This window comes from Passer domesticus, chromosome 11 (assembly GCF_036417665.1).
Source record: "Passer domesticus isolate bPasDom1 chromosome 11, bPasDom1.hap1, whole genome shotgun sequence".
NCBI lineage: Eukaryota > Metazoa > Chordata > Aves > Passeriformes > Passeridae > Passer > Passer domesticus.
The window spans coordinates 31,950,115-32,021,362 of record NC_087484.1 but is presented as its reverse complement, the minus strand read 5'-3'; the positions used below and the strand labels follow the sequence as shown (position 1 = coordinate 32,021,362).

At 48.7% G+C, this 71,248-nt stretch overlaps 3 long non-coding RNA genes across 3 annotated transcripts; 2 read left to right on the top strand and 1 right to left on the bottom strand.

The window, feature by feature from the left end:
* Nucleotides 1-23,070: 23,070 nt before the first annotated feature.
* LOC135278320 (uncharacterized) lies at nucleotides 23,071-52,435 on the bottom strand. The gene is made up of 3 exons (XR_010345831.1): nucleotides 50,578-52,435; nucleotides 24,260-24,347; nucleotides 23,071-23,768 (listed from the first exon to the last, which is right to left on the bottom strand). It is a non-coding gene; the product is annotated as an uncharacterized LOC135278320 (long non-coding RNA).
* Nucleotides 36,598-39,056, top strand: LOC135278319 (uncharacterized). The gene is made up of 2 exons (XR_010345829.1): nucleotides 36,598-38,114; nucleotides 38,840-39,056. It is a non-coding gene; the product is annotated as an uncharacterized LOC135278319 (long non-coding RNA).
* Nucleotides 45,308-47,721, top strand: LOC135278577 (uncharacterized). The gene is made up of 5 exons (XR_010346028.1): nucleotides 45,308-45,437; nucleotides 46,086-46,262; nucleotides 46,510-46,659; nucleotides 46,878-46,994; nucleotides 47,605-47,721. It is a non-coding gene; the product is annotated as an uncharacterized LOC135278577 (long non-coding RNA).
* Nucleotides 52,436-71,248: the final 18,813 nt, after the last annotated feature.

Below are 71,248 nucleotides of genomic sequence, written 5' to 3'. Positions count from 1 at the left end.
GCGCCACGGGCTCCGTCAGGAAGCCCCGCTCCTCCAGCAAGTGCCAGAGCTCCTGACTGCGCTCCGCACGCTCCATGACCAGCGCCAAGCCGTCGGGCACCTCGAACCAGCCCAGGAGCCGCACCACGCCGCGGAAGCTGGGCCGCCACACCTTCCACAGCAGCGCCAGCTCCAGGGCCACAAGGGCGCCCTTGTGCTGCGGGGGGACCGCGATGCCGACAGCGGGGCCGATGCTGCGCCGCGCCTTGGGCCCCCTGCCCGGCCCCGCCGCGGCTCGCCACTGCCCGGCCCGGCACGCTGCGCGGGCCCCGCTCTCTCCACGCTCGCTCCCCTCCGCCTGCCGCCCTGCCGGGCCTCGCCTCAGCCCCGCCCGGCACGCCCCGCCGGCTCCTCCGCGGGCCCCGCTCCCTCACCGGCCGCGCCCACTCCCAGACGCGCTCCCGGCACGCTCCCTTGATGGCCGCCTGCGAGCCAAGGCCAGCGGCGGGCTCAGCTCGCCGCCCGCCGCCCCGCTCCGACCCGGCCCCGTCTCTTACCGGGTCCCGGAGTAAACGCTGCCGCAGCCGCCGCTGCCCAGCAGCGGCCCTCCCGGCAGAGCTGCTCTGGGCGAGGCTTCTCCGCCCGTGCGGGCGGCACCGCGCTCTCGCTCTTGTGCCCGGGGCAGCCGAGCGCCCGGCGCGCTGCTGCTTGCCGAGCCGCCCCGGGCTGCGGCGGCTCGGGGCCGGCGGCCGAGCTGGCGAGCGGCGGAGCTCGGAGCGGGGAAGCTGCCGGCAGCGCTGTCGGCGGCGGGCCGGGAGCCGGGCGGCAGCGGGGCGGCTGCGGGCGGAACCGCGGCAGGGGCTTCCTTCGGGGCCGGGGCCTCGGCCGGGGCCGGGCCAGAGCCCGCGCCGGGCGGAGCCGAAAGACCGTGCTGCTCCGCCGGCAGCAGAGCGAGCGGCACCTCCAGCGGCGCCACGGGCGGGACGGAGAGAGCCCGGCGGAGGCGGAAGCACGGCGGGCCGGGCAGCGGCGGGCACGGGGCGGCCCCGCCGAGGGGCGCCGTGCGGGACGCGGCGTGAGCCGGGCGGGAGAGGCGGGACACGGACGGGACGGGACGGGAGCAGAGCGAGTGTGAGAGCGAGAAGGGGATGGGGAGCCAGTGGAAAGTCGAACGGAAAACCCATCGAGAGAAGCGCTGCTGCTGCTGCTGTGCCCCGCGGAACGAAAGAGAGAAAGAAACAAATCACACCCCAAAGTCATTCCTATTAGAGAAATAACCAAAGAAAACAATGGAGCAATAAAGAAGAGTGCTGGCTTGTGGCTTCTTTCTTCTTTGGGTGAGACGAAGCATTTCATGGGGAAGAATTGCCTCTTCTGACAGTTTTGCCAGAGTGGACAGGAGTGCAGCATTGAATTTTGAAGTCGAAAAGGGAAATCGTGTCAGTAATGTCATCTCTTTTCATCCTCTCTTGAGACAGTTGCAGGCTGCCAAAAGACATGGGCTGCAGTGTGGAACTTGGGGCCAAGTTTCTTTTTCTGCCAGAGGAGGGGAAGCATCCCAGAATCATGGAGTCGTGGCATGGCTGGGCTTGGAAGGGATCTGAAGAATCCCATGGCTGCAACCCCGCTGCTGTGGCTGGGGAGCCCTTGCACTAGACCGGCTTGTCTGGAGCTCCGTGCAGCCCGGCCTTGACCACTGTCAGGGACGGGACATGCACGCCTTCTCTGGGCAACCTGTTCCAGCAGAGTCTTTTTTTCTGAATCCCTTAGCTAAACCTAATCTGTCTCCATTTGGATCCATTCTCCCTTGTCCTGTCCTTGCCTGCCCTTGTACAAAGTGGCGGGGGGGGGGATTGGTTGTGGAAGAGATTAAGAAAAGTGCCCAATGAACAGACAATCAGTGCCCCACCTCTAACAGATAGGAATAGAATTCCCCTATTTGCAACCTAAGACAACTGGGATCCTGGATCCATTTTTCCTGTGGCTGCGGGTCCCAGCCCCAGCGGAGCAGAACTGGGAGCTGGGACTGCGATCCCTGATTGTCGATCCCCTTGTCTCTCTCTCTCCTGTTCCCTCCCTTTCCTCTGGGGGATCACAAATCCCAGAGCAGCTGCAGAGCCCCGTGCCCAGCCCGGGTTTCCCAGCAAAGGGAGGCCTGGGGGTGAGGTGCCCCGGGCTAGCCAGGAATGGGGGTCCGGGGGTCCCTGGGCTCATGGAAACAGGGAATCCAGGGGCTGGCAGAGGGGGATACCCGGGAAAGGGGGTGCAGGGGGTGTTGGTGCAGGACAAGGGAGTGCAGGGGGTCCTGGAACTGGGGAAGGAGATGCAGGGGGGTCCCAGTGCCCCAAAATGGGGATTCAAGGGGGTCCCCGGGGGAGTCCCCAAAGCCCCTCCCAGGGGGAGCAGGAGCTGGGTCGGGAGCTCTGGGCAGAGAAAAGGGGGTGACCCCGGCATGGGGGGACATGGGGGAGTCAGACGCGCTCTGAGGGGGGACACGACCCCCGGGGACCCCCCTCACCTTCTCCCGCAGGGGAGGCCGAGCCCCAGCCCAGCAGACGAAGCCCAACACGAAGCCCCCGAGCCCCGGCAGCACCTTGGGGGGCGTCCGGCGGCAGCTCCGGGGGCGGGAGGGGCAGGATCCGGGAAACGGCGGCTGGGAAGGGACCGGCACGGACTGGGACAGGCTGGGATGGACTGGGACAGGCATGGACTGGGACAGGCTGGGATGGACTGGGACAGGCACGGTCTGGGACAGGCATGGACTGGGACAGGCTGGGATGGACTGGGACAGGGATGGATTGGGACAGGCTGGGATGGACTGGAACACAGGGACACACCAGGGTACACCGAGATACCCCAGGACACACCAGAATACACTGGGACACACCACACCCAGGACTGGGACCCACTGGGAGCAGGATCAGAGCACACTGGGACCTAGCAGGACCAGAAGTGGGGCAGCAGGGATCATAGTGGCAGCAACTGGGATATACTGGGAGTGACTGGGATCATACTGGTGGAAACTGGAACTGTATTGGGTTAGCTGGATGTGACTGGGAAGGACCATGAGTATGCTGAGGGCAACTGGGATATACTGGGAGTGTCTGTAACCATACTGGGGGTGACTGGTTTGACTGGGACCATGCTGAGGGAGAATGGGATCACACTTGGAATGACTGGGCCAGTGCTAGGGGCAACTGAGAGCAACTGGGATCATACTGGAGCAACTGGGACCACACTGAGGGTGACTGGGGTCATACTGGGATCATATTGGAAGTCACTAGGAGCAAGCTGAGAACAGCTGGGACTATGTTGGGGCAACTGGGATATACAGGGAGTAACTGGAATCATGCTGGAGTTGACTGGGAGTCGCTATGAGCAACTGGAATTGTGGAAGCTACTGGGAGCAACTGGGAGTGCGTGGAAGCACGCTGCGGGCAACTGGGATATACTGGGAGAGGCCAGGAGTGACTGGAATCACAGAGCAATCATAAAGGAAGCTACTGGGATAATATACTGGGAGTGACTGGGATGGTACTGGGAGTAACTGGAACCATACTGGGATGATAGTGGGGGCAAAGGGCATTGTACTGAGAGTACTGGGAGTGACTGAGATGATACTGGGGGTGACTGGAACCATACTGGGAGAGGCTGGAACCATCCTAGGGGTGAATGGTAACACCTGGGACCATTCTGGGATCATTCTGGGAGTGACTGGGATCATACTGGGATTGTAATGAATTCAACTGAAAGTTCCTGGGATCATACTGGGTGTGACTGGGAGCCGCAGAGCCCATGCTGGGAGTGACCTGGGCACCCCTGGGGGAACTGGGGCAACTGGCCCAGCTGGGGCTCAGGGTTGTTCTCCCCCAGGGCTGCCCCAGGTCCTGCTGCCACCTCCGACCCCACAGAGCCAAGGGACAGGGGACAGGGACAGGGGAGAGCTGAGGGACAAGGACAGGAGACAGGGACAGGGACAGGAGAGGGACAGGGGACAGGGCAGAGCCAGGGAACAGGGCCTGGCCGAGGGACACTGAGCTCCAGCACTTGGGGCTGTTACCCTTGGGCTCCCAGCACAGCCCAGGGGCAGAATCCCCTCCAGAAACTGTTGTTTGCTTTCAGCTTTGCTCTGGAACATTCCCCAGGAGCCCCTGCAGCGTCTGCAGCCCGGCCGGGTGCCCGGGGCCACCAAAGCTGCTCTGGCAGTGCCCTCCTGCCCCAGGCAGGGCACACAACAGCCAAGGAAAGGCTCCTGCTGGGCTCAGGGCAGGCACAGGGCACTCCCCTGGCACTGCCACGGGCACAGCAGAGCCGGCCTGGGCACAGCATTGGCACCCATGTCCCATGCCATCCCAGCAGGGATTATGGCTCATTGTGTTATAAATGAGAAGCTTGACTAGGCCAATGTTCAGGCAGCAATCAATATATTAATTAATATGGTAAAGTATGAGCAATACAGCACTTGGTAACAGTGGGGGAAATTTTCCCTGCAACTGCACACTGATAGTTGAGGCTTACAGTATTTATAGGGGTACTCATAAGTTTTCTCAGCAGTTTCCATTCCCAATTTTTACGTCACAATTCTATACACTACTGTGATTTAGTTTTTCTCAGGATGTATCCCAGAAGGGAGTATCCCCAGATGATGGTGTCTGTCTTCTGAAAGAAGGAAGAAATCTCTCAGCTGGTGAGGTCTAGATTCCAGATGCGTTCACCTTTTAATTGCAAATCTCGTAACAGTGATATCCAGCTTCCCTTGGTGGAAACTATCAATCCTTGAGTAGATGTTCATCTTCCTTTGTTAAGCTGCTTTTCACTGTTTTGTTAATGCGTTGAGATAAGCATGTTTCCTTTTGATATATTCTAAAGCTATAGTTTCAATGATCCTTACTACAAACAATATTCTAAAATGATACTTCAAAAGGTTATTATTGCAAAACTCTTTTTAGCTCAAAGCAGAAAGTTCCTGTCAAACAGCAACATCCTTAAAGCTTTAATTCAAATGCTCCTAAATCAAGATTTATAAAGATTAATTGTAAACAAAGGAGAGGTTCAAAGGCCTTCTTCCATGCTTTCCTTCCTCAGTTATTTATTAGAATTGTCTTTATAACTGTCCCACAGTCAGTTTCCACACATATCACAATCACAGATATACACGTTGCCTGTATGTACCTGACATGAAACATAGCTTTGTATTTCACATTACTACCTTTTTTCTTTTTGTTACTTTTAATAACATTTTCTTTATAACCTTTTAAAATGTTAAGCCTGCTTTACTTTTCTCCTAATCCTATCTCACAACAAAATAAATATATAAATATTCAAGTGACAATAAAACCCACCACACTCATGAATACATTAATTAAGAAATCTCAAAATTAGAAAAATCTTAAATTAACAAACTATAACACTACAATGTCACAATAAACCTTTTGCCAAAATTTCTCTAATTTTCTAAAGTTCCCAGTAAAGGCTCTTTTGAGCCTCTGAGAATCTTTTGTTGGTATTTCTCCAGGGAGGCCAACTCAAAGGACAAAATAATAGTAAGTCCTTCTAAAGGTCTTCTTGAGAGAGTTGTTTGGAGGAAACAGCTGCAAGAGGAAATCTGGGAGAAGGGGAAGGGCATAGATCCAGCTGCTCCAATTGAAGAGATGTCCTTAGACATGGCCATTTAAACAGGAGAGCTGGAAACACCGGAAGGAGGGGGTCATGAAATATTAGACTGAATGTTGGTGGCTCAAATAGAGGGGAAGATCAGTATTTCTTCTCCTGACATCAGTAGAAGAATCTAGTAGATCCAGGAAATAATTTCCTGTTCCTGATGGGATAACTTTGCCATTTCTTAAATGTACTCAAGTGACCCAGGTAATAAAGGTTTGCTTGTATATGATGAAATATGCAAGTATTAAAACCTGTGCCCCTTTCCAGGCAGCCATCAGTTGTGTGCCCATGAACAGGCAGTGCCACTTGTGCCCTGAGGTGCCCAGCTGGGATTGGATCTCTCCGAGAGCACCTGAGGGAGAACAGAGCACCTTGCAAGCTGCAGGTCTCTGACAGCCCCGCAGGGCTCCTGTCCCATCAACATCTGCTCTGCTCCAGTCTGAAACAGGGCCCAGCATGGTGCCGGGATCATCAGAGAGCTGAGGTGTGTGCTGGAATTCAATGCCCTCCCCATCCCGCAGCAGCCCTGCATTTCCCTGCTCCAGCCTTGGTCTCCAGCACAGCCATGGAGGCTCTTTGGGCTCCTGAGTGTTCCTGCAGCCCCCAAGGGCAGCTGAGCTCTGCCTGTGGCAGTGGGGTTTTTTGAGGTTGTTTGGTCTCCTCTTGCACTGGGTTTGAGTATGTTTGGTCTTTCCCCGTCTGGTTGGGATAGAAATTTGGAGATGTTTAGTCTATGTTTGCCTCCTGTCTAGCCAGGGCACTTGCAGTGGTTTTTTCCCCTAGCCTGGTAAGTTCCCTGTCAGGTCCGGGTTTCTCTCTTTGCTACGGGTTTATGCCTTTCCCATCTTAGCTTCTGACCTAACCCCCGCCCCGATTTCCCGCTCTCTCTTACGCAAAAGCCGCTGTTTTCTCTGCCTCCCCGCTCTGTGCCACTGTCTGCCCTTCCAGCTGCACGGCTCCCGCGCTCTGCCGGATCCCGTGCCCCGCCGGCTCCCCCTCCGCAGCCGGCACCCCTCTCCGCCCGGGAAAGGAGGTCACCCCGCGGGGCATCGGCCGCCTGGCTCCTGCCCGCGCCGCCGGCACTGCTGAGCCTCCCGTGAGCCACGGCTCCTGGCGAGAGGGGGATCGTCCACATGAGCACCGCTGCTGCCAGCGCCGTGAGGAGAGAGACTGTCCCCGCCGTGAGGAGAGAGACTGTCCCCGCCGTGAGGAGAGAGACTGTCCCTGCCGTGAGGAGAGAGACTGTCCCCGCCGCCAGGAGAGAGACTGTCCCCGCCGTGAGGAGAGAGACTGTCCCCGCCGTGAGGAGAGAGACTGTCCCCGCCGCCAGGACAGAGACTGTCCCTGCCGTGAGGAGAGAGACTGTCCCTGCCGTGAGGACAGAGACTGTCCCCGCCGTGAGGAGAGAGACTGTCCCCGCCGCCAGGACAGAGACTGTCCCCGCCGCCAGGACAGAGACTGTCCCTGCCGTGAGGAGAGAGACTGTCCCTGCCGTGAGGACAGAGACTGTCCCCGCCGTGAGGAGAGAGACTGTCCCCGCCGCCAGGACAGAGACTGTCCCCGCCGCCAGGACAGAGACTGTCCCTGCCGTGAGGAGAGAGACTGTCCCTGCCGTGAGGAGAGAGACTGTCCCCGCCGTGAGGACAGAGACTGTCCCCGCCGCGCTGCCGCTGCCTGCGAGTGCTGCGCCATCTTCTCACGCCGGCGCTGCTGCCACCGCGGCAAAGAACAGCTCCTGTGCCACGCTGCCGATTCCAAGCAGCGCCATCCTGGCGCGGGACAGAAATAAAGCGGCTCGGAGAAGCCAGCACTGGCTCGTTCCTTATTTCCTTTATAATGAATCTCAGAGGCTGAGCCCGCGTTTCAGCAGCCGAAGCGTGACCCTGCCGGCCGGCGGCAGAGGTCGGGCACGGCCGCTCCTGGGCCTGCCCCGATCGCCTGCAGGGATTGGGGCACGCTGGTGCACACCTCAGCTGTCTGCAGGGTGCACGGACGCTGCTGCCAAGTGAAGTTCGTGCTCCGTCAAGCGCTGCCGGTGAATTCGCACACTTTCTGCTTGCTGCAGCTCCCGGGAAAGTCAACCCCCTCCGTTTCAGACGTGAGAGGAGTTTTCTCCTGGTTCAAGGACTACCTCCGAGATTTTCGTTTCCAAGAATCTTGGGTTTCGTGAGTATTCCGGTGGCTGGGACGGACCGGACTGGGGCACCTTAAAATTGGGTGGGGGTGACTCCCGGGGATTAGGGGAGGCACAGTGCACAACACTAAAAACTCCTATGGCTGGTGATTCTTGGGTGTTTTTGTTTGACCTGGGAGATGGATGGAAAAGAACCTAGCAAATAGTCTCAGTCTGAGTTTTCTCGTGGCCAGGACGGACCCGACCGGGGTGCAATGGGGTACAGCGAGACTGTCTGCTAGGGAGAAGGAAGTTTATAACCAAATTGTGGATTCCTTGGTGGGGGAGGGTTTTGTTTATCACAGGTGTTATAAATGATAAGCTTGACTAGGCCAATATTCAAGCAGCAATCAATTTATTTATTAATGAATATGGTAAAGTATGAGCAATACAGCGCTGAGTAGAGTGGGGGAAATTTTCCCTCCAACTGCACACTGATAGTTGGGGCTTACAGGTATTTAGAGGGGTACTCATAAGCTTTCTCAGCAGTTTCTATTCTCAATTTTTACATCACAATTCCAGCTATCAGTAGCAAGGGATTTTTATTTTAGTTTTTTCAGGGAGAATGGGAAATTAAAAATACTTTTTCTTCCTTAGATGCTAATGTATCTTTTACTAGTTTTTCTAGGCTGTAGGATAATGATAAGTGCAGAACAATGTTCTTTTATGAAGCCTTATCTCCTTGTAACATTTCAGTTAAATGCCAGTTGATGTTTGGCTTCTCCTTCTTCAACTTTTTGGCTAAATGTTTCCTAAACCTCCAGTGGCTGTCTCAGCACCACACTGCCTGTATATCTGTAAAACCAGCTCATAAAGAGGAGGAGCATCCCAAAAGAGATTGTTTGGCTCGTTTTAGTTTGTTTATGTTTGGAATACGGAAAGTTCAGTTGTGTAATTCACAGTGATTCAAAAATGAATGAGGGAAATATCATTTGCATTTTCCCCATGTGTATGTCCAGTAGCAAGCAGCCTCTGCAAAAAACACAATACTGCTTTTATTCATCCATAATGTATCAAAACAAAATTGGTTAAAAGGCGAGATGTGAACAATTTAATGTTGGCAATGTGCTATTGGTACCTAGTTTGGGTTTTACTTTTTGGTAATTTAAATCCTGATCCTTCACATTCCTACTGGAGACCTTTAAGTTCTAGGCATGGATTAAATGCTTCTGAAAACCAAAATTTTGATGAAATGTTCACAGCCAGTGAATTGGGTTTTGTAATTGTATTTTCAAAACATGAATATAGAAATAAGCCTGCAAACACCAGCAAAATTAAAAACTACTTGGTTTGGCCAATGAAGCACAAGCAACCAAATGTGTTCAAACTTGTAGAGAATTCTTTGTTTTCATTTTCACAAGTTTCACTTGATTTCATGGAGGATCAAAGTGAACTAACAAAAAATAACTGCTCCCACAATAAACAGGAACAAAAGAAGAACAAATCCTTCCTCAACATAAAACACAGCTCCCCCTCCTCTGTCTATTGACTCTGACACACCTCAATATTTTGTTCCAACCAGTGCACAAAACGCCTTCTGAGTATGTTTATTGTACTTATATAGAGTGTCTGTGTGTGAAATTATATTTATACAAACACGTATTATTAGTTGTAAGTGTAGGCATGAGAATGTAGATAAATCTAATAATTTAGCATTACTAGCAACCTGACTGGGTGTTAGTTTCAGTAGTAGGCAGCTTAATAGCTGAGAGTGTTGAGAGGTAACATTTTTCACTTTTTTTCCCTGTTATTATTTTGCCCTGATTTACTGGGCAGGTGGCAAGAGTGGTGAAGTAGGTCATGGGGATTTATTGTTTGAAAATAGAAGTTCAAGGGTCAGAGATTGGATTGAGGCATGGATTGAACCCAAAACATCCTGAAAGGTGATGATTTAGAATTCTGTCCCAGTCTTGATTCCTTCTGTCTGAAACTCAGGAGACAAGTCTGCCTGACCTCTGGCAGCTTCAGTCTCACACATATTCCTCATAACTGTGTTTGTAATGGACCAAAAACTCCTGCGTGGCAAGGGAAAGCTTCCAAAATCCCAGAACAGACAAAACTGTTACTGCAGTGTATCCCATAGGATTTTCCACAGGGTCTTCCTGTATTCACAAGCAACCATCTGATGATGTTTTGGAAAAAACCAGACTGGAAAGTCTCCTTTGTGAAGAGAGGAAGGTGTGAATATCAGCAGGGCAATGGGGTGGGAGGAGACTGGAACAGCTGCACTGGCCTTTCCTTTTCCTCTCAGCACTTTGCTGGAGGAGGAGCACAGTGCCTCAGAAATTCAGATAATAATGAGGACACTGTGGAAAAACCCAGACTTGTAGAAGGTTGAGAAGCAGGTGAACAGCAGCTTTGGAGAATAGCTGTGTGACAGTGAACACTTAATGCAGTTCTAAGAAATAGTATCTGGCATGCACTGTTTGGGACTTGAAAATTGGGAGAAAATTTGAGATTTTCGTATAAAAATTGGTTGGGTGGGGTTGTTTGGTTGGTTTTTTTTTGGGTTTTTTTGTTTGTTTGTTCGGGTTTTTTTGGGGGGGTTTGGTTTTTTTTTGTTTTGTTTTGTTGTTGTTGTTGTTGTTGTTTAATAAGGAAGCTTAAAAAGGAAAAATAAAAATCATTGAGCAAATAATTTTCCTGGGCCCATCTGGAGCATAAGTGGGAGAGGGAGCAGTGAGGTGGGTAAGATGGAGATTAGTATGGTGGATTTGGCATTTTTCTGAAGCAAAACAGATTCTTAAATGTCAAGAGTCAGGAGTATTAAGTGTTTAGGAAGCTGTTGAAGAAGAGAGTGGTGAGAGCTATATGAAGAGTGTGTGGTGAATTGCATGAAAAGATGAGTTTTAAAGAGCACATCTTCTGGGAGGCTGTTACAATTAAAATGGAGGACGAGGTGTCGGCTGAGATGTGTACTCTCCTTTTTTTCTTTGTGTAACACATTATTGCTGATTCCTGTGGAACGGTACAAGGTGTGAGAAAATAATTATTTTATTTTTTTTTCAGTCTATATGTGATCACAATTCAATTCCTAAGGACATTTGTATAGTATGATACACCTTAGGAAGTTACAATGTAGAAGAATTCAGATTGATACTGGCTTCAAGATACTCACAGCATCTGGTATGAGTGAGGATGTAGATTTCAAATGTTGTCCCTCCCTTGATGTCTCCAGTCACATTGGTCACATTCTTGCTGAATTTTGTATCACTTTTCTAAGCTTCAGTGCTATACAACATTGGCACTGCTTTTCTGTCTGGCTCCATCTGTCCTTTCACTCCATCTGAGATATTTAACTTCAGTGTTCAGAGGATTTGGCTTCTCAGCCCCTGCCAGCTTTTCCCCAGGAGCCATAGGTGCTTTGCTCTTCCCTGCTGCTTTTCATGCTCCACAGAAAGGCACAGTTTTTGAGCCAGCCTTTGGCTTAATAGCCAAAACATCCTTCTGTGAAGCATGAAAGACAAGAGAGAGCAGCGGGGCAGCCCCAAGAGACAGATGGAAAAGAAGCTGACTTGGTGAAATCAGCAGCCAGGCTGTGCCCCACCTCACACAAACAAACCTGGCCACAAAGAGCAGCTCAGGACAGCTCTCAGGCTTGAAATCCTGCTGAGCTTGGAGGGAAGAGCAGCTGGAGCTCCCTGGGAAGCCACTTTGGGCCAATGTCCCTCCCAGCTGTGCCCCACAAGGGCATTCACAGGGGCTGACTCACGCCCCTTGTCTGTGGAGGTGCCACCCTGCTCCACACCAAACCATCTGACTCACACGGGACAAGTCTAGCAGAGTGACAAAACCTCTCATGTCTTTACTGTTCTTAGTACCAGACAGTAGTTACAAGATTTTCCAAGTCTGTGTAGATGATATAACTATACTTAATTGGGGCCTCTTTGTGATCACATGTCAATTGGATAAGCTCAAAACCCACCAAAGTACAAAGCAAAAGGTCATCTTACTGTTGCTTGTTCTGTGTGCTTTGGTTAGCAGTCAGATCAGAACTTTGGCTACTGGAATGGCCATTTTGAAACACAAATCTCTATTCAAATCAATAAATTATAACAAGAGTACACTCCAGTTTCTCATATTCAAGTATTTTTACAACTCTTAAGTTGCCTTTGTCCACAGTAATGGGTTTTTATTGCTTATACAATTCAAAGTGTGTGTCACCTTGGTCCAGAAAATGCTATGGACTCCTCAGTAAAAAAAATTGAATTATTAAGAAGCAGAAGCTCCTTCTTTCTCTTCCTTCTCTTCCTTTCTTTCTTTTTCTGTTTCTTTCTATCCTAACCAAACTGAAACCACTGGCCAGAGGAAAACAAATTTTAAAAAAGGAACAGTAACAGAAATGGTTGATGTAGAAGGCCTTTATTTCCCTTTCATGCATGAAAAGCATGATAAATACCACAAGCATTTGTTTTGCAGCACACTCATTTGTTGTCTTCATGGACTCTCATTCTATTCCTTTGGTTGTATCTTTCAGAACACCTTGAGACTAATTATTATAAGTAAATATTACAATATGTGAATTTCTTCTGTAATAGAGGGTTTCTCTAAGTTTTCACATTGCAGCACAATAAATGCATTTTAAAAATGCCATGGAGGAATGAGGTCAGCTGTCAATATATTATGAAGTGAGTGAGAGTGGAGAAAAAAACCCCCATATTCTTGGCTACCACAACAACAGAGTTGTTTTGACAGGCTCAGCAGGCTCAGAGTGTGGCTCTGCAGAACGCCTGGGTGCACAGGGTGCTTTGCCCACAAAAGCTGAGGGAGAGGCTGGGGAAACACGAGGCAGAGTGCTGAATGGATATGTCAGAGCCAGACTCTACAGGTGTGGATGTTTATGGGTGTTCATGCAAAAGAAAAGGGATTCCTGGAATGGCAAACATGCTGGAAGCACTGTGTGTTAACTCCTGGCTGGCTCAGTGCTGGGCCCTGAAGGGTGCTGGAAAGGATTCCAGACTTGGAGACCTTTGATCTGTCTCAGTCCAAGGTGACTGACTTGTACCAGCTCCCTACAGAGAGCAAAAGGCTGAAAGCCTGGCTTGTGTGTTCAGCAGCAGATGGAGGCTATAAATGTCTTCTCTATCACTAGGAAGGAGTGTTCCTCTGCTTTGTCCAAATGCAACTGATAGAAGAGTTCTCATGGTTCTCTGTCACTGGACAGAACTGCAAACTTTTGTTTCAGCATGTACATGCAGACTGATATTTATTTTATTTTATTTTATTTTATTTTATTTTATTTTATTTTATTTTATTTTATTTTATTTTATTTTATTTTCAATAGCAGCATTCAGGACTGGCTTTATGATTTCTGACTGAGGACCCTAAGTAAGTTTCCAGAATTGGAAGTGTTCAAACCACATCTCCTCTAGCCCATGCACAGAGGGAGGGGAATCGAGTGTGTCCTGTCCACAGTGCAATTTTAACTAGAAATCCTTTTTTCCATGGGTAGTATGGACTCCCAGAGCAGGTATTCAAAGCTCATGCTTGCTGGGGTTAACCTGAACATTTGCACTGGAAGGAATAAAGCTACTGCCAAGTGGTTTGTGGAAAGCCCACCAGAACATGGTGAGATTGTTCTGCTGTCCTTGTGCTGAAGACCTTTGTGTTCCAGGCACAGGAATTGTAATTTCAGCTAACTGGAAACACAAGACAGTGGCTCGTGGCATGTGGCATGTGGTGGCTGTTTAGCAATGCAGCCTGCTGTAAGCACTTCAGGTCTCTCTTCCAGACTCTGCACTCTTGTGGTACCAAATCCTGCCCAAGGAAAGTGCAGCAGCACTCAAACTGCAGTGTGGGGGTGTCTGGTGCTGCCTGTGCTCCAGAATTTCAGCTGTGCTCTCAGTGCTTGATAGGAGACAGAAACCCTGGGGGCTCAGAGACACTCAGCTTGTCCCTCAGGTGATGTGGAACAGAATATTCCTAGGAATAAGGTCAAGCTGAAGAGGAAACATTTCTGTCAGCTCTTTCCATGCCCCAAAGAAGCCACATATCCCCATTCTTCCACACTGCAAGCAAGGAGAAAAGAGGCCAAAACATGTAAGATCATCAAACTGGTTTAGCTGCAGAATGAGAAGGAGATAGATAAGACACGTTATCATTTCTATTTTAAAAAGTTGGAAGAGTTTGCAAAGTTAGAGTATGAGGTGACACCTGGAAAAAGAAATCCTGATCCCTTCTGTTTTTCCCACACCACTTAGGTGACTGGAAGTGGTCAGCACCACTGAGTTTGTCATATTCCATAGAGCAATAGTTGGAAATTTTGTTTAAATCTGAAGCTAGCTCAGAATGTTTAATTTGAGCAAGTGTGTTTTGTGGTCAGTTATAGTATTTTAGTGCTTTTTACATAAACAGCTTCCTCAGTTTTAAAATGAACTTGCCCAGATACCAAAAACGTTGTCTTCTCCTGTGATATGTGAGGATGCAGTTCTTGTTCTAAACTTCAGTTCCTGGCAGCAAGGCTTTTACAGCCAGCTGACATGGCACACATCTGCCCTTCTATAGCATTTATCCTTAAAAAACCCTCCAAGAAATCTCTGGAGGAATTTATTACTGAATGATAATGGTTTCTTAAGAGAGGGAGTGGAGGTATAATCAGAAGTGGAAACACTTGAAGCAAGATCTCTAGAATCTACTGTTTCCTACTGTAATCTCACTTAGGAAAGCATCTGAAGTGTGTGCTTGAATCTTAGTAACTACACAAGCAATAAACACATTTCCTAAGAAAGAAGGACTGGCCCATGTACTGAAAATGTGGTGAATATTTTGAAGAACCATGTTCTGTATTAGATCAGTGACAGAAATTATGGTAATATGACAACTCTGCTTTACAGACTCTTTCTTTCCCTGTCAGTCTATGACTTTCATTATATTATCTTTTTGTCTTTCACCTGTTTCTTCACATTGCATGGGTTACTCCTAGGACATAGAAGAATCTTACTAGGCATGGAGAAAAGCCTTGTCACAAAGAAAAAGGTGCTGTTCTTTTAAAACATTGGTCTGGAAAAAGATGATATAGACTAATGGAATTTTTTTCTTAGCTCTCAATTGTCTTATTTATGCACACATCATTTATATATATATTGTTTGTTGGCTCCTTAAGTTACAGTAATTTCTTTAAGACATTGCTTAAGATGGATGTAGAGTGAAATGTATATAAAATAGTTTTCCAAAGTGGATAACAAAATGTCCAAATATTGTTTCAAATAAGCAGTAAAATATCTAAAGCCATGCCATAAATGCTGCATTAAAAGTGAGCTTTCTTCAAACCTTTTGGCATAAAACCATCACAACATCCTGCCAGGAAAAAAAAAAAAAAAAGGAATAATTAAACCTGATTTGGAGCATCATAGGAGAGAGAGCTGGGAGCTGGGTAGAAATTCTCTGTCCAACCAATTTCCTGTAACTCCACAATACAATTATGTGTGACAAAAAGGATTATTCCCTGGACCAGGTGTATTTGGTAGCGTATGGTGAGGTCTGAATACCTGCCATAAAATTGCTTCTTTTGGCCAGTTTCTGTTGCAGTAAATATTCCCAAATCTGGAATATCCAGAACATTGAAGGTGCCTTCCAATTTCCCCAGTGGCTGGTGATGCTGTCTAGCACACTAGCCTTGCTGAAAGGTGTTTGCTTGGTTTTAACAAGGAGATTCTCCAGGAGCTTTGGTGAGAAAGATACTGGTTGTTTTCTTTTCTTCTGGTTTATTCTTTCTCCTGTAGATAAGAAACAAACAGTGTTTTTGTGTGTCTTCAGATAAGTTGATGGGGCAGAGTGGGCATTTTAGGGCCACACACACATCCTAGAGATTTGTAAACAAGAACATGTGTGACAACTGTATGATAGAATGACATCTTTCTTTTCACATGGTCTGCTTTCCCTTCCTGTGTGAACTGCAATCTTCACTGAATTTGCTTTTTTGCTTTGTTCTGAATGTCACCACGTACCACGAGCACTCCTTGGGTGTCACCCTACGGGGCTCATGCAATTAAGCTGTAATTGAGCAGCTGCACATCCATGGGAGGCTGTAGGGATACTCTGAAAATGTATCAGAACAAGCCAATGGACAGTTGTTTCCCTTGACTGGAAATTGCTATGCATTGATTTGAGCAATAATCCATGCCATGACACATATCAAGGACATTGGAGCTGTTGCCAGTCATTAAAAAGCTCCAGATTCCTGTAGGATTATTTTATATATCATATGAGAATACAGAGAAGTAATATTACATCACTTTTTGTTAAAATTTCCCATGAAAATCAGACCATTGTTCTTCTTTGGCTGGGCTTTTTTAAAGGATGACTAGTTTTGTAAAAAATAAATAGTATTTTTCCCACATATAAAACTAATTTCAGTGGAAAGTTTTCTATTATCAATACACTTGAATGGTGTTACACTAGATTTGCTTGGATTTAAATGAAATCAGAAACCTTCCAAAACACAACTCATTGGCTTTGCTCTCAGAGCTTGCTTTAAAGGTGTTGACATTGGCCTATAGGAAGGTAAAGAATTATGGTTAAATGAATGATGTAGTGATAAATTTTTATTTCCCCTTCAGTATTTTTAATAATCTGAAAACATTTAATGGCTATTTTGTGAGCTACCCATTAGTGATGTGAAATAAACTAGTCCTAATTCAAATTTACAGAAATAAGCACAGTTATTTCAACAAATAAACAGGAAATAAGTTTGTACTCTTAGCAGCAAATCCAGCCTTGTGAAGCAAAATGTTGCTCCAGGACAATTCCAGGTGGCCATAATCAGTGGCAAATTTGTTTTGGTGTTTGAGAAACCAACATCTCAGTAATTCAAGTATTTGTCAAGTACAGCTCAATAGAGAAACTCAACATAGAGATAAAAAGTACAGCACTTGCATTAGGTATTTTTTTTTGGTCTGAGAATAGTTTATGCATTGCTGAAGGTTTCCATTTCTAAATTGAGCAAGTTAGGTAGAAAACCCAACAATAATAGTACAGTAAAAATGGAGAATTTTTATTCAGGGGAAATTGCATTTGCATGTAACGAAAAACAACACCTCACCAAAAAATCTGGATGGTTTAGGATGAATTGGGTAAAATCAACTAGCAATGGAAACATGAATTTTCTGCAGGAGGAAAAAAAAGTAGTTTTATTTTGATAAATATTTAGATAAAATGAAGGCAATCTGAATTTCACTTCTTCCAGCTACCCCAGGCTTTCATTGCAGAGCCTGTCAGCTGAAGGGAATGGTGTTTTCCTAGGACCAGAATATTTTCTCTGCAAGTGTGTCTTCAGAGATGCAGGAGCTATCTGAGGCTCCACTTCCATGGCTGTGTCATTTAACCACGAGAACAGACTCTTACCAGGGAGAATTGCCAAGGCTTGCTCCTTCATTGCTGCAGGCACCTGCAGAAATGGTAGTGCAGGGCATGGAATGCTCTGATCCCTGCAATACAGAGCCACGCTCACAAGAAAATAGCTCCAGTGAACAAGGACAAGTGGAAGGAAGGGCTTGACAATCCTGACCTACCAATCTCAGAAAGAATCAATCTGATTTTGAACTCCAGCGTGCAAAACTGGCACAAATATCAGCTCACATCTTTAAAAAGTCTTCATAACATGCAAATCCCAATTAGTCCTCACTGAGGAAAAGGCAGTGCTAAAATAGATTTGCCTACATTTTTAATTATTATTATTAAATTTACAGAACTTATGCTGACCAGCATATATTTCCTGTGAAGTGTGCAGATGATCTACATGCACACACTGAGGGAGGATTTTCCCCAAGGAATTATATAAAGTTTTATTGTCTGAAAACAGATGTAGTTATCTCTTACACTACTGAGTAGTTTCAAAGGAGCAAGCAACACAGATTGGGTGACTTTTTAGCCCCTTAGCCCAGGCACAGGAAAGGGACACCTCTCTGAAGTCATGGGTCATACCAGCACATAATTTCACTTGCTTGAAAGCCTGAAGCCAAGGTCAAGATACACCAGTGTTATTCAAACCTTACTAACAACAACGTTGGAAACACTTTGCCAGGACTCTGCTTCAAAATATTTCCAGCATATTTCTGCCTAGAACATCTTCCTCTGTCCCATTTATCTGTTTAACACACTCTGCTCATTTCTTTCCCATCAGACCCTGAGAAGCCTTTCCCATTCCTGTTGTATCAGTACCTGGACATCACCTTCTATGCAACTCAAAGATTTTAATAATAATAGTATATAGTATAATAATATAATATAATATAATATAATATAATATAATATAATTATTATATTGTAATAATATGCATTTTTAAATAGTAATAGTGTGTCCTTTTCTGCAGGCCTACCTTCTCCTGCCTTTGGTGCCTAGTTAGCAAAACATTATCTGTTATCAGCCCATCTTCTTGTTGTAATTAAGCTTGCAGGGAGGTTTTATTCCTCTGCCTGTGATGATCTTTGGTGCCCTAAATTTAATTTCTTTTCATAATCCCTACAGTAGCAAGCAGCACAGAGAAGTTTAACTAATAAAGTGTTGGAACCTTGGAAGCAACAAGAACTTGGCAGGAACACCCATGGGATAAGATAAATTATCGTGTTTAAAAACAAACAAGCAGGCACTATAAGCCTCAGTAGGGCTGTGAGCAGTGCTGGCTTTCCATTGAAGAGCCTTGCTGGCTTTTAGAAGAGGGATGAGGGGTGGAAAGGCAGCAGTAAAAGCCATGTGGTGGCTTCTGTCTGTTCTCTTCCTTCCTTCTCAGCAATCCAAGTCACCAGGTGCTGCAGAGCACCCTGCAGCAGCCCCTCCTGCAGGGACAGGCACAGGCAGCAGAAAGCTGCTTTTCCTTGGATTCAGGCTCAGAATTCTTTGTGCGGGAGCCCTGAACTAGCCTGTAGAACCAAGTGGTCAGGGAAGAGACACTAGAAATCCATCCCAGTTTCTGATGTCAAGCTTGATTCTTTCATCTGCAAAGCAGGATGGAATATCATTTCAAAATATGCAAAGCTGTTGCTTTGGAATGATGTCTTCACATCTGCCTTTGGATGGGGAACTTAGTAAATAAATCTGAAGGCAGAACTGAAAAATGGGTGTCCCTAACCACTCTCAGCTTTGCCACTGTACTTCAGCAGTGCAAAACACTTAGAAAATATCACTTATAGATATGGTTTTTTGCACTTAGAAATATGGCTTATACAACGTGAATTTTGTCCTGGTGTTCAGGGTCACAACACTGAATTTTACTTAAATATTTCAGTTACTCTTGTATCCCTCTTCTTTTACCCAAAGGCATTCACTGAGCCAAGGTGGTGTCACATTTTTAGCATTGCCCTTTAGAAGCTGAATGAACTTTAAAAGCAGCTTTTTATTTTCTCACTGAAACTAAATAGGCTACATCCTGAAATTTTAAACCACTTAAAATTGGCTCATAGATAAACCTTTTATTTATTACTTACATATTAGTTATTTATATTGTATTGTAAACTGTGTGAGTATGACTGTAGTAAAAAACTGCATTCCTATCATAGAATTATTTCTCAAGCTCAGGAACAGACTCACAGCAGAAGAAAGCCTTAGGGTCTATCAGGTAACACAACCAAATGTAAAAGCAAACATCAGCTTCTCTAGAAGTGAGGGGCACGACTGCCTTTGAGAGAAAGATCATCCTACACTCACAGCGAGATGTTCTCTTTCTTTTTGGTAATTGACAGTAAAAAGAAGTGCTGGAGTACCTGGTGGCATGAAATAAGGGGCTGACATTGGGAGGAGGGAACAGTGGTTGTTTACTGGGGCTAGAAACACTCGTACGAGGTGCAAACCTCATCTAGCAGCAGGAATACTTGCTACATGAACAAGATTTACTGACAGACTCCATCTGTGCCTTCCCACCAAACAAGGTCACTCAGTCAGATCCTAGGAAGCCTGATGAGCAAAGTTGCCAAGTCTCTGCAGTGATAATGGAGGCTTGCTCTGACTTACGCCTCAGGCACTTGCAATATTTTTAGTACTGGAAAATAAAATAGGGTAGAGGAAAAAAGGTCATAATTTTTATCAAACCAGTCCCCCTTGAGAAATATCAGTGTGCATGCCTGTGCATGAACATACCTGGGTATTTTTTCTTTCTTTTCCTGGTGATTTGCAGTTTACTTTACTCTTGAGGCACTCCTTCATCTTGGGATTCATCTTGGCCATTCATCTCACATCTGCACCTTGGTTGTGGAAACATCACTGTGGTGGTACCATGCCCCTTCCTCACAAAAGGCTGTATCAACAGCATGTGTGGTGGCTCCAGAGCTGAGGGAGAGGCTTTAACTATGGATTTTTGATGTTCATCAATTTTCTGCCTGGAGTTTCTGTGATACAGTCTGGTCAACTTACAGGAAATATTGTGGTAAGGGACGAAAATAAATTTAGAGCATTGCACACGCCCAGAAAAAAAGTCTCTGCTAAGAACTTTTAGTATTCACAGCTGATTTGTTCCTGTAGACAAGCTGATAGTTAAACCAAAACAACTGAACCGCAAGTACCCTGAATCCCTTGTTTGATCTAGGATCTATTCATGTTTATCTGCTTTTGATAGGAATATCTGGTCCAGTGTATGTTTCCAGTGTATGTTTATGCACTGCCTGCAAAAAATTAGCCCCTTATTTGACTTCTTAGTGAGTAAAAGAATTCTTGTCTAAATCTGTGAGATGGCATTAAGGAGACCAAAACCATCATGTAAAACAGTGGAATAAGACGAGAAATTTAGATGGACAGTCAGTGAAGTTTCTCAGTGCCATCCTTTAGTGCGGGATGGAATGTTTCTGGAATGAAATAGTGCTTCTTGTGGTGAGAGATGTGTTGCAATGTGCGCTGTCAGAGTCTTAGTATGGAGAAGATGTGGAGCAGATCTTTTGGAAATGGCTCTACCCTGCAGAATCCATTCTGTGTCACCTTCTGACAGGATTCTGTTCTGCCCCTGAGTCAGTGTAAACTAACTCAGGTCCTAAGATCTCACATACAGAAAACTTCTTCACAGGATGGGGAGTCACATTTTCTCTTGTGTGCCTTCACACTCAATGTATACAACAGGACATTGCCAAATTGCACGCCTGGTGATCAGAATAGAGCATTAATTTAAAAGTTCTAGGGGATAAGCATCCAGGAAAATGCACATGCACAAGTGAATATTTCCATATTCTGGAGGAGATGTCTCTACAATTGCCAAAGGACACTGCATAGTGACACTGGCACTCAGTTGCCTTGTAAAATACAATTGTAAGAGATGTCTTTCTGCAGTGATATAATATCACTGACTGTGGTAGAAGTAGATCTACAAGTGGAAAAGACATGAAAATTTTAATTCTGAGTTGAAGAATACACCAAGATTATGAATTAAATTTTTATTTATTGCTTAACTTATAAAGATGCTGTAGCTCAGGCTCTGCAAATATCCATTCTCCAGCAGTGAGTGCAGACTGGAAATGCAGAACTTGGTGTTAAGCCCAAGGCTTTTTGGGATATCTGTCCAAATTTCCAGTGTAGGATGTCCTGGATTGCCCACAGCTTTCAAATGACCCCTGAAGTTTGCTGTAAGCAGTGCCAAGGCTTTTTTTAGCAATACTCACACTTCTAAATTCCCAGTTACAAGTGGGGGGTAACTAGTTTAGCAATATGAGCTATATGGAGGTAGGAATTGATGGTTTTCCCCTTATTCTCTGTTGTTTCCTGCCATCTGACAGACTTATAAAATTACAGCTCTGCCCATATATTCAAAAACATATCTAGTAATATAATGACTTACCTAATAATCAAAAAGTCCTTTCTATTGCCTGAGAGATGTAATGAAATGTTCTGACGGGTGGGGGTGGAACAGTATGAAATCTCCAAACTGACAGCAAGCATGGTATTAGTTCCCATAAGACAGAACAGCACAGATGTGCACAGAACAGCACATCACCCTGCACACACACTAAGGAGAAATGAAGGTTTAAGGTGCGGTTCTCAGCTCTTCTCCCTAAAGAGCAGGTACTTGTTCCCTGAAATCCCTGTCCCTCTGTTCCCCAGTTTACTCTGGCACACCACACAGTATTTCACAGCTGAAACTCAAAGCAGCTCTGTCCTGGCTGTGCACAGATCTTGAGGTGCACTGACAGCTTCACCCTCAGGCACCGGAATTGCCAAAAACCTGAAGTTTTTTTCTCTCCCGTCCCATCACATTTCTGCTGGTAATTATTTTATTTCTTTTCCCTTCTGACCTTCCCCACAGCCATGCCTGGCTCCATGCTGTGTGTACCAGTGTTCTTTTCCAGCCAGGCCACCTCTCATCTCCCTCTGCCCTCACGCCTCACCTAGGTCAGCCGAAGCCCAAGCTTTAGGTCAGATCTAAGCCCCGGCTTATCTGTTGCTCCACTGCAAAAACAAGATAAGAACTGTGTGGGAAGTGGATTCGTAAAGAATTCTCAAAACCTGGCAGAAAGCTCACACAGTCTTGTACATCTCTGTGCAAACACTGAGTTAAGGTGTGATGACTTAGGAAGGCCATATTTCAATAATTAAAATACTTATAAACACTTTTCAGCCTATTAGCTTTTACCGCACAATGCCACTATTACTTCTAACACCAATCACCTATATTTTTACCCCAGGTGATCCTACTACAATCCATCTTTCACAGTTCTAATTCTCTAAAGTATCTGGTCTTTTCACAAGGGCATATTTTGAAACTTATTAAACTTATGGAACTTATTAGAAGTTATTTCTTGTTCAGTCTCTCTCTCAACAATGTCATCTCTATTCTAGAGCCTTCCTAAATCTCAGTGTTTACATACAGATGTACAAGACTATGTGAACTTTCTATCAGGTTTTGGGAATTCCTTACAAATCCATTTCCCACAGAACTGCACCTTGAGTGTGGGATTCCAGGCACTTCTCATAGCTGTCTCACCAAAACTGGCTGTCTGGGCTTAAAAAAACACCAGTTTATTGGTTCTGACTGGAAAATGGGTGATATTTTGAAAAAATGTTAACTCTGGCTTTCTCTAAAACATTGTTTGTGTTGGATTTTCCTTTATTTTGCAGTTTTCTTTAGCTTTTATAGTTTTGCATGGCCAAAAAAAAAAAAGAGGAATTATCTCAGATGGCTGCTCTGACCCTGAATGGGAGAGCAAGTCATTTTTTCTATAATATGTATTTCATGAAGCTCCTCTCCTGACCCATATTATTCAGTTATTCATTAAAGCTAAAGGATTGTGTATGCTTTTTCTTTGTTGTTGTTTGGGTGGTTTTTTTTTAAGAAAAAACCCAAATATTTTATACATTATAATCAAAATTTAATTTAATTTTATTTATAATTAAAACCATGTCTTAAACTGAAAGGAAAGTTGGTGCCTGAAAAAAACAGTTCAAAATATGTTTTGCTATAGAACCTCTTTACAACAGCAGTGTTGACTTGTAAGAAATTATATGTGTAATCAACAACAAACCTTTTGTGTACATCTTACAATGCAAAAAAACCCCACTTACAGAGATCCACAGATGAAGCTATTAGGAAGCATGGATGCAGATGTTGTATTGAACAGCCTTGCACAAATAAAAGGAAGTAAGGGATACAAGAAGCTTCAAGTACTCACTGTGAATAAATTGCATCTAGAAAGACTTGCCACTGGGTAACACAAATCCATATGACATAACTATAAAGAGAGATGAACCTTTTCTTTGGGATCTTCCCATGTCTCTCATTTAACCTTTCAGTTAAAGATGTTTTAAGCTTGAGCAGCTGTCAATGCAACATTAATATGTGAAAGAAATAGAATGAAACATTCCAGACTTCCTGCAGAGGCAGTAATTTGCTGGCTGTTCCCTCTCAGGCTTTCATGGTCCGGTGCCCAGGTGTCCTGTCCTGGAGCTCCCTGCCACGCTCACCGAGGGCTGCATTTCCACTGAGCTTTATCTCAGCCCGATAAAATTGTAATTCTTGATGAGGTTCAGCCAGGCATGCCCTAGGAACTGCAGAAAAGGATGGGGAAGAGTCAGGGAAAGGCAAAGACAGGCAACACTTCTGTACATTGGTCATAGGACAACTCTTTCATTTCAAGGGAGTTGTTCTGATACAGCCCTGCTTAGCACTGAACAGAGGGTGATTAATGTTTAATTGGTTACAATGCACCTTTTCTAGCAATTAGTGAACACCTCCCCCAGTGATTGAGACCATCTCAGGGTCTGAGACTGGGTTTCCATCACCACCCCAGCACCTGTCTGCTTGTTGCAGCTTGGTTTGGAAAATCACCCACATGAAGAAATGTCCTTCTCTTTGCCAGCTGGGCTCCAGAGGGTTTAACCAACCACTAATAGGACCCCTCATCTGCTGAGTTTTTACTCATTCATGGTCCTGCCTCCCACCACAAACAAAGCACATATGGAAACCTCTACTGGGATTACTCCACTTGTGTCGCTCAAAAGGCACTGACAGTTCCAGTGCCTCAAACAGTGTCCCATACCGTGTTTCCACGCAGGGAAAAGCTAATAATTATAGCAGTGACTCTTTCTGTGACTGGGTAATATGTACAGGGTGTATGATCCATTTCTCTAAAAGAGAAAAAAAAGTACTTTTATATGGCAGCATTGGCAGTGAAACTGATTTTTAACAAGTACTTCAGGGATTCCAGATGTCACTTGACAAGTTGAGCAAAAGTGCTAGCTCTTCCATCAGTCTGTAACAAGTAATCATGTAACAGTTGCAAGATTATTCAAATGGCTCTAAGATTATTTTTGCAGCCAATTTCAGTCCATGGAATTGTGGAAATAGTCCCCCAGGCATGTGAGAACTTTTGTGGTTTTTATCTGTCTGGAGGAATATATAAAGAAATTACAGCCCATCTATAAGTAGTATTGATTAGAAATATCTCTGTGGGAGAAAAAATAACCGCCACAAAAAAAAACCACCTCCAAATCAAAACTATTGCATCTAAAAACCTGGCTGGGTTTGGTTTGGTTTGGTTTTTGGGTTTTTTTCGCAACTGTACTGCCGGGGTCGGCTGTTACTTGTCTCTGCCCCAGCACGGAAAAAAGTGGTTCTGGGCAGGCCGCGCTCTCGAAGAAGGAGTCTGGACTCTTGCTTTTAGGTCTTCAGTCGAGTTTATTATTTCTTATCTACAAAGATTTTCTGTCTGTCCAGCCGAGGTCTGATCAGCAAGACAGCCAAAGGCACTCTCTCCCGCCCACGAGGCGGTTGTCTCTTTTATAATGAAAATTATGTATTAGATATTTACCTTTAATTCCCAATACTTTCTGCCCTTGTTGGCAAGTGTACTCTTTCTATGAACCAATCCACACATGCCAACATCATTCTGAACATGGATGCCAAGGAGAAGAAAGAAGAAGGACAGGGCACGCCCAAATTCCTCCATCTTGGGACTCCTGATCCATGCACAGAATTCTAGACCCCCCTGTACAACACATAAAACCCCCCTGTACAGTGCATTCTAACTTAAGTTCTAACAAGTGAATAACATCCCCTTACCATTCAGACCTGAAATTCTCTCATCTCCTCACCTTCAGGTGTCATTTTTTTAAAAGGATCAAAGTCAAGCCACCAGGTACTTTTGGCAACATTCCAGGGCCTCCGAGCCCCCCAAGGGTTGTCTCGGTAGCTCTGGACATCCGGAGTGATGTACTGAGTTCCCACATCTCCCCCTTCTGTTTGCACCAAAAGCACCCTCTTTACAACTCGACTCATGACACCCCGCACACACAAAAGAATGCATGGAATTACAATCAAGAGGACTATGAGAATCACCAAAATTTGAAACCCTATCTTTAAAAATTCTTTTCCCAAAGGTGAAAGATCAAAAAACTTTGCCATGTCCTCAATCCAAGATCCAGTGATCTTGCCAAGTTTCTTTACACTCTCCTCTATTTTTTCGATATTTTCATGAATTGACCTGGAATGGTCAGAGAGATTCATACAGCACATTCCTTCAAATTCTTTGCATCCATGGCCGTGAGCGAGCAAAAGATAATCGATTGCTGCTCTGTTTTGCAGAGTTGCCTGTCTTACACTGTTCATGTCTTGCAACATGTCACTCAGTGCAAGAGAGACTGATTGAGCATGCTTGTTCAGCCAACAACCCATACGATCCAATTGAGTCAAAGCAACCCCTGATGCTACCTGAGGTGAGAAAATTGCTGTCGCAATTCTCCTTGCCTTGCTCCAAGTGTAAACCCTGTCATCACAATTCTCATCGAAATGCTGTAAAGATCTTTTATCTTTATGTTTTTGTTCCCTCTGCATCTTTAAATCTGGTGTCAGCATTGAAATTCTTCCAATGCTGCATGGACCTCCCTTGGCATTCGCAGGAATACCATGCCAAATCCTGTCTCCACAAATCAAAAAGAATCCCCTTGGCAGTTGCACTGGGACTTGGAGTGACCCTTTGTCTGTCACCATGGTGTTGTTGCACCAGGCTGACGCATTTCTGTAGAATTCATGACTGGGAGTGACATCAATAGTTTTGTTTGGCTTTGCTGTACCTGAAATTTCAAATTTCATGCATACATTCATTGTCATGGACCTGAAAATCTCCAATTCCTGAGGTTCGGAAGAAGCCACAGGAAGAGAATGTGTCCAAGCACACCATTCATTCACAGGATCTTTAACAACCTGTGAGATCTCGATTGCAGTGTGTCCTGGAATTGGCCATTCATTCACTGGCAATCCAATCATGTATGCTGAAAATGGCCTCCCTGGTCTGGAGTGCGTCAGGCAAATGCTATCTAAATCTGCTGCCTGGGCTAAAACTTCGCAAACATTTTTTTCTGGCTGATTGACTGGTAAATTTGCTTTGTTGTTCAAAACCATTGGCAATGACACAAAACACATGAACATTGCAAAGTTCATCACCCCACCTTTGTGACTAAATATCACCATTTTCCACCCAAGATTTTTCAGAAAACCCCCAAAGTCTTTTATTCTTCTGTTTCTTCTAGATTATTGCTTGTAGTTTGAGTCTCCTCCTCCGTCTGAGTACTTGTCTCTCTGTTTCTGGGATCTGTGTTCTTTTGTTCTTGCGTTCGAAACGGCTTCACGTGTCGTGCCGACACCCACTTCGGACCTTGCTCTGTGGAAACACAAGCGAAACCCTTGCCCCAAGTGATTAGTTTGAAAGGACCTTCTATCTGTCCTGATTCTGGGTTTCTGACCAAAACTAAAGGATTCTCCCTTAGTCTTGCCTGTGAACTGTTTGAGAAATGTCTCAAGATTGGAGGATTGGGTTCTGAAGATGAACTATTTAGGAAATTCAACACATACAATGCTTTATGTAATTTCATGTGTGGCGTCGCCTCTGGCTCCCCCCTCCTCTGTCTATCTAGAAGGGATTTTAAGGTATGGTGTGTTCTTTCAATGATTGCTTGACCTGTGGGTGTGTGTGGAATACCAAAGGTATGTCTGACACGCCATTTTTTCAAACATTTGTCAAGCACCCTGCCTGTATAAGTTGGACCATTATCTGTTTTTATTTCCTGAGGCACACCCAATGATGCAAATGCTTGTAGAAAGTGTCGACAAGCATGGTCTGCTGTTTCCCCTGCATGTGCTGAAGCAAAGACTGTTCCCGAAAATGTATCAACTGAAATGTGAACATTTTTGAGCCTCCCAAATGAGGGATATTTCGTGACATCTGTTTGCCATAACTGAAGACTTTCCAGTCCTCGTGGATTGACCGCTCCTGTTGAGGCTGGCGGCTGTACAAGTTGACAATCTGGACAAGCATTGATGATCTCTCTCGCTTGAGTTTTTGTGAGACGAAAAGATTCCATCAATGCATGTGCATTCTGATGAAAAAAACTATGACTCAATTTTGCCTGCTCAAAAATGTCTGGGAGTGTCTGTGAAATGGGCATTGTCAACCTGTCTGCTCGAGCATTCCCCTCTGCTAAAAATCCTGGATGTGTTGTTTGAGCTCTGATGTGTGTGATAAAATATTCATGTTCCCTATTTTCTAACAAAGTTTTCGTGCTCACCAAATATGAATACAATATTTCATTGTTGGCCTCTTTCAAGAGTGAACCTTCCAAGCGTCTGACTACCCCCGTGACATATGCGGAATCCGTAATCAAATTGAGAGGTTGTTCAAACAATTGAAATGCTCGAGTGACTGCTGCCAATTCCACAATTTGTGGAGAACCCTGAATCATCCTCACATCCGAATCCCATTTCCCTGTCTGAGTTCATCCATGTGATCACTGACTTGTGTGTCTTCCCTGAGCCATCAGTGAATACTGTGATCCCGTCCAGAGGTTCGTCACTTATTCTTGGCTTTGCTCTAACATATTTGTGACTGCAGCACTCTGTGTTGTGGAAAATTAATTGTGCAAGCTCCTGGGAAAGCTAACAATGCAATTATTAAGTCTTTTGATTTCTGCATCGCCCATTTAAAATAATCTTTTTTCAATGGTAAATGAATGATTGAAAATTCTCGTCCTGCCATTGTCAGCAACCTTGTTCTCCCCTTGATGATGATTTGCGCCATCATTTCTAGATCTGTAAGAATTGTTTTTGAAGGCCTGTATGGTAGAAAAATCCATTCTATAATTATCAAAGAATCTCTTTGGGATGAATCCCATTGAAAGATCAGGCCGTGGAACTGTGTTTTCTCTCCCAGCACTGCCAACTCAAAAGGCAATGATTCAACGAACCGATGTGCTTGACGCTTTTGAATAGCATCTGTGATTTTTTTCCAATTCCTTCTTTGCCTCTCGCGTGAGTGTCCTGGGAGATCAAATGTCTGTGTCCCCTCTCAAAAGATTGAGCAACGCAGGAATGTCGTTGTTCGTGATCCCTAGAATTGGTCTCATCCAGTTGATTTCTCCCAAAAGTTGTTGCAAATCATGCAGATTGTTGACTTTTGTGCTGATCTCCATCTTTTGGGGTTTTATTGTTCTCTCTGAGATTTTCCACCCTAAATATGTCCAAGGTGCAATCTCCTGAATTTTTGAAACACTGATTTCCAAACCTGCCTTTTGCACCTCTGTGATCACACAGTCACGAGCTTTTTGCAGCTCCTGTTGTGTTGACGCTGCAATGAGCAAATCGTCCATATAATGAATAATCTTCACCTGCGGGAATTTCTTCCGTGCCGGTGACAAAGCTCGTGCCACGTACCATTGACAAATTGTCGGCGAGTTTTTCAGACCTTGTGGAAGTACCACCCAATGGTATCGTTGCAACGGTGCTTCCTTGTTGATACTTGGAACGGAAAAGGCAAGTCTTGGTGCATCATCTGGATGAAGTGGAATGCTGAAAAAACAATCCTTGAGATCGATGATCACGAGTTGCCAATCTCTGGGAATCATCGAAACCGATGGAAGTCCCAACTGAAGAGGTCCCATGTCCTCAATGACTTCATTGATCTTTCTGAGATCATGCAACAGCCTCCATTTACCTGATAGTTTCTTTTTGATGACGAACACTGGAGAATTCCAAGGGCTATTTGTTGGTTTGATGTGTCCCTTCTCCAATTGTTGTTGGACCAGGTTCTTCAGCGCACTCAACTTTTCTCGTTCAAGGGGCCACTGATCCACCCAAACCGGATCATTTGTTTTCCAAGTCAGTTTCAGTGTGGCGAGTGCCGCAGTGACCCCAATTAAAAATCCATCTCGATCTTCGTCCCCCACTGAGCCAACAAATCTCTTCCCCAAACTGTGATTGGCTTTTGCACAACAAACGGACGAATGATCGCTGTTTTGTTTCCCGGTCCTGTGACAACAATAGAATTCTCACTCTGCAGACATAGAGAAGCTCCCCCTATGCCTGAGAGAGATCCCAGAGGCACAATCAAATTCCAATCACGGGGCCAAAAGATGTACGATATTACTGTGACATCTGCTCCCGTGTCAAGCATTCCTCTGACCACTATTGTTCTGTCCCCACAAGTCAACTGACATGTGAGTGTGGGTCGATCTCGACCTATGTGTTTGATCCACGTGGCATGAATTTCAACATTCTCCCTCAGAGGATGCCCTTCCTCATCAAAGATTGACAGAACCTGCCCAATGGCATGTGGTGGTGTCGTAGTTTGGCCCGGAAATGTGTTTTTGGAAAGGTTTAAGTCGGGCTAATCAGGGGCCAAATTCAAAATTAGCATTTAAGGTGGCCACTAAGAGTTTGGATACGCCTCTGAGAACACACGGGGGTTAAAAGCAGGAAATTCCCAGAGAACTTCCTCTTTGAGAATTTGGCGTTAGTGAGTAGAGTCTGGCTTCTCCCCTGCCCAGCTGTGTCTGGGTGGGGGAGGGGGAGGCTATGATGGGGAGGAGGCCGGGAGCCTTAAAAGGTGCAGAGGTAGAAGAGAACATGCAAGAGTTAATGAGAATTGAGATGTCTGGGTAGCCCTCCCGGAGAAAGAGACAAAAATTGCGCTGGCAACTCAGCTAGCCAGAAGCAGGAGATGCGTCGAGAGAAGGTGCCTGGCAGATGTGGGAGTCTTTGGGCAGGCAGAGTTAAAGATTTTAACCCCTTTGTAGACTAATAGAAACCTTACAAATACTAAATTCTCTTGAATCAAGATGAAGTAAGAGAGAGATAAGAGATGAGTAAGCGTGAAGAAAGTTGAAAAAGAGAAGAATTCTGAGTAGAAGAGATGATAGAGTGACCTTGGACTGGACTCTTTCTTGTATAGCTATAAACAGACTCGTGTTTTTTCCCTGTAACCCAGAGACTGTATTTAGGGAGAAGCAACACCCGGGAGTCAAGAGTGAAGCAGCGGCGTGAACAGAAACGGCTAAAAGAGGTGTGAGATGCCCTCTGTCTCCACAGAAAAGAAGATCTCTGTTCATGAGGCCCCTCAGCCCCAGGGGGTGAAATTTGGGGAAGACTGGTGTCCCAGAAGTTGAAAGACTGCTGTTTCTGGAAGTGAGTGAAGCATCTTTAAACGGGGAGCCCTAAAAGCAGTCCTGGCCCGTGTCCAGTGGTGAGAGCACTGGACATGGGGGGCAGAAGTCACAAGAGCCGATGTTCTTTAGGTGAGGCCATGGAGGACACGGAAGCACAGGAGTTTTTAATTGTGCTTCCGGGGGAGGCCCATGAGGCAAGAAAGGACTCCTCTCTCCCTGATGGATTTAAGAGTTGATAATTTGAGAGGTGGTGGATCTCTGGAGAAAAGGGAGGGGGAGGAGGAAGGTGTCTGGAAAGTTTTCATTCTTAGTTTAGTATGTGTTCCTTTCTAAATTTGTAATAAATAAAGTGTTATGTTTCTTTCCCTCCATCCCCGAATGAAAGCCTGCTTTGTTCTGTTCCCGGGTCACATCTCACAGCCACCATTTTAAAAATATACCCTTCATGAGGGCCCTGGCATTGTGCCAGGGTCAAACCATGACATTTTTGGTTCCCTGACCGGGAATCGAGAGTTTTAAGTAAGTAATGAGATGAAAGCTGCGAAATGGACCAAGGAAAATAAGAGCAAAGCACGTATTAGGTAATAAATAGGTTGATGATAAAATCTGGGGATAGAGGTTTGGTGTATGTCATTGTTGTATGTAGAAGTATGTTGAATGTAATTTTAGTAATATTTTAGAATGAAATGTGTGTTCTCAGAAGCGAGAGGTGGAATGTCGTAGTTTGGCCCGGAAATGTGTTTTTGGAAAGGTCTAAGTCGGGCCAATCAGGGGCCAAATTCAAAATTAGCATTTAAGGTGGCCACTAAGAGTTTGGATACGCCTCTGAGAACACACGGGGGTTAAAAGCAGGAAATTCCCAGAGAACTTCCTCTTTGAGAATCCGGCGTTAGTGAGTAGAGTCTGGCCTCTCCCCTGCCCAGCTGCGTCTGGGTGGGGGAGGGGGAGGCCATGATGGGGAGGAGGCCGGGAGCCCCAAAAGGTGCAGAGGTAGAAGAGAACATGCAAGAGTTAATGAGAATTGAGATGTCTGGGCAGCCCCCCCGGAGAAAGAGACAAAAATTGCGCTGGCAACTCAGCCAGCCAGAAGCAGGAGATGCGTCGAGAGAAGGTGCCCGGCAGATGTGGGAGTCCTTGGGCAGGCAGAGTTAAAGATTTTAACCCCTTTGTAGACTAATAGAAACCTTACAAATACTAAATCCTCCTGAATCAAGATGAAGTAAGAGAGAGATAAGAGATGAGCAAGCGTGAAGAAAGTTGAAAAAGAGAAGAATCCTGAGTAGAAGAGATGATAGAGTGACCTTGGACTGGACTCTTTCTTGTATAGCCATAAACAGACCCGTGTTTTTTCCCTGTAACCCAGAGACTGTATTTAGGGAGAAGCAACACCCGGGAGTCAAGAGTGAAGCAGCGGCGTGAACAGAAACGGCTAAAAGAGGTGTGAGATGCCCTCTGTCTCCACAGAAAAGAAGATCTCTGTTCATGAGGCCCCTCAGCCCCAGGGGGTGAAATTTGGGGAAGACTGGTGTCCCAAAAGTTGAAAGACTGCTGTTTCTGGAAGTGAGTGAAGCATCTTTAAACGGGGAGCCCTAAAAGCAGTCCTGGCCCGTGTCCAGTGGTGAGAGCACTGGACATGGGGGGGAGAAGTCACAAGAGCCGATGTTCTTTAGGTGAGGCCATGGAGGACACGAAAGCACAGGAGTTTTTAATTGTGCTTCCGGGGGAGGCCCATGAGGCAAAAAAGGACTCCTCTCTCCCTGATAGATTTAAGAGTTGATAATTTGAGAGGTGGTAGATCTCTGGAAAAAAGGGAGGGGGAGAAGGAAGGTATCTGAAAAGTTTTCATTCTTAGTTTAGTATGTGTTCCTTTCTAAATTTGTAATAAATAAAGTGTTATGTTTCTTTCCCTCCATCCCCGAATGAAAGCCTGCTTTGTTCTGTTCCCGGGTCACATCTCACAGCCACCATTTTAAAAATATACCCTTCATGAGGGCCCTGGCATTGTGCCAGGGTCAAACCATGACAGGTGGCAATGCGAAAGCTCTCGCAACTTGAGTGTTTTCCGCCACGATCAACGGTGGACGGAGGGCTTTTGCTAGAACTGTTAATTCTGTATTTCTGTCTGCTGATATAACTGATGGATAAACAATGAGTCCCAGGATACTACTTCTGTCCTGCCCTACTATTAAAAAATCTTGTTTTTTGTCCGAACGTCCATGGACACCTGTTGGTATCTCCGCATGACTTTCATCCAAGAAACACACTAATTTGGAAGCTGCCAATGTGCACTGCGTTCCTGGTGGAAGAAGGTCTGGGTCGCTGGAGAGTCTGCTGAGGACTTTGCTGAGGGTGTCTGCTTGATGCTCTCCGATGACTGTCCTGCCTGCTCTTGTGTCATCGCCATCACTTGTGTCGTCGCGCGCTGGCGATTTGTGTGCGCGCTCTTTTTCCCATTTCCCGGATGTGGTAAAGGATTTCCTTCCACATCCGTCTGAGAATAACATTCTTTCACAGAGTGTCTTCCTCTTCCGCATCGTGCGCAAAGTGGTTTTTGCGGTTTTTGCATCTGCACTTGTGCGTGCGCTTGTGGGCAATTCTTCTTAAAATGTTCAAATGCTCCACACTTGTAGCACTGTCCTCCTGGTGGATTGTTTTTCTTTTGAATGGTTGCAAGAATTGCATTCTGCTGTTGAAATATTTTGTCCAGCATCTCTTCTTCTGATTGTTTTCCCGAGTGTTCTCTCAGCTGGTTTTCCCACTCTCCTCTCAATTTATCTCTCACGATCGACGCAACATGCTGAGGCGTTCCCACCTTGCTGCATGCTTCCACCATCTCTGCCAAGGATGGCCGTCCTGGCATTGCAGTGATGACCCGTTGACAATCCGGGTTGGCATTGCCGAATGCGAGACTCTCCAAAAGTGGTCGCTTCGCAGCTTCGATGGTCACCTGTCGATCCACCGCTTGCGTGAGTCGATCTATGAATGATGAATATGGTTCTGTGGGACTTTGCCTGATGGTTGAAAATGGGACATCTGGAACTCCTGCTGGAGCGATCTGCAAGATCGCTTTCCGCGCCGCTTCCTTGATGTCATTCAACACTCGCCTTGGAAGACGTACCGCTTGTTCTGCTGGATTGTCATCTGGAGGATCTCCTGCCAACTGTGCTTCAGTGAGGTTCACGTTGGCCCGCCTTGATAATTTTTCTTCAACTCTGTGAGATATCTTCGCCATCTTCTTTCTGAGATGAGATTCTGCGTGTCTGTGAGAATCATTGACACAAGGCTTCGAATATCAAATGGCGTCAGGTCATACATGTTAAATGTCCCCCTCAGGAGCTGTTTAGACTATGGTGAATCCAGTCCATTGCGTTGAACAGCTCTCGCTAAGTCTTTGATCACATCGTGATTCAACCTTTCCCACCTTGGATTCTGCCCCTGCGCATCATATGTCACTGGCATTGTCAGATCTCCTGATCCTTGCAGCAAAGCTTCTTCTGTCAGTTCTTTTTTGACCTGTTTCCAATCCACCATTTTCATTGGTTGTTCCTCTTCTTCCTGTAGAAATTCTTTTGGCAATTGCATGCACAGTGGAGTCTTCGATGTCAACAGTGATTGTTTTTCAAACAGTCTTTGACTCGAGGTCTTTGGCCTCGCTCCTGGACTTAAATAAGGAATTTGAAATTCTTGTGTCTGCATCCTTTTCATCGCATCAAATGATGGCATATATCCTTTTCTTGCTTCTGCTACTGAAAACATCCATGCCGGAATTCCTTCTGATGCTGCGATTCGTATCACGTCTTCTTCTTGCCCTTGATCCTCGTATAATGTATCTTTAAGTTCTAACTGTGGTACTGTTTTCTTTGATGTTGCCTTCCCTTTATATGTCGTTGGAAAAAACTGCTGCATTGTTGCAGTCCTGCCACGAGATAACGTTGTGGCTCTGCCCTGCATTTCGGTCATCCCCCCACTGGGTTGCCTGGACAGCTGCGATGACGTCACGAGCTCGATCGGCTCCTCAGCCGTATCGATTGGCTGCAGCAGTTGTGTTTGTGGAACCCGAGCCTGCACGGATTTTGGCTGAGCCAGCAATGGAGGTTGAACACCTGAGCACTGCCCTGAGATGGGAGAGGTATGAACCACAGGAGTTGGGATCGAGGAAACCGGAACCGGAGAAGGGGTGGAGCCCCGGGACACGGAGCCCCGAGATCGGCCCCTCCTCGCCCGAGACGTCACCGAGGATCGGACCCGCCCCCGACCGCGCTCCGTCCGCATTTTCCGCGTGTGCGCTTTTTCGGGAATGCTTCCCGTCTCCCCTGGGCTGACGTCACTGTCTCCGTCCCGCTCCCCTTCTGATGTCTCCTCTCCAGTGTCTGTCCCCGACTCCTCCCTCTCTGACGCTGTGTCCACACCCCGTCCCCGTGTGTGCGATCCCTGCTTCGCCCGTGCCCGTATTTGCTCCGCGATGCGAGCTGACCGCCGCGGTTCTGTTTCCGGGTCCTGCGTCACCGCTGTGCGTCCCCTACATCTACTTACGGGTGCTGCTCGGAATTCCGCGGCTGCTTCGAGCTTGTTGCCCGCATCTGACGTGGACGCTGTGATTTGGGAGCCCTTCCCGGATGTCCCGCGTGTCTCGCCCCCCGCGTGCGTCTTTGGCACGGCGCCTGCCAAGGCTGCCACCCCCGGTGTGGGTCCCCCAAAACCCATGCCAAAACTCGTGTTCCCCACCGCTTCCGCGCCCCCCCCGCCGGTCACAACCGCCGCCGTCGCCGCCGCGCAGCCGCGCGCGCCGCGAGAAAGCGTTTCCCCATCCCCCTTCGATCCCCCTCGGACCCCCCTTCCCGATTCTTCCGCCTCCCCCGCCCCTTCGTCCCCCGAGACTCGAAATTCAGGAACAATCGTCCCCGACCCCTCGATCTCGCTGGGTGAAGATCTCAGCTCTTCTGGGGTTGGGATTGTATTCACGTCTGAATCAGAGCCTGAACCCCCTTCAGTTTCTGGGGTTTCAGGGCGTTTTGGAGGTCTCTTGGGACTTTGGGATGACGGGGCTGAAAGCAGTGCCTTTTCCCCTTGCTCCTCTCCCTCGGGAGCTGTCCCCCCCGGGCCAATTGGAACCAGAGCCAATCTCTGCACTGAGCCATGCTCTTTTTTCCCCGCCCTTGTGGGAGTTGTGGAACCTAATTCCCTGGCTGATCTCCGACACTTTGCAGAGACAGCCTCTAACATAATTCTCGCTGGAGATAACAGCTTGAAAGCCGTCTCTTCCCTTCTGGCAGCTAAAAAATATAAATGCCTGTTAACTTCTTGCCAACAGCCTAACTCAAACAACACATGTGTTTCTGCAAATGGATAATTATATCTGACCCATAATAATAACTCTTTGAGCTCCTTTCTAGAAACCCTCTCTGCGTACGCTTCTGTCACGCCTTGTAAGGCTGACAAGGTTTCTATTTGTGCCTGTGTGAGTGTGTTCCCCATGTTTCTTAATTTTGACCTTCTCACCGAATTTGTGTCGTCAGAGCAGTCTGGAGGCTCCCGGTTCCCGTCCAGCAGGTCACAGGAGATGGATTCGGAGGCGCCTTTCCGATTCCGATCCGGGCTGTTCTGATACGAGGTTTCTTCGGGAGAAGTGGAGTGCGGTGTTCTCTCTTTGGCTGCTGCTTCTTCGGACTCTTCTGGCTGCCTTCCCAAGGAGTTATCAGTGCTCTCCTGGGAATGAGTCCAGCTCCGGGAACTGCCCGGCTGGGAGCTGCCCGCTCGGGTGCTGCCCACCTGGGTGTTCTCTCTGCAGCTCACTCTTCGGCTCTCCGCTCAAGCTGTCCTTTTCGCTTTTCGTGCCCACCTTCGGGCCCCCCTTCGTGCCCACCCAGGGACGCCAGATGCCGGGGTCGGCTGTTGCTTGTCTCTGCCCCAGCACGGGAAAAAGTGGTTCTGGGTAGGCCGCGCTCTCGAAGAAGGCGTCTGGACTCTTGCCTTTAGGTCTTCAGTCGAGTTTATTATTTCTTATCTACAAAGATTTTCTGTCTGTCCAGCCGAGGTCTGATCAGCAAGACAGCCAAAGGCACTCTCTCCCGCCCATGAGGCGGTTGTCTCTTTTATAATGAAAACTACGTATTAGATATTTACCTTTAATTCCCAATACTTTCTGCCCTTGTTGGCAAGTGTACTCTTTCTATGAACCAATCCACACATGCCAACATCATTCTGAACATGGATGCCAAGGAGAAGAAAGAAGAAGGACAGGGCACGCCCAAATTCCTCCATCTTGGGACTCCTGATCCATGCACAGAATTCTAGACCCCCCTGTACAACACATAAAACTCCCCTGTACAGTGCATTCTAACTTAAGTTCTAACAAGTGAATAACATCCCCTCACCATTCAGACCCGAAATTCTCTCATCTCCTCACCTTCAGGTGTCATTTCTTTAAAAGGATCAAAGTCAAGCCACCAGGTACTTTTGGCAACATTCCAGGGCCTCTGAGCCCCCCAAGGGTTGTCTCGGTAGCTCTGGACATCCGGAGTGATGTACTGAGTTCCCACACTGTACTTATTTAAATTATGTCAACTTTACTTAGAAGTAAACCTTTGCTCTGTGCAGCCTGCCTTAACACAGCATCAGGCCCTGTCTCCTCATGAATGGATGATAAATGAAAGAAATTGGTGAGAAAGTGTCAAAGAGAATCAAAAATATTTCTCACCTTCTCCATTTCACTTAGGGGCATAAACTCTTTGGGATAGATTTCGGTGCTCTTCTGCTTCTCTTTTCTATTTCTGAATGCAGAGATTTCAAAATATTTTTTTTTTCTCAGAGGAAAAAAAGGCTTTATGTGCCATAAAGCCTGAAAATGGTGCCTTCCCTGGCATCTCAGGATGTCAAACAACAAATCCCCAGAGCTCCTCTTTTCACACAAAAACAGCGTAGAAAAGACAAAAAACTCCACCTTTTTGTGTCTTCTGATGGTGTCAACTAACAGAGCTACAGAGCCTCCTGCTAGCTGAGGGCCAAGCCCTCTGTGGGCAGGGTGAGAGCAGGAGCTAAGAGCAAATATTTGCAGGCAGGAAAAGCCACCAAGGCCTTAAGAAGGGTTGTCTTTTGTTTAAATGGTGGATTTTTTAAGCTGTCCAAAAGTGAAAAAATGCACATTTATTGTAAATGCAGGGCCACCGACAAGGGAAGGAATGATGAGGAGGACTCCTTATCAGAAGGCTAATTTATTACTTTGATACTATTTTATATTAAAGAATACCATACCATACTAAAGAGTACAGAAAGGATACTTACTGAATGCTAAAAAGATAATAATGAAAACTCATGGCTCTTTCCTGAATCCCGACACAGCTTGGCACTGATGGGCCAAAGAGTCAGAACAACTCACACCAGAATCCAGCCAGGCAATCACCTGTGGTAAACAATCTCCAAACACATTCCACACGTGAGCACAGCACAGGAGAAGCCAATGAGGTAAGAATTGTTTTTCTTTTTTTCTGAGGCCTCTCGCTGCCTTTCAGCTCCCCAGGAGAAAATCCTGGGCGAAGGAATCCCGTTCAGAGCATGAGAATGCCACAGGCATTCATTCAGGGCACAAGAATATGGACAGAGGTGACACAAGTGCCCTTGGAGGGCTGCAGCTGGCTCCTGGGTTTGGGGACACCTGGGTGTGAAGCTCCAGTATGTCCCAGTCTGAAATAAACATAGAGTTTATCAAAAGTCCCACCATTCCACAATGATCGTTTGCAACCTGAAGCCCAAAGACTGCTTCCTAGTTTTTTTCTGACTATTTTAAAACATCTTGGAGGGATGGAGGGATGTCAGCCATCAAAATTATTTTCATTTTAGCGTGACTGTCAAATGAACATAGGTCCACTCGTGACACAAAGTGTTTAAGGGTGGAAAAATGAGAATGGAAGGATTGCATGGTTGCTGAACAAGCTGCTTGGTTTTATTTTTTACGACAGAAACTCTAAAAGTGCTTGAAAACCAAATTTTTCCAAAGTTAGAAGTGTTCACATGTGTAAGAATTGTCATTAATGGAGGAGTCCTTTTAGAAAAAGTTATTGTAGTTCTGAAACTACAACCCTCAGAGCTCAAAATTTCATTAGGTGTCTGAAATCTTATTTCAGTTCTAGAACACACTTAAGCTTGAAAATCAAATTTCTCCTATAATCTAGTTCTCTGTCTTTCCACAGCAATTAAAATAATTACACTCTGTCAAGCTACATCTTTTCACCCTGATTAAAGACAGAGCTGTATGGAGCAAACACATCAACTTGTCTGTTGGCAGGTGAAAGAAGAATGCAGAGCATGTCTGAAACCATACTGATAACTTCACATTGAGTATTACACAGGCTAAGAATTCATCCTGTATGCTTCTTCTAGAAAATAAACACTTTATTAAGAAAATTATTTATTCTGTATATCCTTAAACCCAGATAGTTTTACTTATAAATCAAAGCTAATGGTTTGGATCCTGTCTCAAAATTAATTACTGGTGCATTCTCTTAAACCTGGTTGTATTTGCAAGTAAGTACCTAAAATCAAAGATGAAAAAAAATCTTTGATCATTAAAAGCATATACAGTTATGTTTAAGTTATTAGTGCAGATGATTTGGCTGTTTACAACATAATTACTGATTCGACTATAAAAAAAAGAACTGCAAATTGTTTCATGTCAATTAACAGTAAATAAATTATTCCACCGTGCATAAATTTTTTGCTGTTGAAAACTAGCACATAACTTTTTATGGTGCTCTCAAAACAGGTCTAATGCAATGCAAATAACACCCAGAAACCCCCCTGCCTGCTGGGGAGGGGGAGGAAGGCATTTGTCACAAGGAGAACAAGAAATGGAGCTGCACCAAAACCTGCTCAGAGACTAACAATTGCAAATAATATGAGCAGTGAAACATTGCAAAACTGCACAGTATTACAATGCAGCAACAGAGATAAAAGAGAATGAGAACTATTATACAGTGAAAAAAAACCCCAGAAAATGGTGGCATTTTAAAATTTCTATTAAATTTTAAAATTTTATTTAAATTAAAAACAAAAAAAATGAGAATAATAGTTAAGGAACACTCACTAGCAATAATTATTTTTGATTATTAAAATGTAAGAAATACTATTTTAGAAAGATCAGGAAATATTTAATTGAAGTGTGAAATCAGTGCCATCCAAACACCTCAACTGAGTTTCACCAAGAGCTACCTTTGATTTGCAGGCAATTGGAAAATACATGGGTTTATTTCTCAGTCTCTCTTCAATGACAAGCTGATACTCACAAGCTGTCATCCCAAACAAGCAACTACTTCTGAAAGAATACTTCCCCATATTTTAACCATTTTCATCACTGACATTAAGTATAAAGGTTGTTCTTTGTTTGCCACATTGATCTTGGAACAGAAAGATCAGGACACTTCCTTAACCTTGATTAAATAATTTTTGCATTCCTGTCATAAATTCAGACCTGTAATTTCAAAATTCAGAGCAGCTATTTAGGAAAAAAAAGAAAGAAAAAAATAAAGCAACACCCTGAATATTGCTCCAAGTGTCAGTGAAAGGGAAGACAAAAATATTAGGATGTAGCAAAAAAGGAACCAGATGTATGTATGATGCCAGTGATGAAGATGGCTGAACTTTTCTTGGGATGACACACAGATTTCTGAGCTACCAGTTTCAAAGACAGAACAGAGGCAGTGAGATTAAAAAAATGGTGTTAACAAATACTCAATTCGTGGTGAGTTTGGGGCTATTTTAAGCATAGCAGAAGGGAAATGCTGAGATATATGTAAGAATTGCATATTGTAGAGCATCTATACTTCTATATAAATTTTACTACAACACAAGAAGAAGAGGGTATTCACAAATATTTAAATGCAACAGATTTAAATGTATGAAGACATTCTTACAAAACTTTTCATTAACCTTTGGAACTTGTTGCCATGTGGTATCGCTGGGTCAAGAGTGCAGCAGGATTTAGAAAGAGAGGACATTTTTATGTACAATCAGAAGTTCCCTCGTTACATTAGAGAGCATAAAGTGCTTTTACAGAGGACACAAAGTGCAATGCTTGGGGCCATGAGGCAGACACTCACTCAGGGGGTGAGGAGGGGTGTTTTCAGCTGGCAGCTTGCTCTGTCCTGGCCCCTGCAGACTCCTTGGAGCTGCTGCCGTGCTGTGGCTGCAGTCAGGGGCAGGTGAGGCTGCTGCCAGCCCATCGTGGCATCACAGCTCTGCCTGCTTCATCTCTGCTCCTACTGCTGCCCTCGGTTTTGTTCATTTATTCCTTTGCAGCGCTGCTTTGCTAGCTGTTTGTGTTACAGGCAAAGCCAGCCTGGCAATCCTGTGTACGCTTTGCTCAGTAAAGAGAAATGGCTGTGATTTCCTGTGCAACACATCTGCTGAATGCTCCTCTTTTTGAGGCAGACAAGCTGCTAATCCAAGGCAGATGTTGCAGCATTTGTTTCACTCTTCGCCAAAGAAGCCAGCAGATCTCCTTTCAGGGAAATGCTTTCAATTCAACTCACTCTTCTATTAATTCTTGGTAACCGATTGTAAGAACTGTGTTAGTAAAATTGATATTTCAGAGCTGCCCTGCAAGGGATATTTTTAACACGCAGCAGCACAGCCCCTGTCTCTCGTCACTCATGTCATGCTGTCACCGTGTGTACCTTCAGACACAGGCAGGCTGCTGCTAATGAGCTCACCACTCCATGTTCCTCTAACATGGAGTTCACTACTAATGAGAAAAATCCCCAGACTGTACTCACACTCTAAATCAACTTGGCAAGATTGATCAAAATATTCATTAAAACAGTTTGTTCTTCAGCTCAGCCTGAGCCCTGCAGGCATAACTCTCCTGCTTCTGGGAGGGTTGGTGTGTGTGTCTGTGTGCACACATGTGAGTGTGTGAAATTAAAACAAGGGGCTTGCTTTTCCTCCTCACAGTGTTCAAGCAGCACTTTCAGAAGGGAAAAAAAGAAATGAAAAAGAATAGCTGAATTGTCATTACTCTTTCCTCCTTGAAAAGTGCCCAGGAGTCCAGAGAGGCTAACAAAAATATTCTGCACTCCTCTTCTCATGTGCCTGTCATCAGGAGGCCTGAGAATGACCAAAATGAAGAAGCAAATTGTCATCAAAAGGGCATCAAGCAAAATAAGAAATGGAGATCTGTCAGAGAAAGAGAGACATCACTGGCCACACAACCCTGGGAATTTAATGTATCTTCTGCCTGTCATCTGCATGCTAAATTTCCATGTCCTCTTTCAACAGAATTTCCTCTTGCTTTGTCAGCCTTGAGAAGTATAGGTTAGCTCACACTGTCTCCTTTTTCACATGCATTTCAAGATAAAATACAGCCCAGAGAGCCAGGAATGACAGTAACTGACTAATGCTCAGTGAGCTGGACTCTGCTCAGAAGGCTCTAGACAGAAAACCAGAGCAGCACAAATTGCAGGGAGAGATGAGCAGGGGATAGATTTAAAAATCTCAGCTATGATGTTATCTATCCCCCCAAAGGGACAAGAATAATTCTTGTTGGTACCAGTTTGAAAGCCAGACACCTTGACTAGTCATATATTATATACTTCTGGTTCATTTCAGCAATAGAGACGGTTGCTCTTGGTCATCTGACTTCACTATTCATTGCCTAGACATCAGGAGCTTTTTCCAAAGGACTGAGAGAAAACTTAAACCAGACATGGTTTTAAAATCCATCATGTGGTACTGTTCACAACATTGCAAACCCCTTTAGTTTAAAATGTTAATGAATTCCCAACAGCCCATTTCTTAGATCTATTATGTGCTATAAAATGAGCTCCTATGTTCCAAGAAGACTGCAGTGGGGTTCTGAATCAATCACTCAGAAACTCCAGAGCAAGCTGCACAGGCAGTGTCCTGCTGAGCTGGAGCAGCAGCTGCTGGTGGGGCTCCTGCAGTGGGGCATCAGGAGGCACTCTGCCTTGGCTCAGAGCACAGAGCCTCAGCAGCTCAAACTGCAGCAGGCAGAAGGATTCCTCCAAAAACTGCCAGTGGCACACAAAGGCTGTGATCCAGATGTCGTTGTTATGTCATTTCCACAGCTTTGTATTCCAAAGGTGCCAAATTGAAAGTGGCTGCACAACTGACTGGGACATGGACAGCTCTTTCACCATGTGCACTGTGGTATGAGATTTTCTTCCCATTTAAACACTGCTGGCTGTTCAGAAACCTTTGCTGTGGCCTGCCTGCATGCTGAGCACCCCGAGTTCCCAGAGCAGTGTACCAGCAGCCAGCGAGGCTCCAGGCAGCAGGTGCCCATCCAGGCTGGTTGAGTCTGCCTGGAGGCGCAAGAGCTCCTGCAGTGCAAACGCTCACAAATGAAACCACTGCTTCAATGCAATGATGCCAGCCTTCTTCACAAGAGCAGTCCAGGCTCTGCCAATGCAGAAAGCTGTTTCTTTTTCCTTTAATACAGAAAATAATGCTACTACAAAGAAAAAAAAAGAAAAAAAAAAGAAAAAAGAAAAAAAACAAACCTGTAATCATATTGTCCAGACAGGTTCTCTGGAGATCAGGTGCTATTAATAAATGCTCATTTACAAGAATATTATCTGCCATAGAAAGTGAGGACCAGCTCTTATCACTTTCCTTTCACAGTGCAAGATGCTGCTTCTAATGTGCTTCCTGCTTGCCCACTTTTATCTGGCTGGTGAGGTTTATTTCTCTTGACAGAAGCTGTCCCCAGGCATCTATTTCCACAAATGGAGGGAAAAGCAGATACTGGAACTGCTTGACTCTGTTCTGTGGATAGACTCTACTGAAGACCGTTGAAATTTTCATTAAAAGAGAAGTTTTAGGGAGCCCAAATACTAACATACTTTTAAAATATTTTTTGTCTATTTATGCAAGACAATAGCTTTTAGGAATGAGTTAGAATTTTGTTTATTCAGTTATTGAAACTATTTCTGCTATAATTTTAAGTCAAAAGTTTAAAAAAACTTAAAAATTCAAAACACGGTGTTGTCTAATAATAGAATATTGTCTACTAATTCAAAACATAGTGTTTCTAAAGGTGTGTGTCTCAAGTAGGTTTTGTGAAGATTTTGTTTTCTGCACTGGATTAAAAACTGAGTAGATAGCAGAGAAAATTAAGCACACAGTTCCTCCTTTCCCTTCTTTGATCTTAATAGGCTGATTCATTCATTTTAAAATCATGCAGGGAAAATATTAATGAAAGTCATCTATTCAGAAGAGTGAGATCTTTGATTTACAAGAGACTTCTGAATCACTCCATATTCCTTGTATATCTTGTTTTAAGTTGTCATGTTTCTTTTTCTGTAGCTTTGAAGCATCTCAGACATTTTCATCATCAGCTGGAGATCACTTTGCTTAGCACAGTTTTTTATTCATACATTTTTTCCCTCAGAATCTTAGGCAGTAGGTAGAGAAGGAGGCAGAGAAGTTTGGTTCAGTGGCAGAAAATGCCTTGGCTTACTCTCTTGTGATATTCTCTCTGATTTTGCCCCTCACTTCCCACCAGTGCCAGAGTGTTCTAGGAGAGCTGCCACAGCCCATGGCTGAAGGGAAATGTCTCACCTCCTCCCGAAAGGAAGGAAGGGCGCCCAAGGGCGCTGGGGCGGCATCGCCGGCTTTTGGCTCCGCTTGGCCCGGCCCCGGCCCCGGCCCCGGCTCCTCCCGGGGCCCGCGGAGGACACAGGCGGTGCGGCCGCTCCCGCCGCCTCCGCTGAGGCTTCCCCGGCCCGAGCTCCGCCGCTCGGCAGCGCGGCCCCCGGCCCCGAGCCTCCCGTGTCGCGTTCCAAAGAGCGAACGCCGGGGGATGGCCGGGCCGGGGCGGGTGAGGGGCGCTCGGGGGCCTTTGCTGGCCCCGGGCCGAGCGCTGACAGCCGCGTCCCGCCCGCAGGGAAGGCGCAGGAGGCCCTGCAGGAGCGGTACCGCCTGGGCTCGCTGCTGGGGCGCGGCGGCTTCGGCAGCGTCTGGTCGGCAACGCGGCTCTCGGACGGCGCCCCGGTGAGCGGCGGGGCCGGCGGCGGGCGCAGGAGGAGGGGGCGGAGGAGGAGGAGGAGGAGGAGGAGGAGGAGGAGGAGGAGGAGGAGGAGGAGGAGGAGGAGGATGGGGCTGGGCAGGGCGGGCGGCGAGCTCAGCCCGCTGCTCCCCTTGGCTTGCAGGTCGCCATCAAAAGGGTGCCACGGAACCGCATCCCGCACTGGAGCGAGCTGGTGAGTGAGCCGGGACAGCGGGAGAAGCCGGGCCGTGCTGGGCGGGGATGAGCCGAGCCCCGGCATGGTGGAAGCTGCCAGGACGTCTCGAGGGGGAGCGGGCGTGGGGCCAGCGCAGGGCGCAGAGCATCCCGGGCTGGCTGAGGGGTTGCCCAGCCCTGGCCCGGCATCAGCCCCACTGATGGCATCGTGCTCCTCCCACAGCCCGACGGCACCAGCGCTCCCCTGGAGGTTGTGCTGCAGGACAAGGTGTCCACTGGCTTCCCCGGTGTCATCCAGCTGCTGGAGTGGCTTGAGCTCCCCAGTGACATTGTGATGGTGCTGGAGCGGCCAGAGCAGTCTCAGAACCTCCTGCATTTTATTCAAGCACGAGGGTTCCTGCGCGAGGAGGTGGCGCGGCAGCTGTTCCGCCAGGTGCTGGAGGCCGTGCGGCACTGCACCAGCTGCGGGGTCCTGCACAGGGATATCAAACCAGAGAACATCCTGGTTGACCTGGCCACCGGGCAGGCCAAATTGATTGACTTTGGCTGTGGCACCTACCTGCAAGAGACAGCCTACACTCACTTTGCAGGTGAGCCTACACAGGGCTGTGCTCCCGCTCCTGGCATCTCATGGCCCAACATGTCACAGCCCAAGCTGGGTGTGGCAGCGGGGATTCTCCCTTTTGCTGCCACTCAGGGGACTGAATCTGCAGCTGAGTTGCTTTACAGCAGGGCTGGGTGGGGAGCCATCTTCCAGCCCCGCTGGCAGGCTTTGCCCACCACTGTGCCCAGGACTGGGGCTGGGCTGGGACAGCCAGCCTGACAAAAACAGCCATGGGTGGGGGTAGCAGAGAGGGAGGCCGGAACCTGTGCCCCAGCCAGTTTGGTGTGCAGGCAAGAGGAAGGTTTTGGACTGTTCCACTGGCCCTGTTTGTCTTGGCTTTATAATATGTTTGGGGCAATGCAGGCAGGGAGAATGAGGGCATGGTTTTTCCCCATCACGCAGTGGGTTTTTCCTTTGCGTGCCATGGTCAGGCCTAGCCAGGGCTTCCACTGCCCTCTTCCAACACCAGTGGCTTCTTTTCCAACCCAGAGTTTGTACACCAGTCCCAGGTGCTGGTGAGAGGACAGTGGTCACCCTGTGTGCCACTGATGCAGCCCCTGCATGCCCAGGGATGCTGGGGCCAGGCTCTGGGAGCAGCAGCATCCCCCTGCTGAACTCCATCTGTATTCCACAGGAACACCATCATACAGCCCCCCGGAATGGACCCGCTTTGGCTGGTACCATGGCGAGCCAGCTACCATCTGGTCCCTGGGCATCCTGCTGCACCAGATGGTCTGTGGGAAGATGCCTTTCAGGAGGGGCTGGAACTTCAGCTGGGGCCAGCTCTCGCTGCCACAACGGCTCTCTCCAGGTGGATCCTCTTCTCTGGGCATGGGTGCAATACCAGTGCTGGGAGACAGCAGCGGGCTCGGGAGCATCCCGCTCTGGCAGCTGCTGAGGAGGTGGCACATGTCCTGCTCTCCCCCAAAACCAAGAATTGATGGGAAAGTTCAGGCCCAGCTCTGAGCACATCCAGCATGGCCTGGGCAGGGAATAGTGGAGCAAAGCAGACAGGAGCCTTCTCCAGCTGACGGGCAGTTTCTGATTTCTCTGCCCAGAGTGCCAAAATCTGATCGGGTGGTGTTTATCTATGCACTCCTTGGACAGACCCTCATTAGAAGAGGTGTTCTGTCATCCTTGGATGCAGGATATTCATCTGCCCTAGAAGAAGAGAGAGAGCCAGAGGCACACTTTGATCCAGGGCCCTGGTAAGTTACAGCTGCACACATGCCTTGGCAATGAGAAGCAAAGGAACCCAGCCTGTGTCACTGCACCAGGGTCATGGGATGGGAACACGCAGCCCTTGTGCTGGAGCTGAGCTGCTCTGCCCAGCCCTGGTGGCTGCCATCCAAGCAGGTTTTGCTTGTCCTGGTTCCCTGACAGCTGGGGCCCTGGGCAGAGCTCTGACAGCCTGGTCTGATCCTAGGGAAGGAGAAGGAGCTCCCAGAGAAGCTGTACCAGGTGGGGCTGCTGCTGCTGGAGACAGCGAGGATGACATCAAGGATGACAACCTCTTCCTCAACCTGGCGACCAGCAGTTGAAGGTGATGCACTTTGATTCTGGCACCTTCTTCAAAGCCAAACTCCACAGGGAATTTGCAGATGAGTCCACACGTGGGGAAATGCTCCCAGATTTGGGCATTGCCCAGCCTGGCTGGGAAGCAAAGGTTCCCCCTTGGCTGGGGCAGATGCAACTAATTCTTCAGTCGGCTTTTTGGCAGGGCTGGTGGAATGGGCTGGGGTGGGTACAAAATGGGAGTGGGCTCCTGGCCCTGCCAACAGCCCCCAGCACCCACCGTGCCCCGGGCTGGGGCTGGGGCTGGGGCAGCCAGCCCGACACAAACAAACCCCCGTGGTGGGAGCAGGGGTGGGACTCCAGAACCTGTGCTGGGGCTGCTTTGCTGTGCAGGCAAGGAAGGGCTTGGGCTGCTCCACTGCCCTTGTTTTGCTTTGGGATCACCGTTATTTTGGGGGGACAATGCAGGGGGAAGGGAGAAAGTGTGGACTTCCCTCACCCATGGGTGTGTTTTTCCCTGGCATGCAGGGGTTGGGCCTTCCTCAAGGCCCTGACAGAGCTAAGAGTTTTGACCTTTCTTCTTCTTTTCCCTTTTTGTCTCTAACCTCTTTTCAATAATTTGTCGTTTGTTTTCCTAGAGGAAGCATTCTGGTTAGTCCAGTCTGGATTGGGAAGTGCTTGGAGCAGCTGTGGCATGGATGGGCCGTGCCCTTAGAGCAGGCTGAGGACATCGTTTGGGACCAGCTTTTCTTCCAGCCGTGGATGGCATGAGGTGGGTGCCTGTCTGCTTGGCAGGGTGGGATCAGAGCTTTTGGGAGATGGCAGCGAGCACAGGAGCATCCTGCTCTGGGCAGCTGCTGAGGGCTGCATGTGCCATGGCTGGCTGCAGGCTGGGCACATGTCCTGCCCTCCTGCCCTGCTCCCAAAGGCAGCACTGATGGGCAGCTCTGGGCACAGCTCTGGGCACAGCCAGCATGGCCTGGGCACCGTGGGCAGCTGGGACAAGGGGACAGGAGCCTTCAGCTGACGAGCAGTTTCTGCTTTCTCTCCTTGCAGCCAGGCTCTGCAGGTGCTGAGGCTGCTCTGGGCTCTGCCAGGGCTCTGTTGCGCTCAGCCCTGGGCACAGCTGGGCTGGCTCTGCCCTCACGTTGCTCTGACAGCTTTGCATCAGATGAGCTTGTTCTGAGCACAGCACCTGAGCTTTCTGATTTGGCAGGTGAGTGAGACTCTCCTGCGGGCCCAGAGATTGCAGCTGGGGACACACATCCAATTGGCAAGGACCCAAACTCTCCACAGTCCCAGCTGAACGCCTGGATGTCCACAGGATGTTTCATCTGTCCCACTCTTCATTCCTTTTTGACTTTTTCCTCATCCTCTAGAAGTGCCACGAGTGGGCCAAACGTGGCAAGTGGGCCGTGTTCCTGAGGCAGTGCAGTCTGGAGCTGCTGGATGGAGAATTGCCCTGCTGCACTTCCAAACCAGAGCAAAGAGCTGTAAGTGGGACTTTGTGTCTTTAAGAAATCCCTGACAGTTTCAAAGGGAATGTGCAGCTCATTAACAGAAGGAGAAGGAAGGTCATCTTCTAAAGGATTTGGGGTGTGACACAGTTTTTATTCCCAGTCCTGCTTGGAGCTGGAAAGGCACACAGCAAATTTCCTCTTGCTTTGACCACAATTTAAAATAACAATATCAGGAACAAAGCCCAAAATCTTTTAAAAGGCTGCTGAGGTCAGTAAGATGGATCCATGCCATCAGCACATTCACAAAGCAAATAACTGAGATCTCTTTTTAAATAGATCCTTTACGTCTTAATGCAAAGTTACAGAAGTTTTTTCACTAACACTTGGATTTTATTTTTATCTTGTAGAATTTTACCAATCTTTTTTTTTCTTTCTCTTTTTTTTCTTTTAAATAGAAAACATGTCCTGTAAAAGAAGTGTCCTTTTCTCCTGGTTCCCATGTGGAGCACCTCCGTTCCTGCTGGCTGAGCTGCTCAGGCAGAGCCCAGCAGCTCCTGGCCCTGCAGGGCTGAGGCTTTTCCCCGTTGCTGGGCACAGACTGATGGAGCAGCACTGCTGAACATTGGGGCACACCCAGAGGGACCAGGAGCAGCTGCCTTTGGCCACCTGAGGCTCCAAGGCCCAAACTCTGAGCAGCCAGGGCTGGAAGAGACTCGCAGGCTCCCTGGTGGCTGTGCTGCCCCACTTGTGTCCAGCCCAGCTTTGCTTGGGGCAGAGGGAGAACAAGGGGCAGCTCCGTCCCAGCCCAGCCCAGGGACCCCTCCAGCCCCAGGGCTTGGGGCACTGTCAGCACCTGCTGCTCCAGCCACCGCTCCTGCTGGCCCTGACAGCAACACCCAAACTGGGGCTGATCCCGAGGGAGCAGCAGCAGGGCCTGGATCTGATCCCTGACTCTGGGGCAGGGCTGGACAAATGACCCCACAGCAGCAGCAGCAGCAGCACATGGAGCTGACTTTCATCACAGCCCCTGCCCCTCTTCCCTGGCGTGTGCAGCGGTGTCACAGCAGCCTGAGGCACCTGGGACCCCCAGTGCCAGCAGGGACTTGAGATGGCAGCCCTGGGCTCCTGGAGGTCATGCAAGGAACGGAGCTGGAGACTCCCTGTCCATGGGGAGCTTCCAGATGGAAAAGGCTGCTGTGTCCAGGCAGCTCCAAGGCCACAGCAAGGAGGGTCTCAACCACTGGATCAGTGCCAGTCCTACAGTCCTGGGAAGCAGCCACTGAGCCTGGGAGAACAGAGGGCACAGCAAGAGGGACAAAGCCAAGCAAGGTCAGAGACTGGAGAGAGCCAGAGCCGGGAGCAGGAACAGCTGCTCCATTGCACTCTTGCAAAAAGCTCTTGGCTGGTTCAAAGCACTGAAAGGCATGAAGGACAGAGAGGAGGCCACACCAAACAATGCTCCTGTTTCCACACCCTCTCCTCTCTGTCCCAGAAGAAATTGCATGGACTGTACTCATCTCTCCGAGTCATCTCGTTCAGCATGAGCAGCTTAGCACCAGGAGCTGAAGGAGCTGCCACCATAGGCCACAGGAGCTGGGCAAGGGGGAACTTTTAGAGCAAAGTAATGCTGCTCAAATAGACCTAGCTGAATGCAGCAGATATAATAATGGAATCACAGCATCCTTTCTGTTGGAAAAGACCTCTGAGCTCATCCAGTCCAGCCGGTTACCCAGCAGTGCCAAGCCCAGCACTAAACCCTGTCCCTGAAGTGCCAAGGCCTGAACAGCAGGCCCTGAGACAAAGGTGACTTCTGGATGAGCCTTCCAACCAAAGGTTATCTTTGTATCTGCTCACTGATGAAATATGCATGGTCATTAGCACTGTGATAGATGTAGCTACTCATTAGTGACACATGTATTGATCTTTTTGTATTTGCAAGCCAGACAAGGCCATGAAATCTGACATCTGGCCTTGTTTGGGGCTGAAGGATCAAAGTCAAACCTCCCTTGGTTCCTCCTTGAGCCCTGGCCAGGCTTTGGGAGGGATCCCAGAGGAGGATGAAACCAGATGTTCCCACACTAGAAGTGCTGTCAGTTTGTTCATCCAGCACTGTCAGAGCTGGGCCCTCTCACAGCGAGGTTGGAGCCTCACCTGTGGCTGGAGGCACCTGCAGGAATTCCCAGTGTCCAGGAGTGGCTCTGCAGCCCTTGGCTGGGACAGCTTCCCCTGCTGCTGTGTGGATCTGGGGGATGGTGAAGTCTGAGGGTAAATGATGCTGGATCTTTCTTATTCACTGCTGCAATCTTTGGTGGTGATGATTGGGTGCATTGCTGAGCTGCACCTTTTGTGATCCTTTGCTGCTTTGAGCTGCAGTAAATGACACTGATTCCTTCAGTTGGAGTCTGTGTCTTTGAGGCTGACCCTGCCCACTGGTTAAACAAAACTGGCAGAGTCTGGCCAGATCACAGCAAAATGTCACTTGTTAAATGTAAATGTGAGGAATCAGTGGCATCAGAAATTCCCAGATGGGAAGCCCTTCCCTGGAGTTGGCTGGCTCTGGAGTGGGCTGAGGTCGCAGCACTGTGTGAGCAGTGGGGCAGTTGGTTAAAAGAAGCTGAACCCCTGGATGTCTTAAAAGTTATCAAAAAATTGCATATGGGAAAGGAAAAGAACTTGTGGGTTTGGGCAGACAAAGATGAATTTGTTAACAGTACATTGGAAATAGCACCTTCAGAAGGAACGATTATTGTTGGAATGCTCCCACATGGAGCAACAGAAGAAGGTTTTAATCTTGAGCTCCCATGCATTTGTGCAAGTGAAATATTAATATCATAAATAACTATGTACATATTTATAGTATAATAAGGCCTTAATATATATATTTATATGTATGTCTATATCTATCTAGCTATATCTATATTTCTATATCAATATCTATATCTACGTATAAAATAGTAATAATGTGAAATAGTGCTGACAATACTAATTTGGTAGCTTTGGCTGCTCAGGGATGTAACATCAAACACTCTACAGAAAAGGATTGGCCAGGACCCTAATGTCAGAGGTAAACTTTGTGAGATTGTATACAATGAAAAAAGGAGGAGGGGATAAAATTGTCTATTTTACAGGGTTTGCTGATACTGTGATGCAGAATGCTTTGTCTGTTACTGTGAAAAATACTGTGATGAAGACTGCAGGGTTTTTCATGAACCAGACTATCCACAAGCTGCAGGATTTGTTGAACAGGTGAAGGGGTTGTTAAAAGAGCAGTGGAAAAATTAGGAGATGGGAACCTGTCCCCATGGAGAACCCATCTTCCAGTTGTGCTCCATGTCCTTAACAATGGCCCACTAGGGAAATGGAAACCCCTGGCTGTGCACAGCTGCACCCAATTTGCAACTACAACCATGGGCAGTGAGACTTGGACTGCCTGGGAAATTGTTGTGGGTGTGATGGCCCCTGGCAGGGCCAGCCCAGAGACTGCAGGGCTGGACCTTCATGCATTGGAATTAATGAGGATAAATCCAAAGCAAACGAAAGCTGTCAGTACTGAGACAGGAATTCAGATTCCTCCAGGACACTTTGGTTTGGTAACTGCTCGGTGGGGGTTGGCCTTGCAAAATGTTCATGTCATGGCAGGAGGAAAGGAGGAATTGATGCTGAATATAAAGGAGAAATTACAGTAATTCTGTTAAATAATTGTCAGTAAGATTGGGTTATTCAACCCCATGACAGGGTAGCACAATTATTGATATTGCAATTTTAAGCACGATTATGAATAATGGAGATGCACCTCCAGTCATTACCATTTGTGGAGATAAAGGGTTTGGATCCAGCAGTCCTAACAATGGAGCCAGAGTGAGGGCCCGGAGACCAAAAGGGCCTCCTGAGGCAGCTGAAGGAGCAGCTCCTAGGAAAGACAACACTGAATCCTGAAACCTGGGCAGGAACAATGGGAATATGTCCCTGCAGCCAAGTGTTCTGTGTGAGAACAAGTAGATATTACAGGATGCTGTTTTACACATCCTGCCAGACCAAATCTTGTTTGCCCCAGTGGCCCCTTTGGAAAATGCTCTGATCCACAGGGCTCCCTGTGAATGCTGCTGTGGCACTGAGGGACTTGCACACAAATTCCATCCAGGAGCCTGGGTGCCCCTCAGGGACTGGGCCCCAGCCCCCTTCCAGCCAAAGGGGAAAGGGCCCCACCAAGCCTTGTTAGCCACAGACAACATGGTAAAGCTGAACAGCAAAGGACCTTGGAGGCATTCTTCTGGAATTAAAAAGGCTCCAGCTCCATGGACAACAGAATTATTGTTCCTTACTCAAATGAGATTGAGCGAAAAGAACGAAGAACAGTGTCACTAAAGTACTATTGGTGTCTGTATGTTGTACCTTGATAAGTCAGCCAGAATCTTTGTTTGCCACAAACACCTCCGGTGTTTCACCAAGGGATTAGTCATCAAAATTTAATGATTGGTTCTGAAAATTTCAAGATCAGGGTAGCCGAAGTACTCCATGTCACTAATTTCTGTGTTTGCTCTCAGCTGAAGTTGGGAGGAATGGGGTTCCCTTGGAGGGCCCACCCTGTGGGCTGGCCAGAACTCAGTCTATGGGCTCTGACTCGTAACTGTCAATGAAGGGACAGTTCAAGAAAACACAGGAATACAATGATCCATTTGACAGGATTCACTAAGATTTCCCTTCAGGAGAAACCGAAGCCTGTTCTAATTACAGAGGCCACAGTGTGAGAGGATTTCTGTGCCTTACCATCACTCCCAATGCCAGTAGAACTTGGGCTGCTGGAGCTTGGTCAGTGTCAGTGTCAGTGTTACCCCACTCCTGGCTGCAGGGCCACCATTTAGGGTCCTTCAGCAACAACCACAAGGAAGACCTGGAGCCCAGAGAACATTTTCCCCCCAAGGAGTGCCTTGGGTTTCAGAAAGCAAAAGATTCTGGTTCATCCTGTGCCCCATGTGTGCTGCCCCGTACCATGGAGTTGACTGGATGGATTATTAGAAGAAGTAGCAAATGATGCTGTTAAAATGTCCGGTAGCACATCCTATGGGCTCCAACAAACGCAAATGGGGACTCCACAGAACCACATGGCCTTGGATTATCTGCTTGCTGGCCAAGGAGGAGCCTGGGCTGTCATGGGACAGGAATGTTGCACTGCTGTCAGTGATGGGTTTGAAGGCCAACAGTCAGCTATCACCTTGACAGAAAGAGCAGGAGAAGAGTGGCAGAAAGAAGAAAATTATTCTTGGTGGGATTGGCTTCATGGCTGCCAAATTGGAGGCTGCATTTGTGGCAGTGTCTGTCATCATTGCAGTGTGTGCACTTGGTGTGCACGCTAACATTCCATGTTCCAGTTGTTGTGACGCTTTGTGCTGGGAAGTGGAATATTGAGACTTGTCTTAAAAGAGACAGTCTCAAGAAGAGAGAGGCATTTGATAAATAAGAGAGAATAGTAGCAACTCTTTAGGCATGTTTGAAAAGGAATGTGAATAGCTCTGAGTAATGAAATGTAACAGCACTTATTTGAAGCACAAGGGGAGATGCGTTTATGCCTAATATCTAAATCTAAACTGTGTTATTGAAAGAATGGTTATGAAGGTTGTACTTCATTGTAGCTCTCAGGGCCCATCCAAGTAGCAAGGCCTGAACAGGCTGGGATCAAGGCCTGAACAGGCCCTGAGGCAAAGTTCACCTCTAGATGAGCCTTCCAAGCAAATGTTATATTTGTATCCACTCACTAACAAAGCATTATTAACAACATGATCAGTGAATGTGTTCCTTGATAAAACATGGATTTCTCTTTCTGTATTCAGAAACCAGACAAGGCCCCATCTGGCCTTGTCTAGGGGTGAAGGATCAAAGTCAACTCCCTTGATTCCTCCTTGAGCCCTGGCCAGGCTTTGGGAGAAACCAGTCAGGAGAATGAAACCAGATGTTCCCACCCTAGCAGTGATGTCAGCTTGTTTGTTTGACGGTACAAAAGCTGTGTCCTCTCACAGCGGGCTTGGAGGCTCCTTGCCTGCAAAGGTGGAGGCACCTGCAGGAATTCCCAGTGTCTGGGAGTGGCTCTGCAGTCCTTGTCTGCCCCAGCTGATGTGTGGATCTGGGTGATGGTAAAGTCTGAGGGTAACTGGTGGTGGATCTTTCTTTAATCACTGCAGGCAATCTTTGTTAGTAATGACTGGATGGATTGCTGAGCTTCTTTTGTAATTCTTTGCTAATGATTATGTGCTTTGCTAAGCTTATCCTTTTGTAATTCTTTGCAGCTGTGAATTATATAAATTACAGGATTCCTTAAGTTGGTGTCTGTGTCTTTGGTACTGACCCTGCCCAGTGGTGAAACAGGGCCCCCTCGTGCGTAAGATTTACCTGGCAAGGCAAAAACCCTCACTCCAACATTCCCCCCTTCCTCCTTGTTCCCTGCACTTCATACACTGAGCATGATGTCCTGTGGTCTGGGGTATCCCAGGGTCAGTTGGGGTCACCTGTCCTGGCTGTGTCCCCTGCCAAGCTCCCCACAGCCCCAGCCCCTGCCCAGGGTGGCTGGAGGAGGAGCAGGACGGGCCTTGGCTCTGTTGCAGCTCAGCAAGAACAAAACCATCTCTGCGTGCTCAGCCCTGTGCTCAGCACCCGGCCCAGCAGTGTCTCAGTGCCAGTGTCTGTGCCCTCAGTCCTTGCCAGGGCTTTCCATGGCAGCTGCCAGGACAGGTGACCCAGGTGTCACCCCCAGTGAGGGCTGCCATGGAAACAGTGCCAGCACTGCCCCTTTCTGTCTGGCTGACCTGGCCTTTGGCCCTGGCAGTGCCCTTTGCTGCTGGTTCCTGGTGCCTGAGCAGCCAGCGCGGCACAGGGCAGGTGGCCATGGCACAAGCCCCCAGCAAGGGATCCCCTCTGGCTCTGGGCAGTGACACCAGCCCTGAGCAAGAGGCCCAGGGCAGGATTCCATGGCCACCAACCATCACAATGGCTCCGGGCATTGGTTGCCATGGCACCAAACTAAGGAATGGGTCCCCATGGCCCTTGCCATGGCACCTGGTGGCACCAACGAGTGTCACTGCAATTGTCCCTGGAACAGCCAGGGCACTGCTTTGTCCTGACGGTTGCCGTGGCAGCCGAGTGCCGGGGTCGGCTGTTACTCGTCTCTGCCCCAGCACGGGAAAAGGTGGTTCTGGGCAGGCCATGCTTTCAAAGAAGGAGTCTGGACTCTTGCTTCTTCGGTCTTCAGTTGAGTTTATTGTTTCTTATCTATGAAGTTTTTTCTGTCTGTCCAGCCGAGGTCTGATCAGCAAGACAGCCAAGGGCACTCTCTCCTGCCCACGGGGCGGTTGTCTCTTTCATAGTGAAAACTACGTATTAGATATGTACCTTCTATTGCCAATACTTTTCACCCTTGTTGGCAATTGTACCTTCACCATGAACCAATCCACACGTGCCAACATCATCCTGAACACGGATGCCAAGGAGAAGAAAGAAGGACAGGGCACACCCAAATCCCTCCATCTTAGAACCCCTGATCCCCATGTATAGAATTTCAAACCCCCCTGTACAACATACAAAACCCCCCTGTACAGTGCTCTAAAAATTTTTTTCCTTCACCCTGTGATTCCTACTACTGTGCCACTTAAACTTTTGTGGCCTGTAATTCTTCATATCAGGTTGGCAATTTGCTCCATGAATTAAGATCGAATTTCCAGGTGTCTTTGGCTTCCTGCCAGGGTCTCCGAGCCCCTGCCAGGGCTTTGAAACATCCAGGGCATCCAGAGAGATGTCCTGGGTTCCGACACCAAGGACAGCAACAGCTCTGCAGGCAAGTGGCCATGGAACCTGGCTGCAGAAATGGCTCCTTGGGGTGGTTTCCAAGGAAACCTGAACTGATGAGGGTTGCCATGGCACCCAAACCCAGCAGTGGGGTCACTGCAGTGTCCATGGCAACAGTCCCTTGCAATGGCCCAGTGCAGGCTGGGATGATGATCCATCCTCATAGCTGGCCCAGGGCAGGTCTGCAGTGGTCTTGGTGGCAGCTTGGGCTGGCACACACTTGAGGAGGATGTCTGTTTTCAATGGGGAAACTCAGGAGTTTTCGATTGCTTCAAAAATTAAAGAAGGCAATATCCTCTTTGGCTGTGTGCAGCCGGGTCTCCAAGCAAAGCAGCTCCCAGGTGAGTAAGGAGAGAAAAATGGGCTTGGGGAATGTGGAGCAAGGTTGTCCACACTGGGTCAGACCTCAAGGCACAGCTTCTCTGAGCAGGCCAGAGCTCCTTAGGAGAGTGCCTGGATCAGTATCAGTCACTGAATGCTGCAATCACCTCTTGTGTAACAAGAACAGCAATAAGAGACACCCTTTAAAGTAGGAACACATATTTCCTAGCAGATCTTTGAAATATTTCTCCATAACTGTAAAAGGAAACCTAATGAACTGCACTAGAGTGGAGGTAAGTCAAGGCAGAGGCATGGTTTGTCAGGACTCCTTGATCATAATGAGCCCTGTGGAGTATTTGGAGCTGAGCATTGAATCTCAGGGCCTGAGAGAAGATTGCACAAGAGTCAGTATCAGAGGAAATGCCCAAAGTGTCTCAAAGTATTATGGGTCCCACTAAGATCCATCCCCAACACAGGCTCCTCATGGACTCCTTGGAGGAGGGAACTGGTGGCCAGGTGTCCTGGTTTAGGGCAAGTTTGGGAGATAACCCCCAAAGGGGCTTCTCTACAAAAGCAGATTCAATTGCCCCTCCCCCCTCCAACCGGTTCGGGAGAAAATATCTCCTTGGAGAAAAGTGGAAAGAAACCTGTTTATTAAACAATAGAAACCAAACAATATTAACAATAAAACTTCTCACTGCTCCAAAGAAAGCAAACTCAGAACAGTCCCCTCCCCAGGTTGCAGCTCGGCTCACTCAGTCTCTGATCAGTCTCTCTGGTGCTGGAAACGCTGTGGCCCAGGCCCGGCCAGGGGGGCCACAGGTGGAGCTGCCGGTGCTCTTCTGGGTGTTCAGTCCAGAGCAGGCTTGAACAGGTCCAAGAAAAAAGGAAAAACAATCACAATGCAGAGAACTTCTTTGCCTCAGCTAGCTAAAACTAACTAAAAGCAAGAAAAAGGGAAAAAAGGAGCTCTGTCCGGCTGTCTGTCCATCCGCAGACAACACAGTCCAGGAGCAGGAATGTGGAGGAGTGAGAGCAGTCTGAAAACAAACTGCGCGCTTCTTCCCTCCCCTCCTCCCTGTCTGGAAGAGAGTTTTAAAGGTGTAAAACTTATTATTCAGTATAAACAGAACAAGACGATTGGGGATAAAAGCATCATATAGTCAACCCAGGACACCAGGATTGCACAAAAAACTTCTCAGAAACTCAGTGTGGAAGAGAAAATCCAAAGTAGCTTAAACACCTTGAGTATCTTAAAGTATTAATGACCCCAATGAGTGTCAGCACAAAGCTCTCAAGGGACTCCTTAAAGCAGATAATTGGGGCCATGATTGCACAAACCTCTCACAGACTCTGTATCAAAAGGGAAACACCAAGTACCCTAAAACAACTGAAGTACCTTGAAGCATTAATGAGCCCCACTGAGTGTTGTTACTGACCAAGTGTCTCCAGGGACTAATTACAGCAGATAATTGGAGGCTGTCGCTACAGGACACAAGACAACACGACGCAGACACGCTGCTGCTCTCAGACAGGAAAAAGAGAGAGTTTATTTTCTGACTCCTACATTTATAGATTTCCAAAGGTGACAGAGGATTGGAAGGTGAAAGTGCCACCTCTCCAGGGACACTGGACAAACCAACAGTCCATCAAATTTCTCCTCCTCCATAAAAGAATGCAAACAATAAGTTGTTTACAGAAAAGTGTGTGAGAAAGTTTCATACAAGAATGCAAACATCAGAAGGCTTTAGAAAGTCTTAAAAAATCAGGGCGACATCTCACCCTTCTCAGTTTTAAAAAGAAAAGGAAAAAATGAACAACGTGAAAAGAAAAAAACCCATGAACAAAATTCAGCATCCATCCATGGAGGAATCATCAGAGTGATCACTCGCATCATCTGCATCCGAATCATCACTCCATGATTCACCCACTTGACGCCTTTCAGGTTGGTCACGGCTTCTGTTTTGCCTGTCAGTCGGATTCTGTCTCTGCGGTTGCAGGTCAGGGCGAACACACTTTGAAGGTACCCAGCGCACCCCGGTATCTGTGGATACACAAGCATACCCACGCCCCGAAGCGATAAGATCATAGGGACCTTCCCACTCTTTGGTGACTAAATTCCGCACCCGAACCTTTGCTCGAGGCTGATGTGCTTCGTCCGCAGCCTGCAACGAGAGATGGTGATTCAAAACAACAGGGTTATTTGAGTTCTGCGGCACCGTAAGATGATTGATGGTGTATAATGCCTTTGCCAACCGACTGTGCGGGGTTTCACCCTGCATTCCCCGTTTTTGTTTTTGAAGAACCCGCTTCAGAGTACCATGAGCACGTTCTACAATAGCTTGGCCAGTCGGAGAATGAGGGATACCAAACTTGTGTGACACACCCCACAACTGCAGGAACTGCCGCACCTTTTGCGATGCGTAAGCAGGACCATTGTCGGTCTTCACAGCAGAAGGTATGCCCAGAACGGCAAAGGCCTGCCTCCAGTGGGCAAGGACATCACGGGCCTTCTCTCCGGTGTGAGCAGAAGCCCACATTGCAGAGGAGAATGTGTCCACCGTGACATGCACATACTTGAGCTGGCCAAACTCGGCAATCTGGGTGACATCGGTCTGCCAAAGCTCCAAGGCCCTAAGGCCCCTGGGGTTTACCCCTGCCGGTAAAGGCGGAGCCAGTGCATGGCAGTCATCACATGACTCAACAATGTCACGAGCCTCTGTTGGCGTCAGCTGAAACTGCTTCTGCAGAGTATGTGCGTTCTGGTGGAAAAACCCATGAGACGCCTTGGCCTGCGCGAGTGTATCAGGCTGAGGGGCTACCCACGCTGGGTTAGCTAACTTGTCAGCCCTCGCGTTACCTTCCACTATAAAGCCTGGCAAATTGGTGTGACTCCTTACATGCAGAACGTAGAAAGGATGAACCCGAGCCTGAATGGCACACCACAAGGCCTTCAGCAAATGAAACAAGGCAGGGTTACTGACCTCTTTCAAGACCGAGTGACCCAACCGCTGTGCAATGTCGGCCACATAGGCAGAATCCGTGACCAAGTTGAAAGGTTCCTGGGAAAATTTCTCAAATGCCATGACAGCAGCCTTCAATTCAACCAATTGGGCTGACCCATCCTCATGACCTTCCAGAACCTGCCACTCAGATCCGTCCCTCCAGGTAACAATGGCCTTTCCTGTCCTCCCTGAACCGTCGGTAAAGACGGTGGGTCCTTGCACAGGTTCCTGACTATTTTTGGGCCGCAAAGAGATTTGTGTGGACTTCGCCATATGCAACAGCCTATGGCTGGGCAGATGATAAGTGATCTGCCTTGAAAAGTTTTCCAGAGCACTCTGCAGGGACACACTGTTTGCAAAGCTCCAGTCAAAATCCTCCCGCTGTACTGGGAGTATGATCTTTGCGGGATCCGCACCCATCAATTGCAAGCACCGTTGCCGGCATTTGATTATCAAACGAGCAAAAAGCTCCGACAATGGGGTTGCCGTCTTTTGCGGCTGATGGGGCAGGAAAACCCATTCCAAAACGTGCAAGGAATCGGACCATTTGTCACTCCATTGGCCAATGATACCTGTGGGATGCGAATCTGGAGCGGTGATGAACACAGTGACATCAATGGAGGGATCAATGCGGTAAACTTGGCAAGCCGAAACGGCCTGCTGAACCACCTCCAGCACCTGACGTGCCTCAGGGGTCAATGAACGAGGTGACTTTAGATCAGAGTCTCCTTTTAGTAGATCATACAATGGAGACAGTTGTGCATCGGTTAGCCCCAGGTATGGACGTAACCAAGTGATGACACCTACCAATTTTTGGGCATCATTCAGTGTCTTCACAGGATGCACGAATTGCACCTCCTGGTGACAGATTGTCTGTTCCAGAATTTTGACCCCCAAATACTTCCAAGGCGGTTGTTGCTGGACCTTTTCTGGAGCCACCTGCAGTCCATGTGCATTTAAAGCATCGAGCAACTGAGGCTGAATTCTCAGCAGCTCATCCTGGGTGGGCGCAGCCACCAAAATGTCGTCCATATAATGATACAGACGTGCACCAGGAAACTGCTCACGAACTCCAGACAAGGCACGGGCCACATACCACTGGCATATGGCCAGAGAATTGCGCATGCCCTGAGGAAGGGTCCTCCATTGATACCTCTGTGCGGGCTCAGCGTTGTTAATTGCTGGCACTGAGAAGGCAAATTTCGGCCTGTCATTGGGATGCAAAGGAATCGTGAAGAAACAATCCTTCAGATCCACAATGAGGACCGGCCAATCAGCAGGCAGCATGGCAGGCGATGGCATGCCCGCCTGCAATGTTCCCATGCCTTCCATCACGGCATTGACCTTTCGGAGGTCTTGCAACAAGCTCCATTTCCCAGATTTCTTCTTGATGCAAAAGACAGGAGTGTTCCAGGGACTGGTAGAAGGCTCCAAATGACCCTGGTCCAACTGCTCCTGCACCAGATTCCGAAGGGCGACCAATTTATCTCGAGGGAGGGGCCACTGGTTCTCCCAAACAGGTTTGTCCACCAACCACCGTATAGGAGGCGTAGGACAGTCCGCGCCCTTCATCGCAGTGGCCCCCATCAAAAACCCGTCCCGATGCGCACCCCCCACGCTGACAGAACATCCCTCCCCCAGAGGTTAACAGGAGTAGAAGTAACATGCGGCCTGATCCAGGTCGTCTGTCCCTCTGGGTTCGTGACCAGCACGGACTGCTGGCTCACGTAACACTGCGCCGTTCCCCCCAGCCCCCTGACAGGCGTCTCCACCGGATCCAGGGGCCAGTCCGGAGGCCAGGCAGCAAGAGAGAGAATCGTGATGTCGGCGCCGCTGTCAAGAAGCCCACGAAGGCGAGTCTCCGACGGCGTCACACCAGGAATGGACAGGGCACACATCATCTCAGGACGTTCCTTGGTCAGAACAGCAGTCCAGTGCACTTGAGGCGGCCCAGTGGATCCGAAACCGCCAGCTCCACGCGACCGGTCCGCTGCCCTGCAAACAGAGGACTTAAAGGGCACAAGTTGAGCAAGTCGTGTCCCTTTCGGGATCGTGACCGGGGGGGTGGGTGTGGAAACCATGGCACAAATCTGCCCTGTAAAGTCTGCATCAATGAGCCCCAGATGCACAACGATGCCCTGAAGGGTGGCACTAGACCTCCCCATCAGGAGAGCACTCATGCCCCCACCCAAGGGACCAAAGGCATCTAGGGGAACCTTGTGTACTTCACAAGATTCTAACACAGCTGTTGCTGCTGTGCAGACGTCTACACCCACTGAGCCGCGGGTGCTGGCTGCAAGCCGGCTGAGCAAACCTCCATCGGCTCCGGGGTCTGGAGAGAAGCTTGTGTCTGAGCGCGTCTCCCCTTCGCGCTTCGCTTCCCGTTTCCCGAGCCCGGCAGTGCCTGGCCATTAGCATGAACCGTTGCCTTGCAGACATTAGTCATATGGTTCGGTCTTCCACACCGACCACACAGAAACATAGGAATCTTTTCCTTCTGTTCTTTCTTCCCCCGTTTCTTGCTGCCCTGAGCATTCCCCTGCTGCTTCTGCCAGCCCTGTGGCGCTGCCCAGGCTGGCTGCGCAGCAGTAGCCCAGGCAGCCATCTTCTGAACAGGGGGGCCTATGACCGAACAGGCCTCCGTCATTTGTGAGACAGTAGCCCCACCAGGAAGAGCGTCTATGACTCTCTTACAGTCTGCTGTACAGTTGCTCCTCGCTAGGTCCGCAATCACAGCCTCTCTTGTCAGCGGATTTGTCAGCTGCCTCTCCACCGAGGCAGTCAGCCTCCCCACGAATGTCATGAAAGGCTCATCAGCCTTCTGGACAATGGTTGAAAATGGTTGCCGTGGAGCAGCCATTTCTACGGTCTGAATCACTGCCGACATGCCTAGTGCTTGACACTGCTCAAGCACGGAGGGAGAGAAACCAGCCTGTCCCTGAGGCTCAGTGTAATTGCCTGTACCCATCAGCATGTCAACGTCAGCCACTCTCCTGGGATCCTGCGGCCCCAGTGTAGCATTATGCTGCGCTGTAGTGGCTGCCAAGCGAGCCCACTTGGTCTCAAAGACACCAAATTGCACGGGATCAAAAAGAGCACGCGCAACATCACGGACATCGGCAGGCGTGCGCACCTCAGGAGAAATCATGCGAAGCACGTGCATGACTTCAGAAGAGCCCAGACCATGTCGAGCAACCGTCTCACGGAGTTTTGTCTTTGTCTTGAAGGGCAGAGGCTCATAGGTGTTATGAGCAAGACCCCTGATCACAGGAAAAGCCTGGGGGCCTTCTGGCAAGGCCGCAATACCTGCCATGTCCCGTCCCGTGGGCCCCACGGGAACAAGAACAGCTGCCTGACTGCGAGGCACTGCGACAGCACTCGACCCCGCATCCCTCGCAGCACCAGCAGGGCCAGAGGAGCCCCCTCCGTGATCCTGCAGACGCTGCGAGGAGACAGGCTCACGCATCTCATCAGCCGTAGCTCCGACTTCCCCCCAGAATCGTCTGGGATCCTTCGGACGCACGATCACCTGGCACGGGGGAAGAGTCCACACACCCGGCAGGGAGGACCTGCGACCCCGGGAGAACACCGGTTTCCCGCTGGCCGCGTCAGCAGTCGCGCTAAAGGTGAACACCCCAGCGCCCTGGCGCGCCGCAGCCCCCGCGGAGGGCGGGGACTGCAGGGCCGAACCAGCTGCTCCCCCGGCAGCGCCGTCCGCCTCGGCACCGGCAGAGGGCGCCGCAGTGGACGCAGGCGCCGGCACAGACCGCAAACCCGACGCGGAGCCACCCGTCTCCCGCGCAGGGGAGGGACGGGACACAGGGAGAGATGCGGCTCGCGGAGCCACGTCAGCGCGGGGCGGCACAAGGGAGGTTGGCACAGCCCCTAGCAGCACCCGCCCCATCTCACGGGAGGCCGCAGCCGACTCTGCCTCCGCTGAACAAATCGAGGCAGGCATGCCGCCCACCATGATGGGACGAGATCGAGCACCGACCAACGCCCCGCCTCCGGCAGCCTCCACCGCCTGCGCATGCCCGGCGGGCTGCTCAGGCTCAGAAACAGGAGAAAGTGTCCCCCCGCGAGACGGGCCCGAATCTGAAGCGGGTGAACCCGCTTCCGCCGGCCGCAGGGAATATGTTGTGGACTTACCACAATGCGAACAGAGCGTTGTCACCAAATCAGACCCGAACAAAACCGGGCACTGATCCAGGGGCCCCTCATCGCCCCCGAGCGCCGGGAAGGCACAGGGGGACGACGGCTGCCCCTCCACACCGCAGTTCGGGGCAGGGCGAGTCAGCCGAGCTGCCTCCCCGGGACCCCCAGAAACCCGCGGGATTCCGCCCCCCGGCTGATCACTCTGGAACCGAGGGGTGAGAGACCGATCCTCCTCCGAGGACCAATCACCACCCTCGGAGGCGGAATCATGCTCCAGCTCCCCCCACCGGGAAGCGGAGGAAGCCTCTGCGTCGCTCAAAAGCTCAGATTCCCTTTCATCCCCATCCGAGACGGACAGGTCCTTCCGGGAACCTGCAGAGCTGCAGGATTCAGACCCCCATACAGCCCGAGCAACATCCTGCAATGTGTGCCACATCAATTTCACGCTGGCAGGACCACCAGCCATCATCTCCTGCACGAGGTGGTCATTCACGCAAGACCACGCCGCCTCAGAGAACGTCTCCGTAGCGTCGGAAAAGAATCCCCGCTGTGTAGCCCAGCAATGGAGTGTTTCGAAATCACTCCAGGGCACGGAGATCTTACTGTTCTCCAGGACCCGTCTCCACGAACCCAACATACCAAACGCACTCATGATACCCACAGGAGTGCCGCTATCACAGGACAGCAAGCCAAGCTCCCAGCAGGGAAGGGGCAAACGGCACAATCTCACCCGACAGCCCGAACTCTCTGCCTCCAGCCTAGGCTGCAGTACACTTCGGCGGTCACCAGATGTCGCTACAGGACACAAGACAACACGACGCAGACACGCTGCTGCTCTCAGACAGGAAAAAGAGAGAGTTTATTTTCTGACTCCTACATTTATAGATTTCCAAAGGTGACAGAGGATTGGAAGGTGAAAGTGCCACCTCTCCAGGGACACTGGACAAACCAACAGTCCATCAAATTTCTCCTCCTCCATAAAAGAATGCAAACAATAAGTTGTTTACAGAAAAGTGTGTGAGAAAGTTTCATACAAGAATGCAAACATCAGAAGGCTTTAGAAAGTCTTAAAAAATCAGGGCGACAGAGGCCATGATTGCACAAACCTCTCAGAGAGTCTAAGCCAAAAGACAAACCCAAAGTCCTTTGAAAAACCTGCAGTCCTGGGAGCATTCAGGAGCCCCCAGGGCCATTGCTGAGCAAGGCTCCCCAGGGACTCCTTCCAGCAGATCCTTGAGGCCACTGGGATGTGAGCTAGGGGGGGATGCTGAGGGCAGGACAAGGGGCTGACAGTGCCCAGCCTGGCTGGGGCTGTGCCAGGAGGCCCCAGGGCCTCAGGACAAGGTGTCTCCTCCCAGCCCTTGCTGGCACAGACCCTGCTGCTGTGCCCCAGGCCACCAAGACTTGGCTTCTCTTTGTCCCCACCTGGCATCAGTGCTTCCAGTTCTCTGCTCTGCCTGGGGCCTGGGGACACTTTCTCAGTGGTGTCCCTCAGTGGGACCCATTAAAAGTCCAAGAAACTTTGGAGTTGGATTCTGACTTGGAGTTCTGGAGAGGTTTCTTCATCTGCCTCTCAGGGACTGATGTTCAGGGCCTCAGCACAAAGCCCCAGAGGGTCATTAAAGTCCTTGTGCTGTGTCCGTGCTGCTGAGCTGGGCTGGGCTCTTGGCACAGGAACCTCTGGCTGCAGGACAATGCAGCTGCAGCTCCTGAGTGATCTCCTAAAGCTGGAACATCCCAATGCCTGCAGACCCTGTGAGTACATCTCTGAGTATTTCTGCTGCAGGGGAGGTGAAATGTTCATGAAGCTCTGACATGCTGAAGGGTTCTGAGCAGTTGTATAACATTTCCAAGACAAGGATTTTGATAAAAATGAGGAAATTTCCTAATGTTTCTATTCAGTTTCCTACTCTTGGAGAATGTCTGGGATTGGGACCAAAATATTAAAGCTTGATTATGAATTTTGACATGTTCCTGAGACATCTGAACTGTTACTTTTAGTGATGAGTACGTTCACAAGAGATTCCTAATGTGCTTTCAGCCACTCTGCCCATGGACAGCACCAGCATCACCTTTGCTGGACCCATCAGGCTCAGTCTGAGCTGTCCTTTCTCCAAGCTGCAAAGAGAACCTGCCTTAGCCAGTGCCCTGAAAACAGGCAGGGTTCTGTAGGGGCATGGAGAGTGCACAAAGATTTGGGGTCTGAGAGTGCTGGCAGGGAGAGATCAGGTGCAGGGAAACAGCTGCAGGGGAAAGTCTCTAGGATGCAGAAACAATATCAGGGAAGGAGAGAAAGCAAAATCCAGAAATGCTGTGGCAGGGAGAGTTTAGAGATGTCCACAGGATCCGTTCCAGTGCAGCCCCTCCCTCTGAACAAGCCCCCTCCCTCCTGTCCCCCAGCCAAGCCTCTGCCCTCAGGGCCGGGGCTCCAAGGTGTGAAGCCCCTCCTGTGCAGGCAGAGCTGCAGCAGAGCCGTGGGGCAGCTCTGCAGCCCCGGGCCCAGTTCCTCTGCAGAGCACAGGGCTGGGAGCAGCTGTCCGGCCCTGGGGACTCTGGGAGGGGGCACAGCTGGCTCAGGGTGACGCTGTGCCCAGTGCCCGGCTCTGGGCAATGCTGTCAGTGCAGCCAGGGAAGGAGCTGCATCTCCCTTCATCCAGTGCCAGCATAAGGACACTTGGAATTCGCTCTGAGATTTGAGTCCAAGATGGGAGCTTCAATGCAGGATTCAAACCTGTCCTAGAGCATCTCTAAGATTGATGGGGAAGCACAGAAGTTTTCTGACATTGAAAATGCTGTTGGGTTGGTGAAATGAGAAATGTGAGTCCTTGGCTGCAAATGTGGAGCTGGGCTGTGGGGGATTCATCTGCTCTCAGCAATATCTGGTGACCATTAAGGAAAACTTAGGAGTGTGAACAATCCCCATTTGGAAAAAGTGAAAGCCCAGAGAAACTCCAAGCACAATGAAGTGACAGACCATCTTCCTCAGTCTCCACTCATCATCTTCCCTGAGGGAACACACTCTGTCCTACCAGAAGGCAGTAGAAATGCTGAGGGTTTTGATATCCAAGAATATCAGGAGAGACATGGGGGGAGCTTAAAAGAAAACCTCAGAACTCTCAAACAGAGAAGCCTGTCCTTGTGTGTTACAGAGGAGGGTGTATGGGAAATGGCTTTGATTTTGGTTACATACATCTCCTCTAACTGTTCACTGTCCTTTACCCATGAACAGGTTCCCATGTGCAGCCACAGCAAATGTCCAACAGCAGCTCCATCAGCCACTTCCTCCTGCTGGCATTGGCAGACATGCGGCAGCTGCAGCTCCTGCACTTCTGCCCCTTGCTGGGCATCTCCCTGGCTGCCCTCCTGGGCAACGGCCTCATCATCAGCGCCGTAGCCTGCGGCCACCTCCTGCACACACCCATGTTCTTCTTCCTGCTCAACCTCTCTATTCTTGACATGGGCTTCATAAGCACCACTGTCCCCAAAGCCATGCACAATACCCTCTGGGACACCACAACCATCTCCTATGCAGGATGTGCTGCTCAGGTTTTTCTGATTTTTTTTCCTTTGGATCAGATCTTGCCCTTCTCACCGTCATGTTGTATGACCGCTACGTGTCCATCTGCAAACCCCTGCACTATGGGACCCTCCTGGGCAGCAGAGCTTGTGCCCACATGGCAGCAGCTGCCTGGGCCAGTGCCTTTCCCTATTCTCTGCTGCACACAGCCAATACATTTTCCCTGCCCCTTTGCCATGGCAATGCCCTGGGCCAATTCTTCTGTGAAGTGCCACAGATCCTCAAGCTCTCCTGCTCCAAATCCTACCTTAGGGAGCTTGGGCTTCTCATAGTTTGTGCTTTTCTCTTATTTGCTTCTTTTGTGTTCATTGTTTTCTCCTATGTGCAGATCTTCAGGGCCGTGCTGAGGATCCCCTCTGAGCAGGGCCGGCACAAAGCCTTTTCCACTTGCCTCCCTCACCTGGCTGTGGTCTCTCTGTTTCTCAGCACCGGCTTTTTTGCCTACCTGAAGCCCCTCTCCATCTCCTCCCCATCCCTGGATCTGGCCCTGTCAGTTCTGTACTCAGTGTTTCCTCCAGTCCTGAACCCCCTCATCTACAGCCTGAGGAACCAGGAGCTTAAGGATGCCCTGAGGAAAAAGGTGACTGGATGCTTTTCAGAAGCAAAAAAGTGTTTGTTTTCTGCTGCATAGTTTTCAGAATGGAACTCATGACTGGCCCAGTCTGCCTTCTCAGGTCTTTGGTGATGCCTATGGGTTCTTCTTGCCATAATGTTGTGCTCCATTAAATGTTTTTATTCATTCCTTGCTTAATTCCCTATCTGCCTCTTGAATTTGATCCAGAAGCTCTGTCAACCAGGATTTGCACCATTGCTTTCTTTGAACAAAATAAATGACCTTGCAGTGCCTTCTTTTTCTGGGATCCCAACTCTGAGACCTGCATGACGTTATGGGGGAGAAAGGGAAGAGTCCCAGGACAGCAGCACTCCCAGGGAGCAGCAGCAATTGGTCCTGTCAGAGCTGCTGAATGGACCTCCCTTTCCAGAGGCCCACACTCTCTTTCCCAGCCCTGCTGTGGGTGCAAGGCCGGAGTGCTCTGGCAGCTTGGTCACTGTCCTGCTGCATGTCCGTGCTGTGCCCTCAGGCAGGGACAGGCCATGGGCACTGCTGGGACACAGCTGGGCTCCAGCACAGCAGCTCCACCAGCAAAGGGCACCTCTTGAGCGCAGGGCAGGATGGCTTTGCTCTCTTCCAAAGTCACTCTCAGGCCACTCAAGAAGCTCCTTGTGTTCCTTGTTCTCCCAGGACTCAGTGGGATGAGATCAGGGTCCTGCTGTGTCCTTCAGGGGACTCAGGTCTGGGTCAGGTTTTGCTTGGGGGTAACCAGTGCCCATCAGATGGGGAATGGTCTGTGCTGAGCCTTCCAGGGGCTCTGCAGCTTGTGCCAGAGTTGATGGCAGGGGAATATTTGTCTGGAGGGCCTTGGGAGCTGCCAGGAGAACACAGGGGACCTGCAGGGACAGTGTGTGCCAGGGACCAGCAGGGAGTGGAGCTCACTGGGCACAGGCCTGGCAGGCTGGGGTCACCCCGAGATCCAGGACTGAATGTCTGCTGTGAGCCAGGAGAGCTCTGCAGCCCAGGGACACAGCAGGCCCAGGGAAAGGAGTCTGGGCACTGACTCCTCTGACCCTCAGGGAACTCCCCCAGGAGGATTCAGGGCAGCCCCAATCCCCTCTGGCAGCCCTGGCACAAGGCAGGCACCTCTGAGCCCCCTGCATGGCCCCGCAGAGCCTGTGTGGGAGGGGGTCAGTGCAGGGAGCACCATCAGCTGCCTCTGTGTGCCAGGCTGAGCAGCAGAGCCCAGCAGAGGCAGCCCAGGGCCCCGGGCAGCACAGCCCCCGTGCTCTGCAGAGCAGCAGCCCCAGCTCGGGGCTCTGGGCAGCAGGGCAGGGGCTGCAGCAATGGCTGCTGGGGCCAGCACAGACGTGTTCCCCTGGGAAAGGCTCTGGGGGCAGCTGGCATGGGCCAGGAGCAGAGCAGGAGCCTGTGAGTGTGCAGAGGAGCCCTGGCAAGAGGCTGGCCTGTCCCTGGGCCAGCAGGAGCTGCCTGAGGAGCCCCAGGGCCAACTCTGCTGTTGGACTGGGTAGCAGGGCTGGCCCTGGGGCTCCAGGAGCTGCCCGAGCTGAGCATCTGCTGAGCATTGCAGACCCAGAGTGGCTGTCCCTGACCTCCAGTGCCTGCAGTTCCTGCTGCAGGGCCAGACCTGACTCTGCTGCTCTGCTAGGCTGGGGCAGGGGCAGGGAGAGGAAAATGATGAACCCTTGTCTATATGAGTCCCCACAGTGTCACAATGGCCTCTTGGTTCCATGAAGCCCCACAGGGTCACCATGGTCCCCAGGTCAGACAAGGCCCTGCAGTGTCACAAGAGCCCCTTGGTTCTGTGGAGCCCACAGGGTCAGTTTTGCCAGTGGGCAGGGTCAGCGCCAAAGACACAGACTCCAACTGAAGGAATTGTGTAATTTATATAATGTGTATGTGCAAAAAATTACAAAAGGAGAAGCTCAACAGAGCACATCATCATTAGAAAATAATTACAAAACCAGAAGCTCAGCAATACATCCAACCATCACCACCAAGGATTGCAGTAGTGATTAAGAAACATCTAGCACCAGTTCCCCTCACGCTTTACCATCCCCCAGATCCACACAGCAGCTGGGGAAGCTGTCCCAGCCAAGGGCTGCAGAGCCACTCCTGGACACTGGGAATTCCTGCAGGTGCCTCCAGCACAGGTGAGGCTCCAATCTCGCTGTGAGAGGGCCCAGCTCTGACAGTGCTGGATGAACAAACTGACAGCACTTCCAGTGCGGGAACATCTGGTTTCATCCTCCTCTTGGGTTCCTCCCAAAGCCTGGCCAGGGCTCAAGGAGGAACCAAGGGAGGTTTGACTTTGATCCTTCAGCCCCAAACAAGGCCAGATGTCAGATTTCATGGCCTTGTCTGGCTTGCAAATACAAAAAGATCAATACATGTGTCACTAATGAGTAGCTACATCTATCACAGTGCTAATGACCATGCATATTTCATCAGTGAGCAGATACAAAGATAACCTTTGGTTGGAAGGTTCATCCAGAGGCCACCTTTGGCTCAGGGCCTGCTGTTCAGGCCTCACTCAGGGCTGTTGTCCAGGCCTTGGCACTTCAGGGACGTGGTTGAGTGCTCTGCTTGGCACTGCTGGGTGAACAGCTGGACTGGATGAGCTCAGAGGTCTTTTCCAACAGAAAGGATGCTGTGATTCCATTATTATATCTGCTAAATTCAGCTAGATCCATGTTAGCAGCACTCAGTTGCTCAGAAAGTCTCCTCTTGCTCAGCTCCTGTGGCCTGAGGCTTCGGCTCCTTCAGCTCCTGGTGCTAAGCTGCTCATGCTGAACAAGACGACTCGGAGAGAAGAACACAGTCCATCCAATTCCTTCTGGGACACAGAGAGGGGAGGGTATGGAAACAGGAGCATTGTTTGGTGTGGCCTCCTCTCTGCCCTTCATGCATTTCAGCCCTTGGAACCAGCCAAGAGCTTTCTCCAAGAGTGCAATGGAGCAGCTGCTCCTGCTCCCAGCTCTGGCTCTTCCCAGTCTCTGACCTTGCCTGGTTTTGTCCCTCTTGCTGTGCCCTCTGTTCCCCCAGGGCTCAGTGGCTGCTGCCCAGGACTGTTGGACTGGTAGAGATGCAGTGGTTGAGACCCTCCTTGCTGTGGCCTTGGAGCTGCCTGGGCACAGCAGCCTTTTCCATCTGGAAGCTCCCCATGGACAGGGAGTCCCCAGCTCTGTTCCTTGCACAACCTCCAGGAGCCCAGGGCTGTCATCTCAAGTCCCTGCTGGCACTGGGGGCTCCCAGGTGCCTCAGGCTGCTGTGACACTGCTGCACACGGGAGGGAAGAGTGGCAGGGGCTGTGCTGAAATGTCACTATAGGACACAAGACAACACGACGCAGAGACG